Consider the following 72,089-nt stretch of genomic DNA (forward strand, 5'->3'; position numbering starts at 1 on the left):
GCCTTAACACATATAAATATATAATAACTTACTAAAAAATGGATGCCCTTATTATTTGGTAGTCCTAGGCCCATGCCTAGGATGGAAAGCCTAACATGCCGGCCCTGTTTGAAGGTAAAAATCGATATTTTACTAGTACCGTACCGAAAGTACCGGTATCGAAAATTCCAAAAAGTGGTTACCGAAAATAATTCGATACGGGAAAATCGACACCGGTACCAAATACCAAATGCTTATCACTAATTTCGACTAGTGAACAAATAAGAAGACTAATTCGACGCCTGGTCTAGTCACCAAAACATTGGAAAAAACCACCAGAGCATCCATGTATGTATAGAGTTTGCAACCTTTGACTGTAAAATTTTATTTTGACCTAGAAAATATCTCACCCTGCCTAAATATATTCCTCAAATATGAACCCTTGAAATCCGGAATATAATAAAACATGTCAATCGCCCATCATCAATAATAATAAAAGGAATCACAGTCGCATTTTCTTTTCTTCAGTCGGTTCTTATTCAACGCAATGAAACTATACACCGATCTCTCTCTCTAGATTCAACGGTTCCAATCGTCTGCAAAATTAGGGTTTGTTACTTCTTCTTCCTTATTTCCTCCTTCGATTCAACCTTTCCTTTCAATCAGCACTTATTCTGCCCTAATTTCATCGTTTTTGTTGTTACTGTTTATCGATACTCAAATTTGAATGTGTTAACATGCTCGTAAGCTAATAATTTCGCTTTTGTTCGTAGATCTGGTTTTTGATTTGAGATTCTAGCGTATTTGATCTTCAATTTGTTCTGTTATTGAACTCTGTTTTGTTGTTGATCAAGTTTTTTGAAGTTTATAATTGAATGAAAAATGATTGGCATATGTTGTTCCAGAATTATTGGTAAAATTGGATGGTTAGAGCAAGTAGTTCATTACTTAATTGTGATAATGACAACGTTTGCTGTTAAATTAGTAATTATTGGATATTAAGGTATTGATTAAATACACAAAAAGAGACATTTTGAATGATTTGACTGCTAAACCGTAAACCATAGTCACATGAAACGCGGTACGCTCCGGTACACGGTACGAAAACCGGTACGTAATTCGGGCCTTTCTAAAAATCAGTACGTTAGGGGGTAGTTCATTTGGGAACGCTAATTCGGTACGTGGTACGGTGTATCCTATGGCGTACCACCGTGGTTTGGTACACGTATCATATATATAAAAAAGTATAAAATAGATCATTCATTAAATTTTCAAAAACATAATCAAAATTCAAAACAGAAACTTCATAATAGAAAATTCAGAATCAAAACATAAATTTCATAAAACTCAATCTATCCTTTGTTTTCAAATTCCGGTACATGAATCTGGCTGTACCGGAACGCCGGCCACTACAAACGGAAACGCGTTTCGGATTAATTAGAAACGTGTATTCACCGATTGGAACGCTATTATGGTACACAATCGGGAACGGTCCAAATTAGTGATCCGGTACGCGTACCGGAGGCGATTGGGACGACTCTGTACCGCGATTTGGTACGACCGATCTGGTACGCGATACAAGGGTCTTTTAGCGTTTCCTGTGACTATGCCGTAAACACAAATGCTTACGACGAACTAACGAGGATGAATACAAGGTAAGGAATCTAAGATAGAACTTATATGATCTGAATCGGGCATATGATTTGAGGTTTGTGAAGTTTGATTGATATGTAAATCATTTTGAATTGTGTGTTTGGTCTCTTGGTTTGTAAGATTTTGTTGATGGATGTTACTTGTTAAAGATTATTTTCTTTTCTATTTTTTGCAGTGTTTGAAATTATTTTAAGAAAAAGAGAACTTGAAATTTGAAGAAAATGACGTGGTTTAGGGCCGGATCTAGTGTGGCAAAGCTTGCAATCAGAAGAACTATAACACAAAGTGGATCTTACGCAGCAAGAAAGCGTGTTTTCCCTGCAGAAAGCCGATATTTCCACACAACTGTCTTTAAGTCAAAAGCACAATCTGCACCCGTCCCTAGAGCTGTTCCACTTTCCAGGTTAACCGATAGCTTTCTAGATGGAACTAGCAGTGTCTATTTAGAGGAACTTCAACGTGCTTGGGAAGATGATCCGAACAGCGTTGATGAGTCGTGGGACAATTTCTTCCGGAATTTTGTGGGCCAGGCCGCCACGTCACCTGGAATATCTGGCCAAACAATACAAGAAAGCATGCGATTGTTGTTGCTCGTTAGAGCATACCAAGTTTACGGCCACATGAAAGCCAAAATAGATCCGTTGGGCCTTGAAAAACGAGAGATTCCTGATGATTTGGATCCTGCTTTTTACGGTTTCAGTGAAGCTGATTTAGACCGTGAGTTTTTTCTTGGTGTATGGAGAATGTCGGGTTTTTTATCCGAAAACCGACCCGTACAAACTCTTAGATCAATATTAACCAGACTTGAACAAGCTTACTCTGGAAACATTGGTTACGAATACATGCACATTGCTGACCGTGAACGATGTAATTGGTTACGAGATAAAATCGAGACCCCAACTCCAACTCAGTATAACAGAGAACGCCGTGAGGTTATCCTTGACAGACTCATTTGGAGTACGCAATTCGAAAACTTTTTAGCTACGAAATGGACCGCTGCTAAAAGATTCGGACTTGAAGGTGGTGAGACGTTAATCCCGGGAATGAAAGAGATGTTTGACCGGTCAGCAGATCTCGGCGTTGAAAGCATTGTGATTGGAATGTCTCACAGGGGACGATTAAACGTTTTAGGTAATGTGGTTAGAAAACCATTACGCCAAATTTTCAGTGAGTTTAGTGGTGGTACGAAGCCCGTTGATGAGGTCGGGCTTTATACGGGAACCGGTGATGTGAAATATCATCTCGGGACTTCTTACGATCGGCCGACACGTGGCGGAAAGAGGATTCATTTGTCGTTAGTTGCAAACCCTAGTCATTTGGAAGCTGTAGATCCTGTTGTGATCGGGAAAACACGAGCAAAACAGTATTACTCAAATGATGTTGATAGAACAAAGAACATGGGTATTTTGATTCATGGTGATGGAAGCTTTGCGGGTCAAGGTGTGGTTTACGAGACGTTGCATTTAAGCGGTCTTCCAAATTACACAACTGGTGGGACGATTCATATTGTAGTCAACAATCAAGTTGCTTTTACTACGGATCCACAAGCGGGAAGATCTTCACAGTATTGTACTGATGTTGCTAAAGCTTTAAATGCTCCGATATTTCATGTTAATGGTGATGACGTGGAAGCAGTTGTTCATGCTTGTGAGCTGGCAGCTGAGTGGCGACAAACGTTCCACTCAGATGTTGTTGTTGATATAGTCTGTTATCGTCGATTTGGGCATAATGAGATCGATGAACCATCTTTCACCCAACCAAAAATGTACAAGGTCAGTTTTTTTTACTTTTTTTGGCGAGTTAAATGCCACTTTTCATCCCTGAGGTTTGGCCAGTTTTGCGACTTTCATCCAAAGGTTTTTTCCGCATCTGGATCCAAAAGGATTGAAATATTGCCATTTTCATCCGGCTCGTTAACTTCATCCATTTTTCTCTGTTAAGTCAGAGGTATTTTCGTCTTTTGTGTTAACTTAAAGGGCAATTCGGTCTTTTTCGCTTTATTTAAAAGCATTTAGCATAATGTACAAGTGTTCAAAACACTCTTACTAAATAAAAAAGACGAAAATACCCTTGACTTAACGGCGAAAAATGGATGGAGTTAACGAGTCGGATGAAAATGGCAAGATTTCAAACCTTTTGGATCCAGATGCGGAAAAACAAACCTTTGAACGGAAGTCGCAAAACTGGCCATACCTCAGGGACGAAAATAACATTTATTCTTTTTTAATCTACAATTCTTTCTATTCTCGCTTTTTTTCTTCTCTCTTTTAAGGTCACTGGGTATTAACGGTTGGTACAGATCATTAGGAATCATCCGTCATCGCTAGAGATCTACCAGAAGAAGCTTCTAGAAAGTGGACAAGCGACAAAAGAAGATATCGATAGAATACAAAGCAAGGTTACCACAATTCTCAACGAAGAGTTTCTTGCCAGCAAGGATTACGTTCCTCAAAGACGAGACTGGCTTTCGGCTTACTGGGCCGGATTCAAATCCCCCGAACAGCTTTCACGAATTCGTAACACCGGGTATTCTTTCAAACGTTCTTTACACAGACGCGTATGTAAAAAACTAAAAACTAAAATGACCTTTTAACAAGTTTATGCTGTTCTGCAGGGTTAAACCGGAGATTCTGAAAAACGTCGGGAAGGCGATTACAACACTTCCGGAAACTTTTAAGCCACACAGAGCAGTTAAGAAAATATTCGCGGACCGTTATAAGATGATTGAAACTGGTGAAGGTGTTGATTGGGCAGTTGCGGAAGCATTGGCGTTTGCAACGTTACTGGTGGAAGGAAATCACGTGAGATTAAGTGGTCAAGATGTTGAAAGAGGTACATTCAGCCACAGGCATTCTGTTGTTCATGATCAAGAAACAGGAGAGCGTTACTGTCCGTTGGATCATGTAATGATGAATCAACATGAGGAAATGTTTACCGTAAGCAACAGGTAAAAAATGCATATTACTATAAACATTAATACATGATTCTTACATATATGTTAGGTCTGTAAACGAACCGAACGAACAAGAACAAAGGCATGTTCGTGTTTGTTTATTTAACTCTAACCGAACACGAACATGGACACCAACATATAATCGAACATATTTTTGTGTTCATGTTCGTGCATTAAGAAAATGAGCATGTTCCTATTTGTTTATGTTTGTTCATTTAAAACCTAAACGAACAGTTCATGAACGTAAATGAACATAAACAAACAAACTTAAATGAACATAATTTAACGAACACAATTGAACATAATTAAACAGGCATAACGAAGACTAATGAACATAAACGACCAAAAAATCGGACACAAAGTAGCTTTTTTAAATGAATTCTTGATTAATTACAATAAGTTCCATCGGAAAGTAAGTAGTTAGAAAGCGTTAAGCGTCTTTATGTTTATATTTATATAAATATAACTATGTATTTATTTAATTTAAAACGAACAAATATAAATTAAAGTAAATAAACGAACATAAATAAGCATAAATGAACGAACATAAACGGACGTTCACGAACATAAATGAATGAACAACACGTGTGTTCATGTTTGTTCGTTTAATTAAAGGAACGAAAAAATTGTTTATGCTCGTTCGTTTATTAAAATAAACGAACATAAGCGAACTTCCCGCCGAACAAGTTCACGAACAGTTCATGAACGTCCGGTTCGTTTACAGGCCTAGATATTTACATTCTTCTTGATGCTCTTATTATGAATACAGTTCTCTTTCGGAGTTTGGTGTCTTGGGCTTTGAGTTGGGCTATTCAATGGAAAACCCTAATTCACTGGTATTATGGGAAGCTCAATTTGGTGATTTTTCCAACGGGGCCCAGGTTATATTCGATCAATTCTTGAGCAGTGGTGAGGCTAAGTGGCTGCGCCAGACCGGGTTAGTCGTGTTGCTACCTCATGGTTATGATGGTCAAGGGCCCGAACACTCGAGTGCAAGGCTTGAGCGTTTCCTTCAGGTATTAAAAGTCTCAAGGCTCTAGAAGTTTCTTGAGAAACCTAAATTTTTGAAATTATAAGAGTTAAGGTAGGGGTGTGCACAGTTGGTTTTATGGTAAAAGCGAAACAGTAACCGAAATATTTGGTATTTGAAAACCGTTTGGTTTCAGTTTTAGCAACGGTTCGGTTTTTTGGAACAAAATTATTTAAGATTCAGAAATAGAAAGTATAATCCAAAATTTAAGAATCTTTCTTAGATGTTTACATTTAAGTTATTATTTTTAATCTTTTTAATTAATATTTTTTTACATAAACCTAACCTTCTAATTTATTTTTATGTTTCTCCAAAGTTTTTATTAAGACATTTTCTTTTATAATACTTTGAAAATCATTTAATATTTATGTTAAATTTTGTTATTTCTTGTATGCAATAGATAAATCATTTCAAAGATAAATAAACATGTGAATGTTTTTATTATAAATACTTAACATTCAAGAATAAATCTAATAATTTCTAAATCGATATATATAACAAATATTAAAAAATGATTTTTAGGTTATTCGGTTCGGTTCGGTTTTTTTGGGTTTCATAAAATGCAAAACCGTAACCGAACCATAAATTTCGGTTCGGTTTTTTGTGCGGTTCCGTTTAATCGGTTTTTTCTGTTTCGGTTTGGTATTTTTTGGTACAGGTCAAAACTGATGGACGAAACAGTTTTCTTTTTATAATCAGTATAACTACTTAAATAATTTTATTACAATATTAAAGTAGTTTATTTATAATAAAGCAATTTAAAAGGTTGTGTGCATTGAATTTTCCTATCTGGCTCCTTTTATAAATTTCCTCATTGTTGACTCAAGTCTACTTTGTAAAACGTGGTAACAGATGAGTGACGACAATCCGTTTGTCATACCTGAGATGGAACCAACACTACGCAATCAAATTCAAACATGCAATATGCAGATCGTTAATGTTACGACGCCAGCAAATTATTTCCATGTGTTACGTCGACAGGTGAGTTCATCAAACTTATTTATTTATTTGATAAAGTTTACAACTTACGCTTTATTGTTGTATTTCAGCTACATAGGGAGTTCCGTAAGCCGCTTGTCGTAATGTCTCCTAAAAATTTGCTTCGTCACAAAGACTGCAAGTCGAACTTATCCGAGTTCGATGATGTTCAAGGTCACCCCGGTTTTGATAAACAAGGGACCAGATTTAAACGACTCATTAAGGATCAAAATGATCATTCGGATCTTGAAGAAGGGATTAGGCGTTTAGTTCTATGCTCTGGAAAGGTTTGTAGTTCTATGCTCTGATATATCGGTCCGATTTTTTATCGCATTAACTGCTTAGATTCAAACGTTGATGTGGCAAATAAAGTCCCTTTATTTCTTAATGGGTTGATTTGGGTTACATTTTTTTCTCAAAACGGGTCAAGTAAACAAAATTCTGCTAAAAGGATACGGGTCAAATGGGTAGAAATTCGTATTGTTCGGTTTGCCCTTTAGACTCTTATGGTTATAATGAAGTTTATTGCAATCGTAATTGACACATTAATAATCTGAATTAAATTTTAAAGCGGTTTTTAGTCAACCCGATGACTTTACCCGTTTCAACCCATCATTAATCAGATACCTAATGCAAAAGAAACAATTCAATGGATTTTTTTTTTTTTTTGCATAGCTTGTATTTTTGTCATTGTTGTTACTGTAACAAGATGTCGTTCGTCAGGTTTATTATGAACTTGATGAAAAAAGGAAGTCGGTTGACGGTAAAGATGTAGCAATTTGTCGTGTTGAACAACTCTGTCCGTTCCCATATGATCTCATCCAGCGTGAATTAAAGCGCTATCCAAGTAAGTTCAAACTTTAGCGGTGCTTGAATACATGTTTTGAACTTTTGATACTATTTATTTGATAAAGTAAGGGTAATTAAGTAAATTTTGTGTGAAATTTCAGATGCGGAAGTAGTTTGGTGTCAAGAGGAGCCAATGAACATGGGGGCCTACAGTTACATCGCCCCACGACTTGCGACCGCCATGAAGGCCCTCGATAGAGGTACTATTGACGATGTCAAATACGTTGGCCGGGCTCCATCTGCCGCAACTGCAACTGGTTTCTACACCGTTCATGGCAGAGAACAGTCTGAAATCGTGCAGAAAGCCCTGCAGCCCGAACCCGTCACCAATCCTACACTTAGCTAGATCCTGCACCCAGGTACAGTTCAAAACCTTATTTATTAATTACTATTGTATTCTTTATCAATGGGCGTAGTCAAAAGTTAGCTATAATAGTCGAATAGATATAGGTTAAATGTGCTTTAAGGGGTTAAATGTTGGGGTGTTCAAAAAGCTCGAAGCTTGTGGCTTGAAGCTCGCTCAAAAATAGCTCGAAATCAGCAACGAGCCGTGCTCGAGCTAGGCCTGGCTCGGCTCGTGAGCTCGCGAGCCAGCTCAATTTTTTTTATTTTATATATATATATATATATATATATATATATATATATATATAGGGATGGGATCCTAAGAGAAGTCCACCCTATATGAGAAACTTGAGAAGCATTCTGGACCACACATTTTTCTAAGCCTTTCGTAATATACACATATGTATAGTTTAAAATTGACTATATACATATGTGTATAACTCAATATACATATATGTATATAGTCAATTTTAAACTATACATATGTGTATATTACGAAAGGCTTAGAAAAATGTGTGGTCCAGAATGCTTCTCAAGTTTCTCAACTAGCCTATCACTTCTCACATGATCCTTATCCTATATATATATATATATATATATATATATATTAATTTAGTTTTAAATGTATTAAAATTAAAATTATGTGGGAGGGGGTTAAAGTGTTAACATTTTAAGTTTAATTAAATGAATAATATATATATCAAAAAAAATTTATACATACAATATTTTTAATGTGTTTTTTTTTTCTTTATAATATTAGAAAAAAAAAAACAAAAATAATACACAAGTTATGTTTAAAAGAATGATTTATTTTTATGTTATCAATACTTGTAAAAAAGTTATGAAAATAAAAAAATTAACGAACCGGTTCAATTGGGCTCGAGCTGGCTCGAACTTTTTACGAGCCGAACTGGCTTGTTTAAGTTCGAGCTCGAGCCCTGGCTCGGCTCAGCTCGATTACAGCCCTAGCAAAACGGTGGGAAGTTTTATTAGGAAAATACTATTCGAGCTAACTTATTTCACTTATACTGTAGGGTATCTATCTTCATCCAAGTGTCGGCTTGGAGTCTTTTTGCTTTAAATTTTCGAAAGTTTTTCGCGTATTGATAAGGACTACGCGTGTAATAAGATACATACAATCGATTCATGGCGTGAAGTTGTACAATTGATTCATGGCGTGATCTCTTTCTTTGCGGTTAATTATTAAACTTACCCTTTGTGAATCTTGTTTTTGTATCCTTAGTGACAATTCTTGGGTATGATTTATTTAAATAAACGTGTGAATCCAGTTTGTGGATGGTGTCACTTGTAATTTTCAAGATGATCTTTATATTTTGTGAAAGATTTTATATTTCTTTTATAAGAAACAAATATTGGTAAACTGATCTATGTGTTGGGGCCTAATTCATTTTCGTTTCTATTTTTATTAAAAACAAAATTTGTTTGGAATCTGTTTTTTAACAATCTGTAAAATCTTATAGTTTAAAGAAAGAGTAAAATGCACGGATAGTCCCTGTGGTTTGGTAAAATTTCACCTTTAGTCCTCAATTTTTCAAATTACACTCTTAGTCCCTGTGGTTTGACAAGTTGTTACTCGGATAGTCCCCAAAGCGGATGAAGGTTACTCGGATAGTCCCTGTGGTTTGACAAGTTGTTACTCGGATAATCCGTGTGGTTTGACAAGTTGTTACTCGGATAGTCTTTGTCATTTCACACCCATTTAACCAGAAAAACTAACCTCCATCCTCTTTGGGGACTATCCGAGTAACAACTTATCAAACCACAGAGACTAAGAGTGTAATTTTGAAAAGTTAGGGACTAAAGGTGAAATTTCACCAAACCACAAAGACTATCCGTGCATTTTACTCTTTAAAGAAATATAATGAATTAAATATATGCAGGTTTATGTGATTCTTTCACAGTTTGTACAAAGTTTACAAATTTACAAACTTTTAAAACCTATAAGTTCCAATAAAATACAGATCGTTTCATGGTGTGGAAATAAGATTTTAGAGGTGTGAGAATAATGGGAGCCTTTTTGAAACGGATGGTTTGCTTGAGAAAAAGTTTAGGGTAGTGTTTGGTACGCAATGATCGATGACGGAACGGAATGGATCATTGTGAGAAAACGACAAAAAGTGTTTTTTTTGTGTCAATGAAATGAGATGACCGATTACACAAGGAATCAGATTTTCTCTAGACACCTCAAATTTATTTCACCCACATTTTTTTTATTCCATTGCCTCTTTCACCCTTTATCACCACCACCTTCACCTGTCGCCACCACCAACATCCATCGCCACCCGTACCACCCACTGCCACCCACCATCATCGCTACTCACCAATAATTTTATTCTTTTTCTTTTCTTGCATACCAAACAACATAAAGTGATTAGTCATTTTATTTTCATATCTTAACCAAACAAGATAAGGGATTGGTGATGATTAATTCCACTAACTCGTCCGTTCAATTCTCGTCCTAACCTATCAGATGGTACGCTTAAAAAACATACATGCATTTTAGACAGTCTATCTTCATGAAGGACCTCTTGTGTGCATGTACAAAAGATGGACGATCCAAAATGTAAAAAGTTAATTCTACATTTAGCTTTTAGTGCTACTACTACATATTATTTATATATGAATTCATATATTATTGATTTGATGGATTTAGTCGGTGAAGTAGTGGATATTGTAGTTGCGGAAACAAAAGAAAATAGTAAACGTGCATGACTAATGTGAATTTGGGCCCTTTATGTCGACACTTGGCACAACTAAATCAACATTTGTGAACTTTGTTTTTCGTTTCGATATGTGTCATTTGATGGGTGTTGGAATTGATTACGGATAACATCAAGAAACAGTTTATGGGTTAGGTTTTGGTCTTTACCCAACTTACAATCTACCAACATGAAAATCACAAAATTCAGGATCTTGTATGATATAAAATTCATCTAATTTATACATTTAGTTACGTCATAGATTAAGACATTATATTATATCATTACAAATTAATAATGTTGTCTGTTTGGTATGGTGTAGTGAAATAGACGAGGTAATGGAAGGGATCATTGCCATTTCATTACTTGTTTGGTAATCATGTGAAAATGATAAGAATCATTACTTTGTATTGTTTGGTATACAAGAAAAGGACGAAGGAATAACATCGGAGTGGCGGTGGTCGGTGGTGATAGGTGGCAGTGGTAGCGGTGGTCGAAGGTGGGTGGCAGCAACGACGATGGTGGGTGACGGTGGGGGCGATGACGGCGGGGGCGGAAATGGGTGACGACGGTGGTGGAAGTGACGCTGGAGGGTGACGGTAGCGGTAACGGTGTGTGGTGGTGGCGACGGTGGTGGGTTGTGGTTTTGTTAATGAAGGGTGAAAGAGAGATGGAATGGAAAAAAAAACAGGGGATACAAATAGAATGATTTTGAATGAATGGAATGTCTTATATATTCCATTTCATTTCTTCGACCAATCAAACACCTTTTCTTCATTTCCTCACAATGATCTATTTCATTACACCTCTGGTTTTTACATACCAAACACTACCTAATAATAAAGTTACACAACCTTATAAATTATTATTTAAAAAAATCAAAATCTATTTCATTGGTAAAGACTAAGTGGGGCTCCCCTCCAATTTGTTAGTGAGAGTATTCATAGTCCCTGAGGAAACTTTTTATATTATGAAAATTGATTGTAGGTGATTGGAAGTGGTTGTGAGTAGACTAGAGAAACAATGTTACTGTTTATTTGTAAATTCGAGATGATATTGTTTACCCTCTATAATGTTTTAATATATTTTGAAAGTGGTTGTGAGTGAAGGAGAGAAAAAAGCTAATGATAAAATTATAAAAAAAAATATTATCTAACTGAAAGGAAGAGAAAATGTAGTTGCTTTTAGTGAAATTATAGGGTAAAAAAGATGGAAGGGATGCGAATGCTCTGATGGAATAACGGACTAACATCCAGCCGCTAGTATCACTATTTGCCTTGTTTCTGATGGATTGTGTATTTAGTAAATAACTTTATTTTTGGTTGTCTTAGTGGAGACTTCTTAGGAGATCTTCCATCCTAATACACTCTTATCCGAGCATGCTTAGCAATAAAGTTTTCATCTGCTTCACAACAAATGCACCCAAACACGTTGGTTCTTTAAGAGGTAGCTCTTTTTTCATATGAACTAAGGCCAGGCGGGGCACCACGTTAACTTTCCGTGATGGTGCAATTCAACGCGTGATGGAATAACTTTCCCCACCGCCACCGGTTGTTGATAACGCGTGAACATTTAACGCGTGAATTCTTCAACGCGTGATTGTGTTAATTTTGTGAGGGTAATTGTTGGTTGGGGGGAAATTTTTAGGTGTGGTGGTGAGTGATGGCCATTGCCACCAAAAAAGGTTGTGAGTGATGGAAAAATGGTTGATGACATAGCGGAGCTTGATTGGTGCTTGTGAGTGATAGAATTTTATCACTAGTGATCACCCCCTCCCCCTAAGAATCTCCTCTAACTAAAACATATATGAGATTTACCTAGGGTATTACAACGAATCATATTAATCTTTTTTGTGCATCGTTATAATCACATAGGACAAAATCTAGAGATAATACTAGAATAGAGAACGAAAGCAATTTTCATTTTTGTGAAAGATAATCATGTTGTTTCTAGAATGATTTAGAAATGAGTATATACAAGAACAATCATTTTTGTGTTTCCCAACTTTTGTTGTCGTCACAAGAATAAATTATGTTTTGTTGGACTTACGTAAGAAGTTATATAATATAATATGATTAAAACAAATAAGTGAAAATGACTTTTAGAGTAATCTTGTGTTATTCCTCTTTTAAAGAAATAGCCACTTGCTTTCCTTGTCCAAATTGCCGAACTTGGAAAGAACGCCATTTGTGACGATAGCAAACACCATTGGTGGCTTTTGTGCTGTAAATTGCGACCATTTTTATTCAATCGTCACTAAAGCGACAGTTCTTTGCAATTAAAAATTACGGCTTTATTTAGACTACGCTTTTCATGTCAAAGCGAGTGAAACTTAACTGATCAATTCGATTGTATGATATAGGTTAATTAGGATTCGCAAAACATACTGGACGTGGCGACAACTGTGGAGCTGGTGACAGTAGAGACGTTAGCGGTCGTGGCTAGTAGGTGGTGGGTGTTGCTCGCCGTCTACATATTAGAAATAGAAAAGTTTTATAATAGTGACCAAATAACCTAGTGTATAATTTAAATAAACTAGAATTGACATGTACTATAATTCAACTAGACCAATCGCTCAAACGGGACCGATAGACATACTTTTTGTATCCAAATTAACTCATCTATACTTAACATATATGTAATTCGTCATGTGTTACCAATTTGTGAGCTCAAAATTATTTTTTCTGCTTCTCTTATTTCTGTATTCTTATTCTGTTTTTTAATTTAAAAAAGTTATTAAAAAAACTATATTTTATAAAGTACACTTCAATCGTATTTTGTTTCTAAATATCGTTATACAATTTCTAAATTTTCATTACTAATAATCTAGTATTTCATTTTTTTTTTCTCGTGTAATATACAAGTTTCTGACCTAGTTACTTCTTAAATGAGTCATAACTGTTTATGTAAGTTTAAGTTTTTTTAGCGACATGAAATCTTATATATATTTAACTAGCAAGATAAACGTATAAAAAACATAAAAATTTAAAATCACCATAAATTTAAATTAATTTGGCCTTATTATTCTTTGGCCCAAGAGTTTAACCGTTTATAACTTTTTTTTTAACTTCACTCACTTGTATGATTTGATAAGTAGACATCTATAGAATCTTATTTTTCAACACCCACTAACAAATATTATTGTGCATAGTTTTGTATCACAACACTCGAATGTTATCAACGATAGCGAGTAGTAAGTTACTAGTTATTAATGGATTGTGAAGTCTTGAAGTTACTGGATGATGGAAAAACTTATACGTCATGTGGGAAATCACTTTTAACAAAAGAGATTTGCATATCATTCTCCACTTCTTCGTTTTTTCAAACACATGACCATTTTAATATTATAATTTCACAATATTAAAATTAAAAAATGAGTTAATTACATAGTTAGTCCCTGTAGTTTACACAAACTAACAATCTAAGGTAATAATAGTTTAAAATCACTTCCTAGGGTAGTAACTTTCCATTTTTTAACATGTGGGGGTATTAATTACATAGTTAGCGCTTGTGATTACACAAACTAACAATCTAAGGTACTAATAGTTAACCAGGGAATTAACGTTAATACCCCCACATGTTAAAAAATAAAAAAGTTAGTACCCTAAGAAATGACTTTAAACTATTAGTACCTTAGATTGTTACTCTGTGTAAACCATAAAGATTAACTATGTAATTCAGGGGTGTGCAATAACCGAACCGTTAACCAAAACCGAACCGAAAACCGACAAAACCGAACCGAAATTAACCGAAACCGAATTAACCGAAAGGCGGTTAACGGATATTTTTTTTACCATCGGTTAACCGAAATTAACCGAACCGAACGAACCATTTATTTTTTTTATTTTTTTATAGCTTTTATACCTCTATTTCATGTATTTCATATTTTATACTTTCATTTCATATAATAATAACTTTATTTCATTTCATTTCATTTATTTATACATTCATTTCATTTATTTATACCTTCATTTCATTTATTTAAACATCTATTCATGCATTTATACCTCGATTTCATTTATTTATACATCCATTTCATGTATTTATACATCTATTTCATGTATTTATATCTCCATTACATGTATTTCTAACCAAAAAATATAGCCCATGTTTGGATTGGTTATTAACCGAACCGAACCGAAAACCGACAAATTAACCGAACCGATTAAACGATGACTTCGGTTACAGTTACGGATAATGCTAATAACCAAACCGAACCAAACTGTGCACACCTCTAAATTGTAATTAACTCTAAAAAAATTATAGTATGCCATGTTTACTTCAATAATTGTCATTTGTGGTTCTTTACGTGGGAGAAACGGTTGTTGTAACATGACCAATGTAGTACAAGTTGGTACATTTCAGATTTATATGTATTACGTGTAAACTAGTCGAGATGCTCATGAGCAGTACGTCAAGTCTCATGTTACAAAGGAATTTTAAATTTGACTGGTTAAATCTTGAAAAATATATTAAAGAAATGTAGTCGAAAATACAAATCTAACTAAACGCTAAATATGACGAAAAAACATTAAAGTCAAATTTTGGGTTCTAGATGAGGTAATCCGAATATGGAAGTAAGGAAAACTATCTATGAAATTTCTCACTTACGTTTGGACTATTTCATAGTTTTTGTTCATATTTTACGTGCAATCATAGGACTAAAAGTTATACCAGTTTAACTTGGGCTAACTTCGGTTCGATTGATCTATATACGAGTCTGTCAAAATTCTAAACCCAACAATTAGGGTTATAATTTATAACTCATTACCTAGTGGTTTACTGCTCTAGTGTTATTAGGCTACTCGGTATGGGGGTCGTCCCCATACCGTCCTGGTCCGGCGACGGAGGGAACACCGTGCCGCCCCCCCACGTCCCGTCCTCAACGGTTGTAATCCGACGTTCTCGACGCGCACAAAATGACAAAAATGTGGGGACCATTCTGGCATACGACCGTTTGAAAAAAAAATTTAATTTCAGAATTTATATTAATTAAATAACGGCCATAATTCAAAAAATCCCCCAATTCACTTCCATTTTTATAAATACTCACTTCTTTAACCATTTTTTTCATAACTTTTCACCCTTTACCACCCCATCTCTCTCACATTTTATTACCACTCTTCCCTTTTTATAAAAACTCATCATATTTTATACCATTTTTTACCCGCTACCACCCCATCTCTCGCTCAAAAATTATCATGTCTTCACCTTCTCCCATTTCTTCAATTTCTTCTATGTCTTCATCGTCTTCGTCTGCGTGGTATTCATCATCTTCGGAAGAGGATGGTATTATGCACAACATGATTATGAACGCGGCTCAGGTCTTCATGGCGGCTGATGAAGGGTCGTCCCAACGGCTAACTAGACGAGCAAAATATAACCGAGACCAAGAATGTATTTTACTTTTTTTTTCCCTTATGTTTTATATAGATTTGAAAATGTATTTTATAATTAATTTCATTTATGTTTCGTTTTAAATTTATAGCCGGCCACGATAAACTAGTAGCCGATTATTTTGCCGACGAACCCGTGTACCCAACCGAGATTTTTCGACGTCGGTTCCGCATGAGTCGTCCACTGTTTTTACGTATTGCATGCGACATGGCTCAGTCTGGTCCGTTTTGTAAAAGTGGTGGAGGACTATGACTAGGACCATCCTCCCATGCCTTCTAGTTTTGGAGGATGGACCATCCTTGGGAGGACTATGACGTGGCGCCTACGTGGCGGATCATCCTCCAAGGATGGTCCATCACCATACCCACTAGCCTTAGTGGTGTGAGCTCAAATCCTTGTAAAGATCATATGCCATCACTAGGTGTTCCCATTGACCGGTCATAGTTATACCACCAACATGAGAGAGGTAAATCAAGTGTCCCAAAATAAATCGGGCGATGGCATTCTTTAATCCCTATACCTTCATAACAAATTCCCACCTCCTTACAATTGGAAACTATCTTTGGAACAATTCAAATCCTTGTAACTAAACTTAGGTATAAAAAGATTGCAAAATTAAAACATATTAGGGCTTTTATTAAACCTTGTATATATCGTGTGACTATATCCCATCAATAATCCATAACACCTGATTAATTTCTTTAGATTCATATCATTTTAAGTCATTAACGTTAGTGTTTTGAGCGAAATTTCTCTTTATTTATGTTTTAATAGATTATTAGATAGTTAAATATTAAAGTAAAGTGCAATTTGCGTCACTGTGATTTTGTGACGGGATCACTGTTCAGAGAGAAGAGAGGTTGCTGGACGTAAAAATGTAATTTCATCTCATTTTAACGGTATGTTAACAGGGAGATGATAGAAGGGACCCAAAGAAACAAGTTTGTAAACCACAAGAACCCAGACAACGAAAATTAAGTTTGAGGGTGAACGATGATCCCGCCACCAAATAACAGAGACATAAATTGCACTTGCTCTAAATATTAACTATGTACAATGAATATTCAAACTAACTCATAAAGGAAAAACAATTGGTTTTGAGGATTACGGTTTTAGTGTTGAAATTATAGTTGGAAACTTTAACCTATTCTAGATAAAAAAAAATAAGTTTGTTGATATTTATCTATATTCAATAATAATTTGTCCCCATCTCAATCTCCTACCACTCGTTAATTAGGGACCATGAGATACAGTGAAAGCGATTGTATTTAGCCTTTCGCCAACTAGACATTGACAACACACAAGTGGTCACAACATTGGCAATTTCCAAAGAAGATCAACAAATAGCTAGCAACACCACCCACATATACTCATCTCTAGCCCTACTTGTTTCTTCTTCCTCAAATATTGGTCCAACATTTGAACATGATATGTGTACATGTAATGCGGTCATTTTCCCCACATAACTATCAATGTAACAAGTGACGGACCCATTATTTTTTTCAGGTACTATTTAAGCATTAGATACATAAATAACATAACAAATAATGAGTTATCAGTAATAAAATGTTATTGGTGCCATTTAAGCATCGGCCTATGTTGATGAATGCCCATCAACCCTCGTCGTTTCTTGATTTATGTTAAATCGTTGAGGTTGGACACGTGGCACCCGCTCAACACTATTTCTCTTAGGGTGGAGGGCCCCCATCACATCATCACTTACAACCCAATCAATCATAAATTGTCATCTTATTCAACCCAATTCTATCACACCATCACTAGATTACTTTCACCACTCATCACACTCTCCGCGTGATACCAACTCATTCCCAATCAATCACAACGTGTCATCTCATTCCCCTCTTACACCATCAAACTCACCACGAAAATTCCACCATGCACCGTGATTGTTGATTGCATTGGTGTTTCACACATGATGCGGCCATCACACCACCCATCACGCTGGTCCCTAACTATCCGAGTAACAAGTGACAGACCTATGATTTTTTTCAAGTCTCTTTAAACATCAAATACATAAATAACAGAACAAATAACGAGTTATCACCTCCTAAAACATGCAAAACTCAACCATTGTGATTTGTGAGTGCTTTGGTGTTTGGAGCATTCTACAATATGATTTATTTTTGTTGGTTTCAAAATTTATAGCAAACTATCCATCCTCATTTCAAATTGTACAAAATAGTACATACACCATCACTAGCAATAAGTAAAAACAAGTGTTGTAGCATGTAACTTGTAACCAACACAAAGAAGAAGCCAGAAACTAAAGGAGGGGCAGTTTGTACTTTTTAAAAACATCAGGGACTTAACCTACACCATTTACAAAAAAGATGGACCAATTTTCAAACAAGTCAAAAGTGAGTAACGAGTTAGCAGTATGAGACTCGATGAACGCCACGATCTCTGAGGATTCCAGAATACAAAGCCAATCTATTTGCTGGAAGACCCTCGTAGTTTCTGACAATTTTCTTTTGACCCCCTTCAACTTTCAAAGTTGACGAAAAAGTCCTATTTTGACCAATATTCTTACTTTGTAACCTCTTCCTAAACTCTTCTCCATTTCCACTTGGTTCCATCACATCCTCTGCAAAGTGTACTTTCTTGTTCTTTTTCTCTCTCTTCTTTCCATCTGCAAACGTCATAATTTTTTTTTAACAAGATTCAAGAAAATCAAGTTTTTCAAGATTCAACTAGCTTTAAGATAATATAACCGGTATCGAACCGGTACTGGTATCAAAAATACCATAAAACAAAAAAAAGGGGTATCGATGTCGAAAATAATCAATACGGTACGGTATCAGTATTCATACCGGACCGGTACCGAACCAGTACCAAAATAACGGAAAAATTGGGTACCGGTACCAAATATGGTCGGTATGGTACTGGTTCAGTAAATGTTCAATCATAATATAATATAATATACCATATAATATAACGTAGAGGTGTAAAAAAAACCGATTTTACGAGCGAAACTGGAAAAAAAACTGAAATCGGTTTTTTGTTAACTGGTTTCAACCCGAACCGTCAGTTTGTAGACTGGTTAGTATTCTTGATCTTTGGAATCGGTTAAAAAACCGTTTTTTTTTTTTTTTGCCCAAACCAGTTTTTTACTGAACCGAATTGATTAGTACCGGTTCGGGTTCCCATCATGTAAATCCGGTTAAAAAATCGGTTTTTTATAATTGGGTGTGCGTATAGTAAAGACACTTATAAGAAAATCTTGATCAAGAAACTATTAGGAACCTGAAGAGATGCAGGGTCTTGGGTTGTGGTGGTGGTGGTGGATGATGGAGAAGTGACCGGCGGCGTCGGGTTGTTTCTGGAGGCGGAAGGCAAGGAGGAGGACGGTGCCGGAGACGGCGGCCATGGCGGTGGCTAACACCATCCCATTTGAAGCCAAGATTGATGACATGATGGCTGTTTTTTTTTTCACCTTTTTCTTTCTTTGTGGCTAATTCTTATGAATTTGGAAGTTTGAAGAAATGGGATGACTTAAAAATGAAGATTTTTTTTTTCTTTTGTGTGGTAGTTATGAAAAGGATGGAGATGTGATCAAGAAAGTTGTATGAATGTGTATGTGTGTAGTTTGTGTGTGTGTTTATAGAATTGAGGAATGGATAGATTGAACAAAAGGGGAAATTTTATGATGTTGGGTTGTTGCTTGGTTGGTTCTTGAAATGGGGATGTGAACTTTTATTGAACTAGTGAAGAAAAAGCACTCAATTATTGGGTTAAATAGGAACACTAATAATAAACTAAGATTTAAGTCAATTTATTAGAGAGACTTAAATGCCGTCGTTTGGACTATTTTGTTAGCTTAGTATAAAGGTTTTATTTTTCGTTTGTGGGTCGTAAAATGTTTCATCATTGCTATTTTAGTCAACTGGGTTAACTTCATCAATTTATTCTGTTAACGAGAAGGACAATTCGATCATTTTATATGACCGAATTGCCCTTCTAATTAACATAATTACATATAAAATGACCGAATTGTCTTTCTTGTTAACAGAAAAATGGATGAAGTTAACCCAGTGAACTAAAATGACCACGGTAAAACCGTTTTGGACCCACAGGCAAAAAAATAAAATATTTGAACTAAACTGACAAAATGATTCAAACCACAGGTACTAAAATGACATTTAACTCTATTAGAAAAAAAGAACATATTATTTTTTTTAGGTAAATACTTGCCTTTTAGTGGGGTCTAGAGCTTTCACATTAATTTAGAGAAAATATTGTTCACTCTTTATAATTTTTAATACTTTTTAAAGTAATTGTGAGTGAATAAGAGAGAAAATGCAAGGATAAAAATAAAAAATATATATATTATTTAATGAAAAAAAGAGAAAAAATATAATAATTTTTAATATAATTATAAAGATGAAGATGAATGATCAATTGTGAATGTTCTTATAAGATAATTGGGTTATAGTTTCATGTATACACAGGCAAAATTTGAAAAGTGTTTGTTTACATAGCAAAATATATAAGATAAATAAGTGTATCTGATAGTATCCCAAAAATTTGTAATCTTTTTCTTATAATAATCAATACTTAATCCGCTTCAAAAGTACTTATTGATTTCGTTGCAGTCATTAGCTCTATAGGAAGCTTCTTATTTTTTTTTTACATCATTATCCAATGACTTTTTTTAATAAAATAAATTAGAGAATTTACTAAATATTTCAGGTAAAGTTCTAAAGTATCCAAAAACCAAAGACCGAACACAAATCATTTCAAAGTTCAGAGAAAAAAAAACCTACAGGCTACAGTGTTACATTTTGATAATATATTTTAGTTTTATATATTAGTTAATTATATAGTGTTTATACAAAAATATGATTGTCATTTTAAATCTAATATTACAAATATTGATTGCAAAAGTTGCAATAAAAAATTACTAGTTTGTTTAAACCAAAATCCAATAGATATGACATCGATGTCAATCTGGACCAAATACACAAATCAACACAAACAATGTGAGGAATAGATACCTTTAAGAAATTAAACAAATATGTTCTCTACATTTGTACATAGGTTTAGGTTAACATGTTGGGATTCATTAGACATTTAAAGATGGTTATTATGAACTTGGTATTTAACTAAGATATTAAACACAAAGGATACCTGAGACTTTTACTTTTGACTACTACAAAACACTTTAAATTATTTCACATTTCAAAATAGTCCTTAATATGGTAAATCGTACTCGATTATTAGGCTTATTTAATAGATGGTATGTCATGTGTGACACAATATGTCAGCCCTAGACTTCACACACCACCTCTTCAGAGCAAGTTCGTGTTTTAACAGGTCGTGTTCATGTCTTAATAGGTCATGCTCTTGTCTTAACAAGTCGTATGATACGCTTATAAATTTTTTCATGTCTTAGTAGATCATGTTCGTGTAACCTCTTTATTATCAAGTTCGTGTTCGTGTTTGGGAAAATTGACACAATAAAATTTATGTTGTGTTCGTGTTTATCAATTTCATGTTTGTGTCTTAACAGGTCGTGTTTGACACAAATTAATATTCCAGCCCTAACAAATATATACATTTAATATTAAAATTTAGAGGGGGTTTTATGTAAAATAGATGGAAAGTGGAAGGTTTTTAGTGAAAATAAGGTAAAAGATGAACGGTCGAGAATGTCTTACAAGTTTGGTCTGCAACGTTTGCCAATATAAAAGAAGTTTCAGTTGTTGTCATTATTTGGCTTCTTTACATCTCTTCACATGCCTAGAAATTTCTATTGATAAATATTATATTACTTTCATCTTAAGATACCTTTAGTTTATTTAATAGTAAGAGTAAATAAAGTATACAAATGGTACCTATCATCAATCAAAATTTTGAATTGAGTTAAATGTTTGGTTGGTCTCTGTGGTTTTCAAAAATTGCAGACTTGGTCTTAGTGGTTTACTAATTACATGCGTGATCCCAAAACTTGTCAAAAATAAACTCGGTTGGTCCCCAGCTCTAACATCAGCTAAATTTCTCAGTTAAGTCTATGTTAAATGACCAAAATACCCTTGCTTATTAACATCATCATCATCATCATCACCATCATCATCATCTGCATCATCTTCATCACCATCATCATCATCATCATCACCATCATCATCATCTGCATCATCTTCATCACCATCCAGCTCTGAGTTTATGCACCAGATTATCTAATTGCCTAACTAATTATTTGATTCTTACAAACCACCGGATAGAAATCAATTTGGACAATCAAGTTCTTCAATCACAAGTATCACTTACTAAACACCTAATTGAAATGTCACTAGTTTTATGACCAATTCCCAAATAATACAACACAAAACATCCTCCATGTCTATATTTCACATCCTCTACTTATCAGAAACCCTAAAATCCATATGCATAAACATAACCCCCAAAATAACAAACACTAATCCAAAATCCTTATTCGTATATCAGTTTTAATAATCAATTCATCTCCCTTCTCTGTTCACACAACACAAAATCCTATTTCTAGTTTCCCTATTTTCCGATCAGTTCCAATCATAAAAAAAAAAAACAGATCAAAAAAAGGATAATATTAAAACCTAATCAGCTAACTCGATCAGAACCCAGAAGCAGTAAATTAAGCGATGATAATGAAATAGATTAAAAAAACCTAGAATAATCATTATATTATATTATTGTATGAAAAGGAAAGGAGGAATGAATGATGTATACCAGAAAGAGATCGATGAGAATATGTTCAGGGAGAAAAGAGAGATCTGAGATGATGTGGAGATTAAAAATTGTTGCGTCAATGGACAGTGAAAGCAGGGAAGGTGGGCTGCTCATTCATTCACATTCACATTCACAGATCGATAGATGTTGATGGTGATGAAGATGATAGTGGGTTTTGTTAATAAGCAAGGATATTTTGGTCATTTAGTATGGACTTAACTGAGAAATTTAACTGATGTTAGGGCTGGGGACCAACCGAGTTCATTTTTAACAAGTTTTGGGACCACACGTGTAATTAGCAAACCACTAGGACCAAGTCTGCAATTTTTGAAAACCACAGGGACCAACCAAGCATTTACTCTTTTGAATTTAGTCTCTAACTTTTTAAAAGTACACGTATGATTCCTATGATTTGCACTTTATAACGTATTTAGTTCTCAACTTTTGCTAAAAGCACATAGTTAGTCCTTATAGTTTGCACTTTGTAACGCAAATGTGTTACAAAGTGCAAACTATAGGGACCAACTGTGTATTTTTGGCAAAAGCTGAGAACTATAAGGACTAACTGTGTGCTTTTGGCAAAAGTTGAGAACTAAATGCATTACAAAGTACAAACCACAAGGATCATCCGTGTACTTTTGAAAAACTAGAGACTAAATCCAAAATTCTGGTTAACTACAAGGATTATCCGTATACTTTACTTTAATAGTAACTTTGGTTAATTTATTTACCGGATTAATAATAGACTCTTTTAGTTTTACTAGTATAATCAAATTTTGCACGTGAATCTCAACATCGAACTCATTTATTAAAAGAACTCCGATTTAAATTCGAGTTCGGCTCAATTCAAACTTTTTATAAACCAATCTCAGATAGTTCACAACCATTCGACTCATTTACACCCTTAAATTTGTTTAACATGTTAGATTTCAAGTAATACTAACATCTTTTTAAGATAGTTATACATGCACCAAAATTAATGATATATAATAAACACCTGTTTTATAAACTTTTATCATACGTTCTTTACTGCCCACAAAATTTATTCTCTTTTAGTTAGAGCTTATATATCGTGTCAGACAGGATCTGTTAAGACATGAACACGATAAGACACGAACACGAAACAAAGTAAACATAGAATTTTATCGTGTCATTTTTTCCAAACACAAATATGAATCTGTTAAGACACGAAAAAACTTACAAGCGTATCATACAACCTGTTAAGACACAAAAATAACATGTTAAGACACGAACACGATTTGTTAAGACACGAACTCGCCCTGGAGGGGTGGAGTATGAAGTCTAGGGCTGGCATATTATAATAGACACGACCTGTTAAAACACGAACACGATAAGAGACGAACACGAAATAGGTAAATACGAACACGACATGAAAATTAATATGTCTTATCATGTTGACATGTTTAAGACACGAAACCTGTTAAGATTGTTTCGTTTCGTATCGTGTCGTGTTTTCATGTCCGTGTCTGAAATTGACAGCCTTATTTTAATACAGTTATCTAATTAACCATCTCGTTTATTTCACTGAATTTATTTTCTGTAATAATTTTTATAACAAGCAACAAAGTATAATTATATTATTCTGTTAGAAATATTGGCTTAAAAAGGACGGCCCATGTTACCTTAAGAGATTCTGGCCCGTCTTATTTACATAAATTTTCTTTCTGATGAGCCGAATTATTCAATATTTGAAGTTCTATATTTCTTATATCAAAACAAGGCCTAATACCCAGAAGCAGTGTTGTAAGAATCGCCAGACGTTAGTCGGTCGGTAGGATACCGACTAGCGACTAATCGGGATTAATAGGGATTAATCGGATCAAGATTTTTATATGTAATTTTTAGTTATACACACACACACATTTTTATATGTAGTTTTTTAAAGTAGACATGTTTTAACCCCTCATTGACCCATTTTTTTAAGTAATTGACGGAAATTTATAAGGTTTGATCGAAATTTGGCCGGAATCTAGCCAAATTTTGGTCAGAATAGGACCACCGTCGATAGCATAGTGATTAATCGGTGAACCTTCGATTAGTGATTAATTGATGACTAATCTGTCACACCCCCAAATTCCACCTGCAGAGCATCATCCGCTTGAGGGCGTGACTGACCAGGATCCAGCCACCAATTATATTGTTTAATTGAATTAATAACCATAGTAATACTTACTAACCATACGATTAGCAAATACCATGATCAAAGCTTAAAGTTTTAAGTCTAAATAGTAGTAAGTAGCGGAAGCATAAGCAAAACAGTTTTAAACGAGGTTCATAGTTCATGTTTATTTAACACCCAACACAGGGGTAGACGAGCACTACACATCCCCAAGCAGCAAGCTCCTGAGTCACTGGTTACCTGCAAAGCATGCAGTAAGGTGTCAACAATAATGTTGAGCGAGTTCACTAGTTGTCCAGTTTTAATTACCAAAAACTTGTTTCACCAGTTAATTTATCCGTTTATACATGCCATGGGGAGCTACCCCAAAAGTAAGCGAATCAAAGACTAGTCGGGATTTTTACAATCATATATATAACATGTTATTTTTGCACTTCCTTTGACATATTTCCTTTTTATTTAACATTGACCTAAGGTTTAATCGGATGTAAAATTCTCTTGATACGCATATGTATAGAGCGAGGTTGATTATTGTAATTTTTTTAATAGCAACTCTTGCTCTTACTCTATTACACCAATAATTATAAATTAATCTCTTTTGCTCAGATTTGAACCTAGGATCTCACCTCTAAAAGATATAAGCGACCAAGTGAGTTAGCACACGCTAGCGATCACTATAAATGAACTGCAAATTAGAAACATTATATTATATTATATACCATATAACATTTGCAAGTTACACCAACAATAACTTGCATTTTGTGTTTTTTTTCTTGTCTTTTGTGTTTTTTTTTTTTTTTTTACTTTTTCTTCTTTTGTCTATTTTTTATTTTATTTATTTATACTTTACCCCTTAACTTTTAGCTTAATAATTACAACCCCTCAACTTTCTATAAACTTTATAATTAAGCTTCACGTGTTTATTTTTATCTACGTATTCATATAAATTCAAATTGATTTACGTTTGGACGTACACTTTTTCCATAATAAGTTGGGTCAAATATAATATGTTTTTATGCTTATTATTATGTACATTTTCAGTTGTTCTACGTTTTGACGTACATTTTTTTTATAGATAATGAGTTGGGTCAAATATAATATGTTTTCATTAAACGGTATAAATTTGAGTCACTTTACGTTTCGACACCACCGTAACTATCTTCTTACATGCTTATTTTTATGCACGTCTCGGTATAAATTCAATTTGGTTTACGATTCGACGTAAATCTTCTTCGGAAATATGCCGGGTCAAATATAATCCGTTTTCGTGCTTATTTTTATGTAAGTTTTTAGTTGGTCTACGTTTTGACGTAAATTACAATTAGCAAGTTGTGTGAATAGTGCTTTCATCATATTGTTTTTTTTTTTGTTTCTTTCTTATTTTTATGGACTTTATAATATTTGTTTCTTACTTTTCTTTATATTTAGTGTTTTAGTTTTAGATTCCTTTGAATAGTGCTTTCATCATATTGTTTTTTTTTTGTTTCTTTCTTATTTTTATGGACTTTATAATATTTGTTTCTTACTTTTCTTTATATTTAGTGTTTTAGTTTTAGGTTCCTTTTTCATGAAAGTTATATTTTAGATAACGTTACGTGTCCATTTACAATTAATTTCAAATCAGCCCGTCCGAGTGTCCAATTTAATTTATTTTTATGGTTTCCAGTTGATTTAAAACATCTGTCGATATTCTTTTGAGTATATTTCTTTGAACGAAAATAGATATTGACCGAAATCTCGCAACGAAACGCGAAAAATATTACTAGTTTTACATATTAACAAATCTTGAAGGGCATTAGGAATAGTGTCGGTTTCGAGCTTACTAGTGTTTGTTTTTCTAAAACAGATATGCACAGGCTCTTCTCTCTGCGGCACATAGACCACGCGCAGACATTGTTATCTGCAAACTGTTTGTTTTTCTGAAGACGCTTCATTAAAAAATATCTGCGCGAGCTCTTCTTGGTGCAGACTTGGCTCAACCACTTCTAAGATCTTCCAAAGTCTGCAGATGGTTAAACACCACCACCAATATCTGTACACCACCACCAGTTTATTTTAAAAATCTAGGTACGTTAAAAAATCAAGGCATTCATTATTTATTTAAAATATTAAAACGAGGACAAAAAAGTGTGTGCTAGCTAAAGGGCCCAGCTATTAGTACCAAAATAGTGACCCGTTTATTCAAAGAGTCAGATCGTTATTGTCATTTAAGTGGTGTTTGTTTTTCTAAAAAAAAATCTACGCAGGCTCTTCTGTTTGCGCGTGGTTAGCGTTGCGCAGACAGAAGAGTCTACGCAGATAGAAGAGTTCTTCTTGGTGCAGACTTCGCCGAGACACTTTTAAGATCTTCTAAGGCCTGCAGAGGGTTAAACACCACCACCGTCCACCATCCACCGTCCACGTCCACCACCCACCGTCCACATCCACCACCACCACGGTCTGTACACCACCACCAGTTTATTCTACAGATGTCTGCAGATGTGATCCGCAGACTGCAAACATTTTACCTCTTAAAAAACAAATTTTACCTTAGTGTTTTTGTAATCGCAATAACGCACCTAATTTTAAAAGAGGTTAAAAGTGTCAAAAAAAAGTGTTTGCTAGTCGAACGGCCCGTTTCTACTTGTAACAAAAGAATGATCCGTTCCCACCCATTACCAAGCCTGCATATCTTGCGACCTCTAATGACTGCATTTAAGCTACTAGGTAGAGCCAATCCAGTATCCTGATCATTGTATGGTTTTATGTCAAAAGTTATCCAATAGAGTGAAGAAATTTAAAATGCTCGTCATGTCAAACCACTAATATTCACAATATTCAAACCGTTAAATGTAATTTAGAGCCGAGAGCTTACCTGTATTGTTATCAAAATTTTGGCTACAACCATGGTTGTAAAACAAGGTTTCCAAGGCCGAGTACTCCCCGAGTAGTCGCTACAAGGTAGGTTGCCGAGGCGACTTTCTCTAACTCCGCCTAATTACTCGGAATCGATCAAACGCGGTCAAACTTGGCCAAAATCAGATCTAGTAGTTCAATTCGGGCCGAGTTTGACTTAAAAAATAATAAAACATAATTTATATGACTATCATATTAAATATTAAATAATGAATATCATTTCATGTATTTTGTTATAAATATTAGTAAATTTATGTTATTAGACATATATTTAATTTTCGGAAACTGATTTCTTTATAATTTAACATGTCCGAGTACTCCCCGAGTACTCTCAACTCCCCAGTCGACCGACTACGAAGCGCCTAGCGACTTTTGCAACCATGGCTACAACTGTGTGCCATCATAGGCTTTATAGTATGCAGAAGCATGGGGAGAGTTCTTGAAGTTGGTCTTCAAGAATGGGTGTTCCAGTAGTTGGGCGGCAGTAGGGCGGTCATCTGGATTGACTTGCAAGCATTTAGCTATGAAATCCTGGGCTTCATCAGACAGTGTTTTCGGAATTAAAGGAGGTTCACCCCTGCCAATTCTAAACAGTGTTTGCACCTGAAAAATAAACGTGTTTCTGTTACAGTAATACTGCTAACAAGAATTAATTTGATTAGGTGATGGTAAGTAATAATCATTCAGAAACGGGTTGTAGAGATAGTGTTTGGATGCATGGTTTTGAAAAACGCTTGAGGCGTGCGCCTCGAGGCGAAATGGCCAAAAAACGAGTTTGAGACGTGCCTCATGGGGTTTTTATTGTATATGCGCCTCAGAGGGGCTGAGGCGCTAAGAAAGGCAGCGCCTCAAGTGCGCCTCGTGGGATTTTGGTAGGATGTTTTTGACTTTTTGTGTCAATTTTAAGCATTTCATGTCTTTTTTATGTGTGTTTTTGATGATTTTGATAAATCTAACGATGAAATTAGTTAGTATTATTACTTTTATAATATATATGTAATTTTTATATTTATTTATTAATACTGCCTCGACCTTACGCCTCGTTTCGCCTCGTGAGGCGAAGGAAAAATGCCTCGAAAATCGTTTCCGGTCTTTTAAACCTTGTTTGAATGTAAACTATAGGTTTATGTTTATTTAGGTCTATTCAAACTATACAACGGGTCGATTTAAGTATACTTGGGTTAAAATAGGTCACATTATTAAAACCGGTAAAATGGGTCTATTCAATATGGGTCGTTTACTCGTTTTCAACAAATCAAATTTCGAATATCCGAATTATTCAAATCTTAACGTTTTCAAGGTGGATTCAAATTCAATTACTGATATCGAATCCGAAACGAATTTCGAGTTTTTCAAATTTGATTCGAATATTGAACACATCCAAAACATAAAAAAAAACCTATATCCAAAATACTTAAAGTGATCAACATTAAAATTAGAAGTTTAAAGCAAGTGACAAGAAGATTATAAATTAAGAAACAAAACGTTCAACTTCTAAACGTTACACCTACAAAATTTCATCATTGGCGAACCGGCAAACTGAGATGAGATTGGTGAAGTAGTGAACCGGCGATGTATTATTACTTATTAGTATTCGAATTTCGAATCGAGTTCAAAATCATAAATTCGTAATCAATTCGAAATTCGAATAGAATCAAATTTGAGTTTTTGAAACCAAATGCGAATCTGATTCAAGTCGAATTTCGAGTTTTTGAGTCTGATTCGAATATTGAACACCCCTAAATTAGGTCCCCCCACCCGTCACACTAGTGGCCATAAAACTTATATATGGTGGATGAACCCATTTCCATATTTTTTTTCTTAAACAACCCATTTCAACCAGACTTAACTAACATTTCTAACAAGATGGTTTTCAAGTATCTCACATGATGCATATGTTAGTTATTATGCACCTCATCCTAAAATCCTTAAGAGTTTCCGGCCAAATTCTCTAAATTCGGGCAAGATTCCAGACAAATTTCTATAGTTATCTAATGAAAACTACTTTTCTACACCAATACACTAATATTTTAGAACTTTTGGTCCTGAATAGATGATATTAAATGTTATATAATAGGTTTGTTTATTTTTTTGTAGAATATTATTATTTTTCAAGTACATAATATATTTTTAATTTTTTTCATTATACGCTTATATTTTCTCAGGCCCTCGATTTTTTTGCGCCTTGCGACGAGGCCTATACGCCTTGAGTGCGCCTAGCGCCTTTAATAACTATGACTAGGATCAAGTCTCCCAAGTTCTTAATTGAGATGGAAGTTGTGGAACATAAATAACTAGTACATATCAAGCACCCACCTTCTGACCAAATAAATAGAAAACAGATGCAGCTAGGAGTCAATAGTGGTGCACTGTTGGGGGTGTCGGTCGGGGTGCCCACGGTTTGAGACCGAACCGGACGAGGGGAAAACTTACCAAATACCGGAAACAGGGGAAAATGAATACCAGAGATCAGACCGCTATATCGTCTGTCGCTGTTGGTGCAGCTGGTTCGGTGCAGCTTGGTTGGGCGGTTCAGAATCCGGTTTGGGTTTGACCAGTTTTCAGTTTTAGGCTTGGAAAATTGACGCGTCAACATATTAATGTTTGAACAGTTTGGCCATTTGGCTGCACAATTCCTTCCAGGTTTATGGAAGACAGTTTAGGCTTTTCGGCTTGATCAGTATTTACTTTTGCATCAATATGATGATAATGAACTAATATTTGCCAAAAAATGGATTCAAAATTAATCAAAGACTTGAGTGATACTCAAAATTTGATTTTCTTGTTGCATGATATAAAATTCACTAATTTACATCAATTGGTTTACGATTTGCGGGGATACTTGCCAGGACGAAAGCAACAAATAACAAATCGTTGGGAACAAACTTCAAAGAATTTTAACGACATATATATAATCTACAAGATTTAATGCCTATATAACTTGTAGATGATTCACAGATGATCAATCAGAACGATAAAGGCTTTTTGCCGATTCAGTAAGAATTGGGCAGATATTGATTAATAATCCCAACTTTAAAAATTCTCTCCAATGATCCCAACTTGTAAGAATTCGGCCCCCGTTGATCCTTTTCCAACATAGGTGCACTTAAATCATTTAAGGTGTTTGCAGGTGCACTTGAATCTATTGAGGAAGCCAAATTCTTATATGTTAGAAAAGGATCAATGATCCCAAATTTTTATGATGCCTTGCTCCTAACAGCAACAGCATGAGGAAGTGGCCTTCTCTTCCGAAGCATCGACTTCGTTACCGGAGTCTGCAACTGAACCAACCCGTCAGCAGCATCCAAGAGTCGGAAGATATCGGATAGCCTCTGTCTATAAACTTTCCGACCCATTGTGTCAAGTTACCAAATTAGGAAAAACAAACCCAATTTATAGAAGGATAAAAGGCTACACAGTCTTGACAGTGATGACGCTAGCAGCATTAATGAAAAATAATCATTACCATCACATAGCCACATTTCAGAAAAACGGCGGCATCAGCAATCATGACATTAGCATTAAAACATCTGACAAATAATGCAGATATTTTCACAAAACCCAAGTCAAACAGTGTCATTACGAAAGTTACAAGGAAGTACAATACATGCCAAACAAAGTAAAATAAAAATATTCTTCTTCAGACTCCTCCGCGGGGTCCAGCAGCAGGCGCAGCGAATCTATGCCATCCTCGTTCACTTTGTCCATTAATTCCCCATACGAGGATAGCGGTTCAGTGTATGTCGCCTCGAGGGCGTAAGACATGTCACTTTGAAATTTACTCCTCTCCGTATGGAAGTCCGGAGCAATCTTTTCCAGCTGCTGGCACTCCAAGTAACCCTTATAAACGCCATCATTATAACCAGACTGATATGCAGCGGCGGATAGACGATCTATCAAAGCTGTAAAAGGGGGGGATTGTCGGAGATACTCAAACGCCCCCACCAAGCCATTACATATCAGCCAATTCCTATCGTGCCGCATAGCCGCCAGTTGACTAGTCAGGTCACCCACTTTGGCACTTGATCGCTCCAGGGCACGTTCAACCTCCTTCAGGCGGGCGGAAGAGGATTTGGTAAGCGCGTTGTTTTGGGAGAGAAGGGAGTCGCAATGGTTTTGAAGTTCTTTAAGCTTCTCTTCTCGCTCCTCCAGCTCCGCTTGTAGCAACTGGGCTTTGGCATGGGAGGCCTCTACCTCCGCGGTCAACCCCTGGTACCGCTCTTGCACCTGAGACACAAAGTCAGTGTCAATTTGGAACTTTTTCAACTGAGCAGACATTTCAGATCTCACCTTTTGAGCTTCAGCAATGGCCTTACGCTCTAGCTCCTCTTGCACACTTTTAGCCTGAGCAAGAATCCGGTCTTTTTCCGCTATATCGCGGGCCCAAATTATTCGCTCCTCGGCAAGATGGGCAGTCACCCTTTTTAAATCATCCTGGGCCTTGTTCTTCTCCGACAAAAACCTAGCTTCCCTCAACCCGGCAGCCTGGAGTTGACCCTCCAAGCGACACTTGTCATCTTTCAGTTCTTGGATAATAGAACGCGCCTGGTGGAGCTGGGTATTATCATGCATCAACCTGCGCCGGATCTCCGCTAACCTCCGGGGTTGACTGACGGAATCAGCCGTAGCAGAGTTCATCAGATTTTCGTTGTTCAAACCTTCAACATATGCCACTTCAGCTGGGGGGTAAGCCCGCTCAATCCAGTGTTGAATCACTGGGGGAAGAGTAGCCTAGAAGATTCGGCAATTTTCCATTGGGGCTGGAAGCGCTTATCCCGGGCATGCGGGTCCCAGTTGATGGTGGGCAAGTAAAGGTCATCGACCAAGCGGGCACCATCGTCAGCAATACCACTACTAGACCCTCCAGCGTCACTGGCAGCGGCCCCTCCGGCACTGGTCGCCTCTTGGGTAAGGTGCACGGTGGGCATCTCCTTATCAGCAACAAAAAAAAAAATACTTAGTGGTGAATCAAACAAAGAGGAAGGAGCGACGCTGGAAGTCAGCGGTGTGGAAACTGGGCTAGCTGTTACAGTCACAGCGGTGGTAAGTGTAGGCGGTGGCATTGTACAGCTAACGGCGGCAGTATTGCTGGCCTGAGGTATAGGCTCTGCAACGCTACTAACGCCAGAACTGGGAAGCACTACCCCCACAGATGGAAATGGGGTTGGTGTAACATTTTCAGTTTGAGCCCCGCTAGAAGTACCTGCATACAAAGTAGCCAAGTTTTGTAACGAGAGGCTCATAATTTATAATCACATTTGAAGACAACAAGTACGTACCAAACGGCAGGGCATAAGCAGCTTGCACAGCCTCAAACGCGCTCAAAGTAGGAGCAACAAACGTTTTCCGTTTTTTCGGCGCTGGACCAGGGCTTGTCATCGCAGCGGTAGTAGAAAGGTCACCCCTAGTAAGCGATGTCCCACCAACAGAAGACGCGGCCGCACCGGCCGCCATATATTTCCTCCCGGTAACCTTTATCCGGGTGGGTTTTTTCTCTAAGGCAGAAACACCGCCACTTGGGACGAGCGGCAGGGGAGCAATATATGTAGTAGGATCCGCTGGCAAAGCGGGTACCAAAAACTGCTCCAAATGCATCTCCAACACACCCGGCTCCCCTTCGTTAAGCACGCGGTCCGTAGCCCTCAACGCAAGATGCCGTGAAGGGTCAACAAAGTCAAATAGGCTCCACTCCCCTGTGACGTACGTAAATGTTATGTCCGAAATAGTAACACAAATGACCAAAAATAAACAAGTATACCTGCGTCATCCCTTTGAAAGGAAGAGTACTGCCTGATATCACGCCACAGCCAACTCATACCTGCGATAACCAGGGCCCCTTTCGGGATTATTGTGCACTCGAAAGGGCGGCCACACAACTTCGTATAAAGGGCGTTCGACACATACGCATCCTCAGAAGGACCGTCGTCCTTGACCTTGTCCTTCGGCCCCTTTTCCTTCCAGTACATTTCGCTAGGAATCACAGAGGCATCAATATAGAAAATTTTCTTTTTCCAATCCTTGTCTCTGGAACTAGTAGGAATATCCCTCAGACAAGAAACGTCAGTACCCCTCCGGTCAAAGGTGAAAAAGGGGGATTTCCACACAAGAACAAAGAAGGCCCTAAATACAAGAAGTTCCGGAATATGACCTAGGGCTACACAAGCAAATTCGAATTGGCGAAGTTTCAACAACCCAAGTGGATGTAGTTGGGAAATGTGAATACAGTAATAATCGAGTACCAATTTGAAAAATCTGGTAACAGGCAGTCGAAAATTGCAAAATTTGAAGAAATCACTAAACAAAGGGATTTTGCCCTCTTTTAAGGGAAACGTTGTGTCCATTTTCGATGGCAACACGGGATTCTATTCAGCCCTGATGTCGTAGTCTTGCACAAGGTTGTTGTAAGACGCAACACCCCACTTGCAGAACAGAGCATCGGTGCTGGCGAAGACGGAGGAAGAAGATTCGCCGGTTTTAGAGGCCATTTTGTTGAATTGAGGAAGTGTAAGCAACAGATGTGAGGAAATGGAATTTGAAACCTCACAAATAGAGGTAGTACTTATATACAAAGGCAACTTTTCAAATTCAAAAAGGCGCACGGACGGAAATACGTGTCAAAACAGGGTAAATACAGTTGTCATCCCAATGATGATTTAACTGTCACGTCCTATCTTGTCGCCGTCATTTTCCCATAACATAACGGCACTACACTCGATAAAATTAGCCCCAAACAGGATATACCAACTTTTCTTTCTCTTAGCCGATCTCATGAAATTCATTTCATAACTTCGGACTGGGGGGACATGACGAGGTATGACCCGCGTCGGCTAACCCGACCCGGTCATTAACTATTATTTTATTACAAACGAATAATTATAAATGATTATTCTAGAATATTCCATCTTTGCATGGAAGGTTACACAACCAAATCTCCAACTTTTTGGGAAGATCATGCAAATCCCTAACTTATCGGAATCCATCCTAAGTTAGGGGAAACCCTAATAGCAAAACTATAAATAGAGGTAAACGTATAAGGTATGGGTCATCTTGCTCTCATAAAACTCTTTTCTTCACCTTTACTCCCATAAACCGAGACTTATTCTCACGCCGGAGGGTGGTTACAGGAATAACCCCATTCCTGTAACGAGTCCTAACGGTGTTTCTGTTTTGCAGCTAATTGTTCGGGTCACTAATCGTTGAAGTCTTACTCGGATACTACCGTTAAGGTCAATGTTGCTTCATCTATATATATATATATAGGCTAGGTTAACGTACAATGGCTCTTATCGTACAATACGCGATCATCTCAGCCGTCCAATCCGGTGCGAATTCACTTTTGAACATACGATTTGTGCTGAAAAACCAACATGCAAAAAAACTTTATATACCAACATGTGATTTCATCATATTTACAAACATGCGAAATTGCTACAAAAAAACCAACATGCGATTTCCAACATGCTTTTTATAACATGAGATTTCACAATATCGTACGTTAAGGGGTATTTTACACTTTCACTATATACATATATATAGGATGGGGTACTAGAGTAAACACTAATGTATTTGCGAACCGAGTAAACAAATCTTGGCCATTAATTTACACACGTGGATGGGCTAGGATATCATCATCAAATCCTGTTCATTGATCTACATACATGTATGGCCAGAATTAGTTTACTCAGTTCGCAAACTACACTAGTGTTCACTCTTGAATCTAATCCTATATATATATATATATATATAGGGGAAGGATGTATAGAAAACCCACTTGTGGTTAGAAAACCCGGAAAACTCAAAGCTCCCGATTTTTTTTTGAAAAAATTTACACATGTTATATACATGTTTTTAAGGGTTTTGGGCAAAAAAAAATCAAAAAAGCGCCGAGTAGATATTTAAAAAAAAAATAAACAAGTTTTGGTGTAACATATGTTACCCCAGAAATTTGTTTATTTATTTTTTTTAAATATCCACTCGGCGCTTTTTTGATTTTTTTTTTCCAAAACCCTTAAAAACATGTATATAACATGTGTAATTTTTTTTTAAATTCGGGAGGTTAGAGTTTCCCAAGTTTTCTAAATTATAAGGGTTTTCTATAGATACTTCCAGGATTAGGATCAAATACAAAGGATCCTAATTGTAAGAAGGGTACAAAGGCTCCTAAAAAAACCCACTACAAAAAAAAAACCTTAAACATCCCCACCACTCAAAAACCTAAACCCCAACCCACCAAAAAAAAAAATTTTTTTGCCGAGTGGGTGAGGGTTTAGGTTTTTGGGTGGTGGTGGGGTGTTTAGTTTTTTTTTTTAGATTTTTTTTTTTAGGTTTTTGGGGGTGTGTGTGTTTGGGGGGGGGGGTTTCGGTTTTTGGGTGGTGGTGGGGTGGGGTGGGGTGGGGCTGGGTGTTTAGGTTTTGGGTGGTGATGTAGTGGGTTTATTTTAGGTTATTGGACACTTGTCACTCTATAAATTCTTCTTACACTTCTTACACTTCTTACAATTAGGAACCTTTGTAGAATAACTTGACCCGATACTTCCATTATATATATAGAGAGAGAGAGAGAGAGAGAAAGCATAATGTACTTCAAGGCTTAACTTACATTAACATACATGACAAAAAATATAATGTGCGTTATTATCATAGAACGTGCGTGATTATAGTCACATGCGTGATTATGTGGTCCCATGCGTTTTTATGTGGTCCCATGCGTGATTATACCCCTGATCCAACGGTTACCATTGTCTCCTACGTGATGTATGATAAGGCTTTTTGTATGTTAACCTTACTCTATATATATATATATATATATATATATATATATATATATATATATATATATATATATAGGATTAGGATCATGAGTGAACAACTTGTTGAGAGTGAACTAAGTGAACTAATCTTGGCCCTTGATCATTTTTTAGATTAAAAGGGTATGATTGACATTAGCCAAGTACTTTTAATTAAAATCCTTTAATTTTCTCCACTATTAACTCTCTCTCTCTCTCTCATCTTTAATTATTTCTCTATTATTTTAATTACAAGAGATTGAAGGGCTAATGTTATTTTTATATAAACTGTTATGTTCCTTTTAAAATTAAATATTAAACCTAATTAAATTATGATTTTTAACATATGTGTATACAGGTCAGTATATACAAGACTTATACATGTGTGTATTATTACATCTTGTTTTCACGGGTTAGTATAAACCAGATTTATACACTTGTGTATTATTCAAGTACATATGTGTATACGGGTCGGTATATACCGGACGTATACACCTGTGTATTATTCAAGTACATAGTGTATACATGTCGATGTATATCAGACTTATACACTTGTGTATTACTACATATTGTTTCCACTATACATCTTTTCATCAAACATTGATCTAATACATATATGTATAGAGAATGTAATTAAATATTTTTAATTGTGTTCTAGCTGGAACAATATTTGATAATGTTTGTATTTTTGTAAAATTATGAAATATCAAGTTAGGTAATATGTGAGAGAAAAAAAAATATAGAGAATGTAATTAAATATTCTTTTAATTGGAAAGAGAAAATCCGGAGAGAGAGAAAATTAATTAATTAAATGAAGATAGAAATATACAATTATACCCTTTTGTCTATTAAAATACTTGTAAGTTACAAAAAATAATTACAATCTTGCCATTAAAGAAAAAATCTAGATCTACAAAATTAGTGGTCATGATAAGTTCATTTTGTTCACAAATAAATCATTGTTCACTTATGAACCCTACCCTATAGGATAGGAGTTGGCCAGAAAGTCCAAATTTCCTAAAAAGTGTAAAAAGTCATAAAATACCATAATGTCAACCATAAAACACACCAAAAACCCACAAATAATATGATGAAGATTACTAAAACATCATGTATGTGGGTTTTGTGTTGTGTTTTAGATGTTAAGGCTCTGATTGTGGAATGACAAATATTATTGTGTTTTATGTTGTTTAGCATTGTGTGTTTTATATTTATAGTTCTACGATGGTGTGTTTGAAGTTTTTATGGACTATTAGAGTTTGAATATGGTGTTTTAGTAATATTCATTCTATTATTTGTGAGTTTTAGGTGTGTTTTACGCCTGAAATTATTGTGTTTTATGACTTTTTACACTTTTTAGGAAAAACACACTTTCCGTAGGATCCCCACTCCTACCCTATATATATATATATATATATATAGAGAGAGAGAGAGAGAGAGAAAGTATAATGTACTTCAAGGCTTAACCTACATTAACATACATGACAAAAAATATAACGTGCGTTATTATCATAGAACGTGCGTGATTATAGTCTCATGCGTGATTATGTGGTCCCATGCGTGATTATGTGGTCCCATGCGTGATTATACCCCTGATCCAACGGTTACCATTGTCTCCTACGTGATGTATGATAAGGCTTTTTGTATGTTAACCTATATATATATATATATATATATATATATATATATATATATATATATATATATATATATATATATATATATATATAAATTTGACAAGTTTGAGATAAAACACAACAAAATCGACCCACAAGGAACTACTAACTAGTAGATACAGGCATACAGCCACAGACAACTCAATTCAGAGAATAGAAGTAACCTCAGGTGCCATCCAATATGGACTCCCTTTGATATATGTAATATCATTCGATGTGGTTATGATACGACCCAACCCGTGACCTGACCCGTGAAACCCACTCCAACTTCATGTTTAAGTTACTGAATGTTTATTTAGTCAAATTGAAACCCACGTGGTTTAGTAACTTCCCATTAGTTGGTAGTTTTAGCCATGATGCATGTTTCCACGTTAGCCATGTTTCTCTGCATGTTACAATTTCATGTTTTGTATTTAAACACATTAATTAGTGAAATGAAGAGAAGAAGAAAAGTTAGCTAAGTCTTGTGTTTCTCTTATCTTGTTCTTTGGAGCCTAACCCACTCTACGGGTCTCTTGGGAGATTAGCCATCTCGAATCGGCTTCTATCAGGTTACCTGTAGATATAATCAATGTAAATGTAACCAAAGGTATACAAAGCTAATCAATGAAAAGGAGTCAAGGATGAACAAAAACCTCGAGTTCTTTTTCCAATCCAAAATCGGAAAGCTTCACAGACCCACTTGCATCAAGCAATATATTAGCACATCTGATATCCCTAGAACATGTAATATAAGTCAAATTAGAAAATGACATAGAATTATAAAAATGCACCAAATGAAAGAAGGTTTACCTATGAACCACGTTTCGTTCATGCAAGTAATTCAAACCTCTCAAGATCTGCCTGGTGTATGCCGAGACATGGGAATCCCGCAATTCATACGTTAGGTACAGCTTTGCCAGTGAACCTTTAGTTACAAGCTCAAGAAAGATATATATCTTGTCATCATCCTGCAACATCATTATAAGTTAACATGTACCCGTATGGTGAAAACGATAATTAATATAAATTTAGGTTTGTTTAGGAAGTCTTTAATAGCTGGAGTCAATCCTGTATTTTGACCATACTCCTTGGTTTGGGTTATGTTTCATCTCTAAAGTAAGGAAATCTTATGCTGTTGAAAGTCATAAATTATAGCGTAAAGCGTCAGATGAGCCCAACGGGTTGAAAGCACCCGAAGTGTATTTCTAATGCATTTGTGGGTTAACAGCAGTGATGATTAGCCTTTAATTTACTATCTGAGTAAAAAACAAACCTGGTCTACTTATTTATTTTAGTAAACATTTAACTTAACAATTTACATCTTCATCTTCAATTTTAGGGTAAATTACACTTTTCGTTCTTTATGTTTGTAGCGGGTTGCAATAGATGACTTTTAACTTTAATAATTACAGTCACAGTCCTTTATTTGCAAAACCTGTTACACCTTAGGTCCTTTGACCCTAACCTAGTTAAAACTTTCAGTTAAGTGAGGTCATGTGCAACCCATATGAGGGCAAAACAGTCATTTAATACAAAAAAAAACAATGTCAAAATTTAAAAACTTCTATAAAATTTTTATTAAATGATTGTTTTGCCCTCACATGGGTTGCAAATGACCTAACTTAACTGAAAATTTTAACCAGGTTAGGGTCAAAGGACCTAAGGTGTAATAGGTTTTGCAAATAAAGGACTGTGACTGTAATTATTAAAGTTAAAGGTTGTCCATTGCAACCTGATACAAACATAAAGGACGAAAAGTGTAATTTACCCTTGAATTTTATCAATTTCTTGATTTTTGTTTTTTCAAATCAAGGCCTATAAACAAACTAAAGAACACACAAACTACAATTAACTGTTACATCAAAGCTAAATCAAAACCCCTTAGTTTTATCAAGAAAAATTATAATTGAGAACATCCATATTTAGAAAAGAAAAAAAAGATCGCCTCTCCTTGTTTATCAACAAAATCAAAGCCTTAAGCTCCTAAAATTTGTGTCAAAGAAAACGTTTGTGAGAGAAATGCATACTTTATCTGTTCCAAGATATCGAACTATGTTCTCATGATCGAGCTGACTTAGTAATGATATTTCCTGAAATTATAAGACAATAAAAGGGCTTAACACACAGAAACTCAGGATCTGATGGTTACAATCTTATTCATATTATCATACTAGTATTAAGCCCATGCGTTGCATCGGTTATTGTAAAACTATGTCAAGTAGAGTCAGCGACCACCAACACCGGAAAAGCTCGTAAAAACAAATTACATAAAAACGAAAAAAATAATGATGAGCGAAAAGCAGACATGAAATCTTTGAATCACGAACGCTCGTTGCAGAGAAATTAAACCAAAACGTAAAACATAGAAAAAAAATAACTAAGTTAATCCAGGACCCGCGTGTTGGTCGAACTTGTTAAACGGAGAAAAATAGATGTACTGCGACGTGCCAGTCAAACGGGAAAAAATAAACGAAAAAAATATTGAACCCCACACGTACGTTGCGATTCATTAACTCACAAAATTTAGAACGAAGCGAAAAACTTGGGAAAGATGATAAGTATGGTGGACCAAAATTGAAAATAAAAAAGAGTTGGGATTAAATTGCAAAAGATGAAAAACTTTGGGTTAAAAATAAAAAATCAAAGGGTCTAAATTGCAAAATTAAAGTTATTTATTAATCTTAGATAAAGATAATGATAAAAATAAATGATATCTATATATTAATTATTAATATTAATATTAAAAGAAATTTATTAAATAATTATAAATAAATTTATGAGGTTGAAGGAGAAAATGACATGTGGCATTATTTAGAGTCTTTTATTATAAGTTAGATAACGAGAAGAAATGATGAAAATTCATATATCACCCGTTCAAGTTGAGTAATGATCTGCTTTCTCCATCTTCCTTCATTAAGCAAAGAAAACTCCTTCACAGCGAAAAAGAACCCAGATCTGCAAACAAAAGCATTATTGATGACAACCCATATATAAAAAATGACGAAAAGAGATGTAACGTTACTATCCGCAATGGGCAACCCCAATAATAAAATCTGAAAGATGATGCATTTGGTAACATAGTGTATGCAGCATGCACTCTGAAAATATAAAACAATCTGATAAAAATATTTTCCACTTACTACGGTCTAGCAAATTACCACAAAACAAAGCCACAACAATTAGTTCTAACAGCCTATTAAGGTCAGATCCTCATTAGATTGAAAGCTTTACACAAATAAGCTATATATAGTGAAGACCAAGCTATATAAGCTTTAAAAAATTGGACCTAGAGATAAGATAATACTTGCGGCGGCAGATAGCAAACGAAAGATAAAACCCAAAAAGTACAGTCGTAATATAACAAAACGGTATCAACACGTGTTCGGTTCGTTTGTTATTTTATTGAAAGTATTTCGAAACAATTTTTATTTAAAATTAAGTTAAATTATTAAAGATGAAGAAAACAAAATTAAAGTATTAATATATTATGTATTAGTTTTTATCTAATTTGCAACTATTTTTAGAGTTAAATGCCATTTTAGTCCCTGTGGTTTGGGCCATTTTGCAAGTTTAGTCCAAAGGTTTCATTTTTCACCTGTGGGTCCAAAAAGGTTTCATCGTTGCCATTTTAGTCCACTGGGTTAACTTTATCCAATTTTTATGTTAACGAGAAGGGCAATTCGGTCATTTTATATGGTTGAATTGCCTTTCTAGTTAAGAGAATTACATATAAAATGACTGAATTGCCCTTCTCGTGAACATAAAAAATGGATGAAGTTAACCCAGTGGACTAAAATGGCAAGGTGAAACCTTTTTGGACCCACAGGCGAAAAATGAAACCTTTGGACTAAACCGGCAAAATGGCCCAAACCACAGGGACTAAAATGGCATTTAACTCTTATTTTTAATAATGATTAGAAAAGACGAACACACGGTATCATATTGGCAAGAACAGAAAGGACAAGCTGCATCTAAGCTGTATAAGATATCAAAAAATGCATAGTTGTGAAGTTTCACTGATATTAAAATCTCACTTACTCGTTATAACCTTCATAGACAGTGCAAAGCGAACCACTTCCAAGAACATTACCCTTCTGCCAGTTTTTAAAACTGCCCCTGAACAAAACATCTGATGCCTCACTTGGACCCAAATCATCCACGATCATTCGTGACATAGCAGGTGGAGGAGCAAGTAACTGTGGCTGGAGACTCCTTATACAACTTTCACCCTCCATATGGCGTCTCTCCCGCGTTTTATCCAACATATCTGAACCAGAAGGTGAGACAACTGAGTCATAGATATAATAACTTAAACTAACTTCCAATAACTAATAAAATGTGTTACCTTTTGAATCAAAGGAATAATCTCCGTCAGTGAAATGTTCTTGGAAATCCGCTCTCTTTCTACGGTTTTCAAAAATCTCCTGTAAAGAACGTTTTATCTTTTCTTCATTTGATTGATATTCTGTTGGAATATTAAACTTAAGAGAAAAATGCCCGGATAGTCCCTGTGGTTTCGCCTTTTTTCACCTATAGTCCCCAACTTTCTAAAATTACCTGAATAGTCCCTAAGTTTTCAATTTTTGTTCCCGGATAGTCCCTGGGTCTAACTTCAGTTTGTTTTCTCTGTTAAGAGGGTGTGAAATGTCAAAAATACCCTTTCCTTAAAAAGGCCAAACCACAGGGACTATCCGGGCATTTTCTTCATTTTTAAAACCCCACCACCACACTTCATATTCAACCTCCACCCACCATCACCCTCCACCATCACACAGGTGATTGAAACCGTGTTATTTATGTCGGGTTTGAACACCCTTTTGCAAACTTTGATCGGTAACAGGCTTCCTACGGTCATGGGACCGTCTTTTGCTTATATCTTATCTGTGTTGGCAATCATAAATGATTTTGCAGATGAAGATTTCTCATCTGAGCATCAGGTATATGTGTACATATACATAATGTACAATTTTAATAATCTAAAATTAGTCGTTGGGTCGTTTGTTATGAAGTATACTGACAAAAGAAACTTTTCTTTTATGCTTTGAATGATAGAGATTTGAACACACTATAAGGGCTATTCAAGGAGCCTTGATAATATCTTCATTCTTCAATATTATTATCGGATTTAGTAGGGCATGGGGAGACTTCAATAAGTAATGTTTTACTTTTTAAATTTGATGGAACTTCAATTGTATCGCGTTGATGATTTCTTTATTTGACTGTTTTTTGGGCTTCATTATAGGTTTTTCAGTCCTGTTGTTATCGTTGCATACGTTTGTGTAATCGGTCTTCGTTTATTTGGAAGGGGGTTTCCTGAGGTAATAATGTTCGGTTCATCGGGCCCACTCTGTTCTCGAAAGATTCGCATTGCTTTTTTGTATTGCACTTGTGTGGGCTTTTGCTGCTATCCTCACTGTAGCCGGTGCTTATAATAACGTCGGTCAGCAAACAAAGCTTAGTTGCAGGACGGATCGTTCCTATCTCATTGAATCCGCTCCATGGTACATACAATTTTTGTCCTTTATGAATACGACCGGTGCCGTGGCTGTTGCGGTTCAATCACCTATGTGATGGTGGAGAGTGGAGGAGGGTGATGGTGGGTGGAGGTTGAAGATGAATTGTGGTGGTGGGGTTTTATAAATAAAAATGAAGAAGATGTCTGGATAGTCCCTGTGGTTTGGCCTTTTTAAGGAAAGGGTATTTTTGACATTTCACACCCTCTTAACAGAGAAAACAAACTGAAGTTAGACCCAGGGACTATCCGGAAACAAAAGTTGAAAACTTGGGGACTATTCAGGTAATTTTAGAAAGCTGGGGACTATAGGTGAAAAAAGGCGAAACCACAGGGACTATCCGGGCATTTTTCTCTAAACTTAATTTCGTTATTTATATGTTATGTATTATTAAACTTAGGATTATATGTATATGGGTCAATATTTATGAAGAGGTATGATGGTTGGTGTTACACCGTTTCCCGCCGAATGTAACCGCCACATAACCGTCTCTCATAATGTATATAATAAACTTGCCGGCAATCATTGTCGGGCACCAAGACAATTTTATTTCCTTCGAAATTGTCCAAACTGTTTCTCCTTCTTGTTCCCATATTCCCACTTTGTTTTGTGTGTGTAATCATAATACAATGAAAACCAATTCATCGAACACCGGTAATGCTTCCGCTGATATGAAACCGGATGTCCAACATAGTGGTATCAGAGCCACGGTGGGAGATCGAAGAAAATCGATCGATGTTATACGATTCCGGGCACAACCGGATGAAGAACAAAACAGAGTGTACGGAGACGGAGACGAATTTAACCCCGATCGCACACGAATGTTTGCAAGAATGAAGCGAGAAACAATGCGATGCAAACACTATTCCGATGAAATGAATGAAAGACGAAGGAAGATGCGATTGGAACAAGATGTTCCAACAATAAATTACGACTGCAAGAAGAACCGTGGAATAGCGAACGGAATCGATAAGGATTCCCAGAATTTAAAAAACAGACAAGTAAGTGTCCCAAGTTCCAGCCATGTAAGGGCTGAAGACGGTTATGATGAGGGCCGGAGTATTCACGCAGACGGGGAACCATTCAAGAGTACCATACGGGGAAAAGATGAAGTACCAAGCGTGAATTTCGCAACACGCGCAGATGACGAAGAAGACGTTCGATCGAAGAAGGTAACCAAAGCGAACTTTACGGGTAATTTAAATGTTTTTAAACGAATACGAAATTCATGTGGAGTAGAGACTAGAACAGGGGAAGATGAATGTTTATTCATCAGGGGCCTGGGTGATGTAGAGATTCAAAGAGGGAGTGAAACCATGCAAATTCAAAGCGTGTTTTACACCCCAAAATTGAATCGAAATATGTTAAGTATGGATCAGTTAGTGTTACAAGGGTACACGATAAAGATAGATGGTGAGAAATGTCAGATTCATCCAATGTTTAGTATTCCAGTGTTTAATATTAAGGACGAAGTCACTGGTTTAACAAAAGAAGATGAAATAGGAGAAAGGGAGAAACAAGCAATTATCTCCAATAAACAAAAACACGAAGAATTCAAAATGGATTTCTTGAATACTTATTTCGAAGAGTTGCACATGTCTTCAAGTAAATGTGATTGGAGTACTATGATAATTCAAGCAATTGAATTTCATGATTTTTCCTACTGCAAGTATTTATTAGACATGTTAGAAGATGTGCCATTTGTAAACAAATACAAGTTTCAATTAAGGAGCAAATTCAAAGAAATGGTAACATGGTTCGTAAATAATTTTCTAAAAATTCCGTCAAGTCCGGTACTACCGATCATCAGGAACAATGATCAGGTAGATTTAATGGATCTCTATTTAAAGGTAAAAAGAGATGGTGGCTACAAGAATATTACTTCAAACAACACATGGGCGATGATAGCAAAGGATATTGGTTATGAATACCACGATGGTGAGTTCATGAGGATTATGCACGCGATGTATCTCGATGTTTTAGTCTACTATTACAAGTTCAAAACAGTGCAAGGAAGAGTGATCGATAAAGAAGTGCTTGAACAAGATGAAGGCCCTGTACATGAAGCACAAACTGTGGATGATGCCAACAAAAGTGTTCTCAAGACTCTCTAAAACTGAATTAAGTTTAGGGGAGTGTGTTGGAATATTAAACTTAATTTCGTTATTTATATGTTATGTATTATTAAACTTAGGATTATATGTATATGGGTCAATATTTATGAAGAGGTATGATGGTTGGTGTTACACCGTTTCCCGCCGAATGTAACCGCCACATAACCGTCTCTCATAATGTATATAATAAACTTGCCGGCAATCATTGTCGGGCACCAAGACAATTTTATTTCCTTCGAAATTGTCCAAACTGTTTCTCCTTCTTGTTCCCATATTCCCACTCTGTTTTGTGTGTGTAATCATAATACAATGAAAACCAATTCATCGAACACCGGTAATGCTTCCGCTGATATGAAACCGGATGTCCAACATATTCAAGAATCGGAGGCTTTCTACAAAAAAAAAAAAAAAAGAAAAAAAAGAAAGAAATTAGGATTACTTGTTGCTTGAGTGAAAACTCAAGTTCCTTTACGATCTCAGCCATCGTCGGCCGCTCTTCACGAGCTTTCTTCACACACCGATAGGCAACGGCTGAAAATGATTTCAAAGAACCTGGATCCATTTGTTCTTTCAGACCAGGAAGAATAATATCATCTAACCTCTTCTCCTCGTAGCATCGTCTCCACTCACGCACCAAGATTTTAGTCAGCTCATGCTTGTGATACTCGATGCATAATCTCCCACACAAAATTTCAAACAACACCACTCCAAAAGAGTACACGTCAGACTCTTTTGATAGAAAACCCAACTCCATATATAACGGATCACAATACCCAGGTGTGCCAACAGCATGGGACACAAGATATGTGTGCGCTTGGTTAGCAGGGCCAACTTTTGACAATCCAAAATCAGAAACTTTGGCCGTCCATTTCTCATCCAAAAGAATGTTTGCACTTTTGATGTCACGATGAAGAATTCTTTGTTGTGTATCCTTAGGATCGTGTAAGAAATGTAGCCCACGTGCAGCCCCATCACATATCTTCAAGCGCTGGATCCAAGTGAGAGTACTATCATTTAGATACCGGTCAAGGCTTCCACGGCAAGCATACTCATAGACCAGGATCATCTCATCACCCTCAATGCAAAAGTGCATAAGGGAGATGAGATTTTCATGTTTGTATTCGGAAAGCATCATGACCTCCTTCCAAAATTCAATGTTCCCTTGCCCCAGTCTGCGATCAAGTTGCTTAAAAGCGACTGTGATTTGACCCTCCGAGGAAGAGAGTTCTCCTTTATACACTTTCCCGAATCCACCACGCCCGATCACCTTGGTGGGATCAAAGTTGTTGGTGGCTGATGCTACATCTTGCATTTGAATTTTAAGATGATCAAAATCTTTCATGAAAGACATCCTACTATATGAAATTACAAAGCCTAATCAAAGCAGACAAACATGAAGATCTGACTGAGTTGATGATGGACCATCAGGTCGAGTCAACTTTGTTCCTTTATTCATACATCTCTTCCTCCAACGAAAATTTCCAATGGTCAACATACAACAAAAGTAATATAGAAAATATAAAATACAAAGATGGAATCAAATCAATAATAAGCTAGTAGCTTGGAAGAGAAATCAAAGTCATCAATTGTCAATAACTAGTAAATAATGCCCCACGCTTTGCGGCAGGTTGAGTAGACGTGTAGCTTGATTCTTTACTCATTCAATACCGGGAAGAATTGCAGGCGATAACACTTCTTCCTGTTTATTTCTCAATGATATCCGACGATCAAGACAATTTGCAACCTTTAACACCGCAAGCTCACAAGTAGCACTTTATAAGCCAAAAAATAAGCAACATGCACAGTGAAGGTATAGTCTTCGCAAGCAACAGACCATGCAACCTAAAAACAATAGAAAGTTGTACCTTATAGGCATTCAAAAAACATTGAACAAACGGTGTGCATATTTACCAAAAATAAAGAGTAAATACATTTCAATACAAAACAAATCACATAGCACACCAAAAATATGCAAACTTACAGTGAAAACGCATATTTGTCACAAAACACATATTTATTACAACCAAATGTCATTTATGTTATTAAATTTGATATGTTGACGATGTTAAAACCAAATGTCAAATCGATGGTATTGGAGCGGTGGAGGATTCTTAATGCTAATGCAGTTGAGAGAGTAGAGGCTCGCGCCAAAATCGAGCGATTCATCTAATGTGTTCGATCTTTCTCGCTATGTTGGTGTTGTTTGCTCTTTAAAGGTTTATTAGTATGATCAAAGTGATTCTGATTATTTAATTAGCATTCGCCTTTTATCACCGACATCGCTAATGGTGTGTATATAAGGCATTGTATAGTGACTTCAGTTGATTGGTGACAGACTATGCAGTTAATGCGGTAAAATATCGGATATCGGTCAAGAGACTGATATTTGAGATATAGGTTATCTCGGTGAGATATCGGTAATTTTAATATAATGCAGAATTTATATATATAGATATAGCAATAAAACACTAATAATTCAGTGATATATTGGTTATATCGCTCAAATATCGGTGATATATCGGTTATATCCGTCAAATATCGCCGATAATATCAGTACCGATATTCTGATCGATATTTGACACCGATATTTTACAAGAGGACTGATATCTCACCGCTATTAACTGCATAGCTGACAGAGTATCCTTTAATTTGGTTCAAACGACAACATACATAACTTCTCTATGAATCCTATCATGCTTGTTAAAAGGCTACTTTTATAGGTAAGATCATTTTGATGTCATAGTTGTTAATGGCAAATAGCGACAGATAGCGATAAGGTGCTTATATGCTACATAACAAATAGCGATAAATAGCTAGAAAGAAATGTTAAAAAAATTTATATGTATATTATATCAAAATACCCTGGTATTATATATGCTATTTTACATGTATATTTAACAAAAACCTAAAATCCAGTATTTTATAGCTATATATAATTGTTATTTATATTAAAATAAAATAAAAATCGTCGCTATTATCGTTATCCATCGCTACAACCCTAATAGCGATCCTAGACCAATGAGCGCTATTGACAACTACGTTTGATGTGAGCGTTTGAAGGATGATACGGTATTACTCTTCTCTATATATATATATATATATATAAGTCTGGTAAATTTCATCTTTTGATGATAACATACATAGACTAAATATGTAATTTTTTTATTTTAAAAGAGTAGAGTAAGATACTCAATGAAGCGAAAATCATGACTTGTGTATCTGAATTCACATACCTGACTAAGAAAACGGCAAACTAAAAGCGAAGCCCAAAACAGCTTCCAAAAGTGGTAAATCAGTTTGATTTGGAGACGGTGGTAGGGATGAATGAAGAGGGATTTGACGGCGTTAAAGGAAGGACAATGGGTTGCAGCAGCTTGTGAAGATGGTTGAAGATCGACAGACGACCTGGAGATGTAGGTCGTGCAGTTTGTTTTTCTAAAAGTAAAAGGGTAAATTATATTTTTCGTCCTTTATGTTTGTAGCGAGTTGCAATGAATGACCTTTAACTTTAATAATTACAGTCACAGTCCTTTATTTGCAAAACCTGTTACACCTTAGGTTCTTTGACCTAACCTGGTTAAAATTTTTAATTAAGTAAAGTCATATGCAATCCATGTGAAGACAAAACAGTCATTTAATAATAAAAAAAGAATATCAAAATTAAAATATATAAACCTAAACCATTAACCACCATCATCTCCCAATTACTCTCTCTCTCTCCCCTGACTTCAACTACCCTATATCTGTTTCTTCGCCATTCTCATCTTCAATCTCCAAACTCACAGATCTTGGCACCAATAATCCCCACCCCTTTAACACCAATTCCAAGATCTCAAAAAACCAACCACACTCAACCAATCACACAACATGACTGACCTTCAACTACCCACTTACGACATCATCATCTTCGGAGCATCCGGTTTCACCGGCAAGTACGTAGTTGGAGAAGCCCTCAAGTTCCTCAATTCCCCCGACTCCCCCCTCAAAACCCTAGCTTTAGCCGGTCGAAACTCTTCCAAACTCACTGAATCCCTCAACTAGGCTTCCGGTTCCAAAACCCACCCCACCACCCCCCATCATTGCCGACACATCTGACTCATCATCTCTCCGGCGCATGGCTTCTCAAATAAAGCTTGTCCTCAACTGCGTTGGCTCATATCGCAAGTATGGTAACCCTGTTGTTAATGCTTGTGTTGAAGTGTGCGGTGATTACTTAGATATTTGTGGTGAACCAGAAGAGGATGGAAACGGTTTATTTCTCAAATTGATTTATGTTAACTATTGATTGGTTTCAGATTCATGGCCCTAGGCCTATAAAAGGATCCACCATAGAACACTAAGAAGAGCTTGGAATTTGGGCTGTGAAACTGCCATCGGACGCCATTGTTATACAGGGGAGAGAGAGTATAGGGAGATGATGATGATGGTTTAGATTTATAATTTTAAAATTTTAATATTTTTTTTTGTATTAAATGATTGTTTTGCCCTCACATGGATTGCACATGATCTCACTTAAGTGAATCTTTTAACCAGGTTATGGTCAAAGGACCTAAGGTGTTACAGGTTTTCCAAATAAAGGACCGTGACTGTAATTATTAAAGTTAAAGATTATCCATTGCAACCCGCTCCAAACATAAAAGACGAAAAATGTAATTTACCCAAAGTAAAATGTCTGGACCACATCTGCTCTGTAGGGATGATGTGGACACTGGACCAAATCTCTCCCGGTGTGTAAAAAGAATGGTATTTGTTGTTTGATGTTTTAATGGATTTGCTCTAATGGTTTAAAGTAAACACAATCATTTTTCTCCTTGATTTTTTGAGTTAATTTTCGTTTTGTTCTATGTGGTTTGATATTTTAATGGTTTTGCTCTAATAGTTTAAAAACAATCATTTTCTCCTTGATCTTTTGAGTTTGTCACCAGTTTGCTCCTTGTCTCTAACTCAGTTAAAACGTTCAATTAAAAGTAGGGGTATTTTGGTAGTTTACTCCCTGACTCTAACTCAATTAAAACGTTTAGTTAAAAGTCGCGGTAGTCGTGGTAGTTGCAGGTGGTGGTGGATGGTTGTGGATGGTGGTGGCCGGTAGAAAGAGTGGTTGGAAAGATGGGGGATCGGAAAAGAATTACTTATATACATGTAAATAAACAAGTTATAGGTTTATTTAGGTGAAAAAATAAAATGCCCTTGCTTTTATCTATAAAATTACCAAAATACCCTTATAGTTAATGGATTTTTTGGATGGAGTTAGATACCGAGAGCAAAATAACGATAAGTTAGAAAAACCAGGGAGGAAAATGGTGGTGGTGTACAGACGGTGGTGGTGGTGGTGGTGGTGGTGGTGGAGGACGGTGGTGGTGGATGTGGACGGTGGGTGGTGGACGTGGACGTGGACGGTGGGTGGTGGTGGTGGACGGTGGTGGTGGGAGGTGGTGTTTAACCCTCTGCAGGCCTTAAAAGATCTTAAAAGTGTCTCGGCGAAGTCTGCACCAAGAAGAACTCCTCTATCTGCGTAGGCTCTTCTGTCTGCATAGCGCTAACCACGCGCAGACAGGAGAGCCTGCGCAGATTTTTTTAGAAAAACAAACACCACGTAAATGACAATAACGATCTGACTCTTTGAATAAACGGGTCATTATTTTGGTACTAATAGGTTTGGCCCTTTAGCTACCAAACACTTTTTTGCCCTCGTTTTAATATTTTAAATAAATAAGTGCCTTGATTATGGGTACAGAACAAGAAATGACAATAATAGTCTGAATCTTTGAATAAACGGGTCATCCTTTTGGTACTGGTACGAGCTCGTCCCAATAAAATATCGAAAGACTACCAAACACTGGCATAAGTTGATTCCCTTCATCACAAATTTGTAATCATGTTTCCTCTTCATTACAAATTAGAAAGAAAAAAAGAAAATCATCCAATTGATTTAGTTGATTTCGCTTCGACAATTATGCTCTCTCTTCATCACCACAAGTCATTTTCCCATATTCCGAAAAAGAGTTAATTCATCAACATAATAACTATGATCAATTCTGCTTCAAAAGTTCACTTCCACCATGCGACGATGAAGCCAAACTGAACAAAATCCGATAAATGAAGGCGAAGCAGAAATAAATCGACGAAAGAATCCATCATACTAATAATTTATGAGTTTTCAAAGAAATATATTCAAATTCCATTTTCATTTCTAATTTGATTAGAAAACATTATGATTTTTGTTTTGTATATGAGAAGTAGGTGTGTAAACAAATCAACTCAATCCGAGCTCTTTTAAGTTCAAGCTTAGTTCATCCGAGCTCTACTTCCAAACTTAAGCACGGCTCGTGTGTAGCCTTTCAAGTTTGGCATCGCCTCATTTATTGATTTATTTTATTGATTTATATGTATGCTAGGTTTAGAATCTCATATATTAGGCGGGTTAATATATGTAATGTTATATAATTAGTAACAAAAATACGCTTAAAAACATCTGTATAGGACTGAATAATCTCATGTAATATACTTACTGAATAATATATAAAACATAATCTGCAACTTTTAGAAGTCACTCACAAAAACAATTAAGAACTAATTGAATAAATATCCTTTTTGATACTTTCACTAAAATAATTTTTGACTCGGTGATATTTTAGACATAAATATATGCTTTAAGTAAAAAGTATAAATTTTTTTATAAAATTTAATTTCATATTAAATGTCTTTGGTTAATGATATAATAACCATCTTTAACTAAAAAATAACTATCTATACTGGCGGGGGGGCTTGGTGAAGGTCTTAAAACCGAAGCCTCCTGTTATTGGGCTGGAAGGCCGAAGTGTTAAAATAATAAAAGAAAGTTATAGAATTGCATTCGATTTTACCTTAAATCGTTATTATATTATATATATATAGTGATAAACTCACTCACATCTGTAATTCTGCATCATTGTTTTCTAATATTTTATTAAAATGCAATTTTTTTTGAACGGCAAACACATTTTATATATATATATACATATATATATATATATATATGTTTGGTTCTTTGCAGAACCCTTTCTTTTGAGAGAACTTGCAGAACCAATATGGACCACTTATTTTATTTGTTTTAAAAAATATAAATAAAAGTATAAAAGGATAAAAATGGTATTCTATCTGTTAATTTTTCTTTCATATTACTTAAATAATTTAGTCTCTCTTTCTTTCTTTTTCACTATTTACAAATATATCTAATAACTTAACTAAACTTCTAACAGGTCCCTCATTTGTAAAATTTCTTTAGCATGATTAAAAATTAAACTGATTCACTATAATCTATTTGAATGTATATAAATGCTCTTCGTATATGTAAGTGTATAATTTGCATTTGTATAACTCTTCAAACTAGTAAGGAATTTATTCAAAGACGAACGTCATAAAGATATACGTAAATAACTATTTACATGCATGTAACTATGTTATTTACATATATGTAAACTTGATATTGATTATTTAATTTTCAAATTAATCATGTAATTACACATATGTAAATCTTTATACGAATCATTCGATTTCCAAACCGATTGTCAATATAACAAAAACAAATGAAAAAAATACACATTAGCTCAAAGACATAATTCAAATTTACATTTACACGTATGTTCATAAATGTGTTATGCATGTGTTGGAACATAAATGCTTATACATCTACACATTCACCCACACGTCCATTTTCACTCGCCCCTTTCTTCACCAATAATTTTCGCAGTATTTCCAAAGCAAACACCTAAAATGACGAAAATCATGAAAAAATAATCACAAAACCTGTTAATTTAAATAAACATCCAATCAATTTAAATAACTTTGATGTTTAAACATGCATATTCGATTGTTAACTAACAAATAAATCAGAATTTACATACACTTATAAGATAATTAAACTAAAAACAAACTAAAACTGAAACAATAACCATTTCTATGTGTAACCTTGTATTAGATATATGTATGTTAAAAAATTACATCCGTGTAAGTTAACCATTTGCACATATGTAATTATTCAACATATTTGTAATATAACAAAGAAAAATATTGTTTACTGCTTTCTTATTTTTAACCTTTATTAATGAATGAATAAATTATAAACATCAAAATTAGATATACTATCGAATGCTTTGAAAAAGAAGAAAAATAGAAAACACAAACCTCTGTTGGTTTAATGAGTATTCCAAAATCATAACTAAAAGAAAAAATGGAGTTCCACTGATGTATATCTCTAATAAATGGAGTAGTTGATCAATCAAATTTTTTTATGTTAAACAAATATCAAAGAGATAATTATATATAAAAACGGTACCATACCATCAAATCAAACGATGAAGACAGGAAGAGAAGGAACTTCATACTTCTGTTGAGAGATGTAGAGTCGATGATGGATGAATGGAAATGGTAAAACAAGTTTCATTTAAGTTTAGAGATAAATGGAGATAAATGTGGAACCGATTTGTTTTAATATTCCCAAAATACCCTTTTTATTAATTAAAATGTCATTTAATGTTTCTTGAATTACAATATTGCCATTATTATTTTAAACCATTGATTAGATGATCTAAGAGTCTAAAACGGTTCTGCAAGTTCTGAAAATATATTGGGTTCTGAAATGATCTTGATCATATATATATATATATATATATATATATATATATATATATATATATATATATATATATATATATATATATATATATATATAAAGAGCCAGCAAGGGGCTGGAAAAAACAAACAACTCCAAAAGAAAACAGACCCCTAACCGATTACATTTGATCTAAAATATCAAAGACCTTCCATTTCTCCCATGGTGGCTTCTTAATCTTCGCTCTATTGCAAATCCAAAAGAACGCTTCTTCTTTTATTTGTTCCACCGTCTTGCTGATCGGAATGAACGAGCCCGCAAACACCTTTTCATTTCTAGCTCTCCAAAGATTCCAAATAGTCGCCAAAACAACCGTATACACGATTTTTCTCCAAACTTTATCCCCCGGGTTTTGTTTGACTTGCGCAATGAAGTCTCTCAGATTGTTACAGTTTATATAACTAATCCTCAGCCAAGTCAAAATGTTCCACCATATGCTTTGGGCCCATAAGCAGATGTGATCCGGATCCTCGTCATACAACCCGCAACGAGGACACGAACTATCCCCGATGGGAACACCCCTCTGAAGCAGACCCACTTTGGAAGCAATCTTACCCAGTTGAGCTCTCCAAAGTAAGAAGTTAGCTTTCGGCGGAGCCCAATTATTCCAATCGAACGAAACACGAACAGTATCCTCTTCCACAGTGAGCTTTTCAATCACTTGACGGACATGTCGAACCGAAAAAGCACCGTTAGGATCACCTCTCCATTTCCACACACTTCCGTCAGCCACTAGGAAATCTTTTAAGTTCATTCCAAGTTTGACTAACACCGAGTCCACAGAGCCGATATCCTTCCAAACTCCCGGGAAAGATTTCTTTAAAGGAATAAGGTTATTAGAAGAAGAAGACGAGTTGCTGCCATGAATCGCGTCGACAACCTTAGCCCAAAGATGATTAGAATCGGCTTTAAATTTCCACCACCATTTAGTTAGCATCACGTAGTTAAAATATTGAATACCCCCTACGCCCTTGCCGCCGAAATTTTTCGCTTTCACCAGAAGGTCCCATTTTATCCATCTAAGTTTGTTTTTGTTGTTAACTTTGCCCTATATGAACTCTCTTCTAATTTTCTCCAACTTTTTGATCACACATTTAGGAGCCGCAAAAAGCGAAAGAAAGTAGGAAGGTAAACTACCAAGCGCCGATTTTGCTAGCGTCATACGGCCCGCAAACGAGAGGTTTTTAGCTTTCCATTTGGAGAGTTTGGAAGTGAGTCTATCTATAACCGGTTTCCAATACTTGGCTCGCTTCATGTTTACGCCGATCGGAATACCCAAGTATTCAAAGGGGAGAGACCCAACGTCACAGTTAACTTTTCTGGCGAGATCTTCGACTTCGTTGGTACCAACCCCAATGCCGAAGATTTTGCATTTTCGACGATTAATCTTGAGACCACTCACAAGGTTGAGCCATCTTAAAAGTCTGATTAACGCAATGGAGTACTAGTAGAGCCATGTCATTGTGAATAAAGTCTGATTAACCAATTGTTACAACAATGTTCCAACCACTAATGGGTGGTAGGTTAGCTTGTCGAGCCATGTCAGTCTATGACGCTTCTGGCCTGGATTGTGTTGCGTACACGTAAATCAAGCTGTTAGAATGGATACGAGGGCAAGACCTTGATAGCACGGCTGATGATCATGTCAAGGACCGTTATTATCCCTTGCGATTATACCTACTGATTACCACGTTTACTAGTCGAAGTGACGAGTCAAAGTTTCGGTCAAAATGCACAATTATGTGCATTTTACGACGAAACCGATTTTAGGTATCAAAACACAAAGTTTTGATACATGAGCATTTTTTCCCAAATACCCGTACCCATACCGATTTTAGGTATTTGGTATATGAATCGGTATCCAATTTTATTGATTTTGGTATTCGGTACTTTCGGTATTGGTACGGGTAAAAACTGGTATTGGTACCGAATTTTATGTAGACCTTTACAAAAAAAAATTGTATTATGTTTTATTTCGAATTATGGTATTATAGTACTCGTATTGATTTTACCTATATGGTACTCGTATGTATTGGTACTCGTACCAATTTTACCTATTTGGTACTCGTACTATATTGGTACTCATGTCAATTTTACATATTTAGTACTTGTACAAATGTTCAAAAACTAAATAAAAACAAAATGTTACCAAAGCGGGTACCGTACCGAAAATACCCGTACCGTACCTATATATTTGGTACGGTATTTGGTACCCAGTTTTGTTCAAATTCATTACCGGTAAGAGTATGGGTATGGGTACGGGTACTGTACCAATCTCATCCCTAAACAAGTCAGCCCAACGTACTTAATTTTCTACCCGTTTTATAGCATTTTTTGGGTCATGTAAATAGTACCGGTCAAATTAAGTTGAGCTTATATATTTATCAAAAAACCAAGCTTGAGCTTTTGAAATAAGGTTGGAAATGAGCCAAGATTGAACTTTTGGAAGTCTTCACGTTTTCATATAAATATAAACACAAACCCCCTATTTTTCCTTTTCTAAACAACACCCCTTGTTTATACGATTTCACTCCTTCCATAGCAACAACCATGAGAATCCTCTTCTCAAAACCAATGTATGCACAAGAGAATTTTGAAAATCAAAACCAAGATATGTATAAGGGATTTTTGAATTTCAAAATTTCCTGAAGAATCCTCTTCTCAAAACCCTCTTTCTCCAATTCTCCCCTTCAAAACCTTTATTCACAACGATATTTTGAAATTAAAAAAAATCCTCCTTCTCCTTCAAAACCCTCGTTCTCACAAAATACGTTTAGAAAACCCTCATATCTCACAAAATACTTCATTTTCTCATCTCATTCCATGGCGGATCAAGAGCAAGTTCTAACACCGTGTCTTCTAAACACAGAGAATCGGGAGATTCCTGATAATAGTGACATCTTCCCCAATTCCCTTGCTCCTAATTTGTTTCCAGATTCCCATGTTCACAATTCATTCCCAAATTCACTTGTTCACATTTCCCCTGTTATGAATCCATTCCCAAACTGACCTGTTTCCAACATGGCGGATCAAGATCAAGTTCTAACACTGTGTCTTCAGAACACGGAAGCCCAGGAGATTCATGTTAACAATGACATCTTCTCCAATTCCCCTATTCCTAATTTGGTCCCAAATTCCCATGTTCCCAATTCATTCACGAATTCCCATGTTCCCAATTCACCTATTGTCAATTCTGAATGTCACACCCCAACCGATGACGGAAACATCGGGTTTGGAAAAGTGCAAATTAGGTGTAGGAGACTTGTTTATATAATGGAGGATTAGGGTTTAGTGTTTAATGAAGTTTAAAGATGATTAGGGAAGATATAAGTGAAGAAGAATTGGCCAACTCATGACTAGCATACAACATTTTGCAGATTGGGGACCTTGGTGTCACGCCAAGCCAAAGTGGGGAGGAGGTCGCGCGACGCGGCGCCTTCTTGGTCCATCTAAGTTTGATTTATTACACTTTAGCCCCTGAACTTCCTTTTGTGTATCATTTTATGTTAACTTCACTATTTGACACGTTTTCAAGTACGGAAAGCGTAAATATGTATAAATTGCTTATCATGAATGCGTGAATAACTTTTTGAATGTATACCAAGTATTAGATTGCAAGTAAACACGTAACTAACGATTGATTGTATGTCTAACACGTATGTATAAAGTATGGAATTTCATTATGATCAAAGTCACGGAATACAAAGTTGGAACGAAACACGAATACAATATGATTACAAGTTTCCAAAAATATAAATACGAAAACACTTTCTAAATAAGGAAAGTACAAAAATGCGGAGCGTTACACTGAACTAGAAGAACAAAATAATAATGCTACTAAAAAAAGGACAAATGTATTGTGGAGAGTTATGTAGAAACAGGCTGCTCTATTCTTGCTGATGAAGGGACATCTGATGAGGGTAAAATATTTCTGACTTTCAATTCCCAATGTCCAGTTGGATTTGCTTTTCTTGGTTCTCGTGATGTCAGTGGTATTATTCTTGGTTTTGCTAGAGGTTTAATCGACTTGTTTAGTCAATTTGTTGAAGAACTTGGTCAACAAAATGTGGTTCAAATTGTAACCAAGAATAAAGAACCTTACATTGAATTAGGGAAAGAGATTTTTGTCAAATACCATACAATTTTCTAGAATTCACGTGGAAGCGATTTGGTTGATTCAATGTTAGAAGACTATACAAATATTGATTGGGTAAATAAGATTCTTCAACAAGCTAAAGTGCTTTCAAGAACCATTTATGGCAACAAGTTTGTTGTTTTTTTAACGAAACAAAAAACTTCTGGAGTTGACATTGTTATAGCCGGTCCAACGGCTTCTTCAACTTATTTTTACATAATAAAAAAGTTGACGAGTTTTAAATCAAAGCCGGAAGAATTGATTATTTTAATTGACCGGTATAAGTACTCGAGGGAAGAAATTCTTGGCGAGTCCTTTTGGGAAGGTATAAGAGAGTTGCCCTTTGATTGGATCCGATATTGAGGCTAATTACAGTTGTAATTAGAAAAATGAGATCCGGAATGGATATGTTTATGCATGCATATGCAAGGCTAAGCAAGAAATTAGGAGAGAGTTTGTTGATAGTTACAAGGTTTATTGGCAGATTTTGGATAAGTGATGGAAACCTACCCAAAATCCTCTTCAGACTGTAGGTTTTCATCTTAATCCCCATTTCTTCTACAATGAAAAACGTATTCAACCTTGGGTGCGGTCTTCAGTATATGATTGTATGATAAAAATGGAACCCGACCCATCAGTACAACTTGACTCAATTGACATTAATGAAGAGGCGAAAAGTTATCACGATCATGTTGCTGGTGGTGTTGCTTTAGTACTTGCAAAATAAACATGAATGAAATCAGTCCTGGTACTCATATTTTTTTGTATTTTTAGTTACTAAAATTTTGTTTTTAATCTTTTGATTTTCTAACTAAATTATTGCTTTAGTTGAATGGTGGACTATTCATGGAGAAGTGTTTGTCCCAGCTTGAAGACTTTGGCATGTCGCGTGCTTAGTAAAAGTTGGAATATTGTTGGTTGTAAACCAATGTTTTCAGAATTGGACTGGACGTCAAACCGGTCTAGTCACTGGTCCGGCCGACTGTAAGAACTGGTTGGTGTCTTAAATTTAATAGGGCGAAATTTGAAAAAAATGCCAAAATCCGGTTCAAATAACCCGGTTCAACCGACTCTGACCACCGGTTCACCTGTTCAACCCCGGTTCGATGTAAATCCGGTCCAATATACTGAATCGGACCGGTCAGACCTCCGGTTCCCAGTCCGATCCAGTTTTCAAAATATTGTTGTAAACAGAAGAATTTGAAAAGTGCTGAAAACCTTGTTGTTGGAGGGTGGCTTGATTGTGTGGAGGGCATGGATATTGCTTAGATAGAAGGTGATGATGTTTATGTGGAGGGTGGTTGGATGATAAGGAGATCATGCAGGCTGAGATGCCCATTGCGGGATTTAAGGCGGAATAGTGTCACGGAGTTAGATCTTTAACTCGCGTGCGACCTTAGATCACCATCTATGTAAGTCTTGTCGACTTAGCGTCGTTGGGTTTTGGTTATGAAAGTCTTTGAAGGGAACGTTGGATTGCAAGAGTGTTGCGTCTAATGCTTGAACACAAGTATACAAGTAAAGAGCATTGTATTACACAAGAGAGTTTCACAAAATGTTGATGTATACAAGTTGCTAGGGATGTCTCAAATGAGACCACATCATGCCTATTTATACTAGTTGTATGGCTATCTAGAGTGTTCTAAATCTAGAACACTCTTTAGAAAAGGTCTAGTGCATTATCTAGATGATTCTGTACAAATATCTTTGATATTTTGGTTGAAATTCTAGACCCTTCTTAGCAGATTTTTATGGCTGTTTTGACCAGCCTTTTCTGGCAAATTCTAGACCATTCTGGGCTAAATCATGACCATTTTAAGGCCCCCAAGTTACTGGAACCATACGGGTTGTTTCGGAGTCTTCCAGGTGGTTCTTGAAGTGGCTAGATGGTCCCGGAACTTTCTGGAATGCTGAAAATTGGCGTTGAATTTTTGTGGGGCGTGACATCCTCCCCCACCTAAATCCATGACGTCCTTGTCGTGCTTTCAGGTTATGCCTCGTTGTGATGACTATGTGGTTGATCTTGTCTTGGAACCAACTGTCACACCTCAACCGATGGCGGAAACATTGGAGTGAGACGGAAACGAGATTGCAAGAGACTTCATAACGACTAAGTGGGACAAGTATTTAAAAATAAATATTCATTTCATTTCTAACAGTTCAAGTAAATGATTTGGAAACGAAAGTATCACAAATAACGTATGACTAAGCTAATAAACATAAATTAAAGTTTCGTGCGTTTCTAGTCCTTCCTACTAGATTTTTTTCAATGCGTAACGATCACAATCCTGCAATATATAGTAAAATAACATGTCAACACATAAAGTATTGGCGAGAATACAAGTTTAAGTGTATTAGCGTAAGTATAAAAGAGTTTAACAAAATCCACATGACAATAACGTATACTAAGGCATAATATACATAATCTAGCATGCATCACATACTTGTCAACCCAAAGATTCCTGCTAGCGTAATCTTGTCGTAGCAACAACAAGACCATTTTGTTTGACTCGACATGACCTCAAGAATACGAGCGGTGCGTTACTCCTACATGTTAAGGGAGGCTTGTACAAAGTTAATGACAAGGTATTATGCAAGTAAAGTTTCTAGCATGCATGTATTTCTAAGTATAAACGTATAAAGCATGTATATTGGATTCGGTTGTATGAATAAAGTATTTGCGTATAAGTGTTTGTGTGAGTTTTTGTGTAATATATATATATATATATATATATATATATATATATATATATATAGGGGAAGGATGTATAGAAAACCCACTAAATCCATGACGTCCTTGTCGTGCTTTCAGGTTATGCCTCGTTGTGATGACTATGTGGTTGATCTTGTCAACCAACTGTCACACCTCAACCGATGGTGGAAACATTGGAGTGAGACGGAAACGAGATTGCAAGAGACACCATAACGACTAAGTGGGACAAGTATTTAAAAATAAATATTCATTTCATTTCTAACAATTCAAGTAAATGATTTGGAAACGAAAGTATCACAAATAACGTATGACTAAGCTAATAAACATAAATTAAAGTTTCTGCGTTTCTAGTCCTTCCTACTAGATTTTTTTCAATGCGTCACGATCACAATCCTGCAATATATAGTAAAATAACATGTCAACACATAAAGTATTGGCGAGAATACAAGTTTAAGTGTATTAGCGTAAGTATAAAAGAGTTTAACAAAATCCACATGACAATAACGTATACTAAGGCATAATATACATAATCTAGCATGCATCACATACTTGTCAACCCAAAGATTCCTGCTAGCGTAATCTTGTCGTAGCAACAACAAGACCATTTTGTTTGACTCGACATGACCTCAAGAATACGAGCGGTGCGTTACTCCTACATGTTAAGGGAGGCTTGTACGAAGTTAATGACAAGGTATTATGCAAGTAAAGTTTCTAGCATGCATGTATTTCTAAGTATAAACGTATAAAGCATGTATATTGGATTCGGTTGTATGAATAAAGTATTTGCGTATAAGTGTTTGTGTGAGTTTTTGTGTAATATATATATATATATATATATATATAGGGGAAGGATGTATAGAAAACCCACTTTAATTTAGAAAACCCGGGAAACTCAAAGCTCCCGATGTTTTTTTTTCTTGAAAAAATTTACACATGTTATATACATGTTTTTAAGGGTTTTGGGCAAAAAAAATCAAAAAAGCGCCGAGTAGATATTTTTAAAAAAAATAAACAAGTTTTGGTGTAACACATGTTACATTCATCTGACATATTTGTAACATGTGTTACACCAAAATTTGTTTATTTTTTAAAAAATATCTACTCGGCGCTTTTTTGATTTTTTTTTGCCCAAAACCCTTAAAAACATGTATATAACATGTGTAAATTTTTTCAAGAAAAAAAACATCGGGAGCTTTGAGTTTCCCGGGTTTTCTAAATTAAAGTGGGTTTTCTATAGATACTTACATTATATATATATATATATATTGCATCCAAAAGTGGTAAAACGGAAAAAAGGGGGTCATGTATACTCATGGTTTTGCAAAGCTTTCCGATTTGACACGAGTTGACGAGTTTATGAGAATGGAGAAAGGAAGGTGTGTGCGTTTATGGAATTTGTAGGAAGTTTGGATTTGGAATTAACAATTAAAGTATATGTACACGAAAATATATTATGTCTAAATACTCTTTTGGACACTAAGTTTTCATGTGTTTTCATGGGTCCAAACGTGCCCATTAGAATCACAAACGAGGAATAAAGAACGAAGATAGAATAACCTAAGTTCATAACATCGAACCATAATCCGGTTAGTATTGTGAATTCGGCTAAATATATATATTTATATTATATAGTATAAGTCCATCATGTATTATCATATAGTGTCACATAAGTCAAGCATGGAGATAGAACGCTAAACATCCACTAAACCTCTTTGTATGAATTCAACAAAGCACAAGGTTATCAACGTAGTTGATAACCCGGTTGGTCATGAATAATAATAAAGTACAACTAACTAGTTCATCAAGTAGCAAAGTAAGATCAACCCAGGTGTTCCATATCCATCATGGTAAATGTTGGAAGTGTGGCGGAGTTGTTTTACTGGAAGCTACTTGGAAGAATATAGTAAACATCAAGTGAGGTGGCGGAACAACTTTGGAAAGCCAACGCTTCCATGGTTCACACCTTCACCAAAACACAAGTCTCACCATATTGAACATTGTGAGCTTAGATTGTTTCAACACTTGTAGGTTGTCTAAAACCTTGTCAAAACAGAAAGTTTAGGATGTTCTTGTACCTCTAAACTCACGAGAATCGACTCCATTAAAGCACCATAACCATAGGCTCGGTTAGGAATAAGATAGGTGCAAGACTCTTACAAGAAAGTTAAGTTTATGTAATGTTTGTAAAAGATAACATCAAAACAAAAAGTTGGACCTCAAAATGGTGATATTCCACCTTAGTTTACCATGGTAAACTTGTGGAAACACTCCTAGAGGTGTTCCAAGCTTTCAAGAAGAAGAAAAGATAAAGAAAACATGCAGAAAAGTGAGGTAGATGCTCACTTTGATACTTAGATAATTCTGCTATAACTTGCAATATCAACTGATTTGCGAGTGTTTTGAGAGTGTAGGAGAGTTGGAAAAGTGAAAATGAAGTGATGGAGGCTTGGTTTTATAATGGAGGATTAGGGTTTGGTGTTAAAGGAGGTTGAAAGATGACTGGGGAGGAAGAAGGTGACCAACCCATGAGCTTGAAACAATATTCTGTGGATCGAGGACCTTGACGTCACGCCAAGCCAACAAGGGGGAGGGTTCGCGCGACGCGGTACCCTTGTGGATCTGTCCAAGTTTTGATTCTTACATATTGGCCCCTGAACTTCCATTTGTTTAACATTTTATGCTAAAACTTCACAATTTAACATGCTTTCAAGTATGGAATACGTACGTAAGTATAAGTTGTGTAACGAGAATGTGCGAATGTTGTTTCGAATGTATAACAAGTATTAGATTGCAAGTGAACATGTAATTAACGATTGATTGTATGTATAACACGTATGTATAAAGTATGGGATTTCATTATGATCAAAGTCTCAGATGACAAAGTTGTGAATGAATACGAATATAAGTTTCCAAAAATAGAAATACGACTACACTTTCTAAATAAGAAAAGTACAGGAATGCGAAGCGTTACACCAACCTCCGGTCGCATTGATTTATTGCCATATCTTAACGTCCAGTGTTTGTCTCCATCTTTACGGTGTAAACTTGATTTCCGTTCATGATGCAAAATTTCTTTGCATATGGAATGAGAAAGGCCGGTTCCGGAAATTTGATATGAACATCAACTTGATAAACACATTCAACTCCCACAAATCATTCTAACCAGATAGATGCTTTTGGTTTCTCCTTTCAATTGAACTACCCCATGATAGTAAATTGCAATCATTCAAATAACTAGAATGGCTTATTCCTATAATAGTTGGCCATTTTCAACTTTGTCAGATATAGCAAAATGTTGGGCACACCATATAGACTTGAGCCATACGTATTGCATGACATAATAAGCTTCTTTTAAATTTGTAATATTCCTCCCAGAATGAAGGGGGTTAACTGACACTGTCACTAGAATTCAATGGTTTTAATAAAAATGAGGGGGATTTTAAAAAATGGGATGTAGTTATAGTTTGTAGAAAAGAGAATGTCTCATTGACTAAAATATTTTGGTTTCGTCACTACTATAAAAACATGCAAATATAACCTAAGAGGGTTGTGATTTCAAGCTTTGAATTTATATGATGTTAATCACCATAAGTATTTGTTTTTCATGAAAATAATGTTGCTTTTAAATAGTTCTTGGTGAATAAAATAATGAGTTTTGAATCTCAAGAGTTCCTATATTGCATTAGAGGAAGTCACCAAAAAATATTTTAAGCAAATTAAGTTATGATCCCATTTCGTGTGAATCTTAAAAAATGACAGAAAGAATATTCTTTACGATGATGTATAAAGTTATATAAGACTACTCTGCCAATGAGAGGTTATGGTGGAGTGGTAAGGGAGAGACTTGTGTTTCTAAGAGACTCAAGTTCAATTCTTGCTTCTCCCCATTAGTTTTCAGCGGCACCTGGTGATGATGGGAGACTAGGCGAGTAGGCGGCGATCGCTAGTTCGATCCTTGAACTGAATGGGTTTTACCTCACGGCACTGTCGTGTCTTTGGGCGAGTGTTCACGGGCTTCTGCCTTAGGTGAGGGTTTTCCCCAGTTCGGAGATGGGTGTATCCCGATGTGGTGAATTTCTCCGGTAATCCATTTGAAGGATTCGTTGGCCGTTAAGAAAAAAATATAAGACTAATCTGAGTGGAGCCGTAACTGGGCTTGAAGTGAGAAATATTGAGGGGAAATTGAATTGAAGTGGTTATGTCATTTGAGTCTAGCTCTACCTTTTAAGTTGGTGTTATTTTGTTGGACTTTAAATATGCTGTATTAAATAAATAAGCTTAATGGCCACTTTATAGATGCGATGCAATTAGTAAGTTTGGGACCTTTGGGTCCCTCTTTGAAAACTATTCTAACGCAATTATGGTGGCGATGGTTGCCATAAGTAGCACGATAACAACATCTCTAGACCATCGAGCTAGACACTAAGATGATTTTTTTTTTCACTTATCTCCCACTAGACCTGTCGAAAATACATACACAAAGAAAATAGAATTCGAGGTGTATTTGGGAAAGCCTGACTATATAGAATGACATGTCATTATAACCTAGTAGCATCTTGAGGGTGGGATAAGGTTTATAACCATTAGGTCATGGATTCGATTCCCATTGGGGGGGGGGGGGGTTCCCAGATTTATTGGGTTTCCTCCTGAATTGGTGTATAAACATTATTGCCTAGTGGAGATGAATATGATCGGATGGTTCCGCTAGTGGCACGATGATACTCCAGTGGTCCATCAGTGATCCAAATTTCCCGTTAAAAAAATAGTTAGAATGATAATCTGGATCTTTTGTGTTAAACAAATAAGTTCCACACGTGTGATGCCGCGAGGAAAAGTTATAGAGTAAATTAGAAAAAAACTTTACAACATTATTAGATTTAATGAAACATATCAACACGTGTTTTACATCGATTGAAAACCATTAAAACAATACCAATAACAGTCCCGGTGTCGTTTGAGCGGTATTAGTTCGATATGGCGCTTCCGTGTAACCAAAAGATAAAACCCGAAAAATAAAGTCATGATATGCTAGAAAGGATACTGACGCGTGTACTTAAAGTTATTCGGTTGACACCGGTTTGGCTCGTTACAGTATTGTTATTCGGTATAGTTTACGATACCAAAAAACACTTTATTTTGAATACAACTAGGGATAGGGAGTTTCATACCGAATACCGGTACCGTACCAATACCATATGCCACACCCCTATTTTCCACGTGTCACCGGTGGGCCCGGTGGGGGTTCCATGACGTAGTTGATATCGTCATAGTCAAACATACAATATATAAATGCACAGCGGAAGCAAAGAAAGATTTATTTCAACTTAATAATATTGTAATATCCAAGTATCACAAAATAGTCGAAATAGATCCACAGGCGGATCCAAAAAAAAAGAAACTTCATTTCAACATACTTCATGCATCCTAAGCTTGCGAGACTTCTACGGATGCTAAGGAGTGGCCAGCCTATTACGCGTAGTATCTGCACTTAGCCTTTTTGGAAAATACGTCAGTTTACACTGGTAAATACAATTTAACTGACTCATTTTGAAAATGTTTAAAATTGATTTAAATGCCCGTGGCACAAAACTTTTTATAACTTGGGATAATTATTTGCTTAATAATCTTGTAAAAGAATTACATGTCTGTTATGCGTTCAGTTGCCCGGGTCGTGCCGGGTTAAAGATTAATAGACACACCACTTAATATAATTCCGCCGCGAGACTTCTCTCGACCGACGATTATACTTATTGAAATGCACTACGGGTGTACGCCTACACCCGTGTGCTAAGGTCGTGGCCATTCTTTGAATGATGCCAAGGATATCCGGGACATGGTCATTAAACCCCCAAAGGCGTTAAACAAACAAAACAACATTTTTAAACGGGTTAATTTGACAACACTTAACCATCGACTGGCTAAGGTCAATTCCCCGACCAAGCGGTATTTTATATACCGTACCCCAAGCCCGTATAGGGAAAATAAGTTAAACGTATTTACCTGAGCAAAGTATAATTCAAATATAGCGAGTGCACGTAGCTTTTACTGGGCTCCTAGATCTGGAAATTAAGGTTTTAATAACCTATTAGAATTCTAACGGGTCTTAAGCTTAGACCGGTTAGTTTTATATAAAGATTACGGTTTTAAACGCATGATAAGGCGAAGACCGTTTTAGAATGTGGTTTTGACCCAACAAGCTTGCGTGCTTGTTTAATATGGGTAACATAATCAAATTCTGGATTTTGAGACCGAAAAGATATGGTTTGACCCGTTTTGGCTAAAATGGGTAAACTAGTTACATAAGCCGATCCGAACGCGTAAAGTGCGTAACGAGTAACCATAAGAGTCATATACATGTTTCTGAAGTTAATATGCCTAAAATATGTTATGATATCAGAATGATACCTTCCATTATGCCCCAAATGGTTTTAAACCAAAACTATGCCTCATAAGGGCATTTTGGTCATTTTAAAGGGTGTAAAAGAGTTTAAATATTAATCTGAGTTACAGGTCTGAATAAATTAGTAAGTATACTCATTTTATCATGTTATATCAGTAGGATATCAATTATATGTGAAATTTATAACTTATAACCATTCTATGCTCCGTAGGGGCATTTTGGTAATTTCACATAGGCCTAAAGGGTCAAAACTGGAAATCTGAATTAATTTATTTCCCTACTATTTAGAATATAAAGTTTTACTAATTACATCAGTAAGTTCAACCCCTTATGCTTAACAAGGTTCTAGTGCATACTTATGTGCTAAAAACGCTTAAAAGGCGATTTGGAGCCATTTCCGGGTTTTCTGTAAAAAGCTGATATTTTTAATATTCCAGCAGGCTCAAAATAATTTATTTAACATAAAAAATCAGTAGAAAAAGGTTTGGGGTCAAAAGGATTTGTAAAACTCATTTTATGGCTTAAAAGGGCAAAACCGGCATAAAACGAATTAATCTTAGAACACTAAGTTATGCTCAGCCTAAAAATAAATAAAAATCTCCAAAAATCCCAAAATATTATTTTATAACAGTAGGTATAAGGTTTTGTATAAAAACTTTGGTTTAGATAGGCTATATGCAATTTACGCCATTTAATTACTAAAGAAGCTTTAATTTACGCTAATGAGCATAACTCTTATTCTACACCTCAAACTGATCTCAAATTTTAGGTGCAAGTTTATAAATCTGTAGCTAAGGTGTCTACCCTTTTACATTTTCAGAAATCTCATTTTAAGGTCAAATGGGCATAATGGTCAACATATAAGCGATTAACGGAAACATGCATGCGAATAGGATATCTAATGAACCAAGTTGTATAATCTCAGAGAGTTATACTAACATGCAAATAGGTCCAAGAGAAGCTCTAAGGCAATCCTAATCTTGGCTTAAACGGGTCAGAACTGAAAGTCAAAGCAGAAGTCAAACTTTGCGACTTTCGGTTCCAAACCGAGCCTAAACTGAAAATTGTCGAGTTGAACATGTTGAGACATGTTCTTACATCAATTACCAAGTTATTTTAATGATCAAACAGGTTGCATGTATCCTACATTGCTAATTATGCATTAATTCGCAAATAACCTTTCTATTGACTTTTTATAATAAGCTTTGACTCGACAATTAACATAGTTAGAGTGGGAATCTGGAAATACCATTTTAAGGGTTTGTTACCCACATAATTACCTACTTAAAGATGTTTTTAATTCGGGATATTAGTGGGTAATTATTGACTAATCCCGAAGTCAAACCTTAATTACGAAGGTTTGACTTTTAGCTAATTAACTAAGCTAAAACGAATTTAGAAGGGTTAAGGACACTTACAAGAGTCCTAATTATGCTTAGGGACCACTAGGAATGTTGCTTGCTGTCCAGAAGGATCCAGGAGTGAACTTGAGAGAAGTTGTGAATGCAAGTGAGAATGGTTACAACTTTCCTTCTCTTATATAGTGAATTCAAGTCCCTTAGATGATGCCAAACAAGTCTATGCATGTCCCCTGATCATCACAACTGTCCCTAGTGCATGAAAACTGGTTGGGGCAGCCCCTGGTATGCAAAACAAGCCTTTAAAGTCGGTTAACAGGTCTGACTGGCAGCTGTGCACGTTTTTCTGTTACTGGCACTCTGACGCGGCCCGTGTAAGGTCATAGGGGACCTTTACGCGGGTCGCCTGGACCTGCAAAACCTGCCAAACAAGTTTTACAATTTGCATTTTTGGTCCCTGGTCCTTTGTAACGTGGTTTTAAGCCCTTAAATTGCGTTTCCAGGCTTCTAACTTGATTTTTAAGGGATTTGGAACTTTTACTAACTTGGTTAAGTCCTTGACTAACCTTGTAACCACTCATAAGGCCTTAGAAATCAACGTTGACGCTTTTAGCCCCTCGTACACGAATTTGATCATAACTTTCTCATACGATAACGAAACTTTATGAAATTTTAACCACATATTCTAGTGAGTATATTTTATCGTTACAAAGCTTCGGGCCTGCCAAAAGGTCACTCAGAGGTATACTTTGCACATGTTGACACATTTAGCCCCTGTAGTTTGTAATTCCTCACTTTCTTTCATATTTAGCTTCGTATGATCCATGATTTATTCGTTTGAAGGTATAAACATTATGTGGGGCTATTTTTGAATATATTTATCCATTGTTGACACTTTGGACCCTTATATTCATATAGTTTCCCCGTTCGTCAACTTTAGTCCCTCTAAAGTATTCTTTCTCACGTTCAGAGCTTATGACACGTGTTTATACATTATTGGACATGAATTTTCAAGGTGTTACATCCTCACCCCCTTAAAAGAAATCTCGTCCTCGAGATTTAAGGAAAAAAATGAGGGTATTTCTCTTGCATTGTGGATTCTAACTCCCACGTATATTCAGGACCTCTACGGGCATCCCATTTCACCTTGACGATAGGCACAAGCTTTCTTCGAAGCTTCTTTACCTGTCGATCCTCAATCGACACAGGTTTTTCCACAAATTTTAAGCTCTCGTCTATATGAACATCTGTGTGTGGTATGACTAGCGATTCATCAGCTAGACATTTCTTCAGATTGCAGACGTGGAATACATTATGAACACCATCGAGCTCTTCAGGTAATTTTAACTTATAAGCCACTGATCCTACACATTCGATGATCTCGAATGGTCCTATATACCTTGGGCTTAACTTACCTTTCTTACCGAATCGCATCACCCCTTTCCAAGGTGATACTTTGAGCAAAACTTTATCGCCAACCTCAAACTGGAGAGGTTTTCGCCTTTTATCCGCATAGCTCTTCTGCCTATCACGAGCAGCTTTTAGGCGGTCGCGAATTTGGGCAATCTTGTCCGTTGTCTCGAAGACTATATCAGGACCTGATAATTGAGTGTCTCCTACTTCTGCCCAGCAGATGGGCGTTCTGCACTTCCTACCATATAGTGCCTCAAAAGGTGCAGCCTGAATGCTGGTATGGTAGCTATTGTTGTAGGAGAACTCGACTAAGGGTAGATGCCTATCCCAACTACCGCCTAGATCAATGACACATGCACGCAGCATGTCTTCCAACGTTTGAATAGTACGCTCACTCTGCCCATCCGTTTGAGGATGGTAAGCCGTACTGAAATTCAATTGCGTGCCCAGAGACTGTTGGAAACTCTTCCAAAAATGAGACGTGTACCTAGTATCCCGATCTGAGATAATAGATACTGGTACGCCATGTAAGGATACAATCTTATCCACGTACAGTTGGGCTAACATGTCGGAGCTGTAAGTCTCTTTAATGGGCAGGAAATGTGCTGACTTAGTCAGTCTATCAACTATAACCCATATTGTATCGTTTCCTTTCTGCGTCTTAGGCAACTTGGTGATGAAATCCATTGTTACCATTTCCCATTTCCAAGTGGGAATCTCAGGCTGTTGCAGCAAACCTGGCGGCTTCTGATGTTCAGCCTTTACTTGAGCACACGTCAGACATTTAGCTACATAAGCAGCTATAGACTTTTTCAAGCCTATCCACCAATAATTTGCCTTTAAATCCTGGTACATCTTATCAGCTCCAGGATGAACGGAATACTTGGAACTGTGGGCTTCTTTGAGGATAACATCCCGAAGTCCTCCGTATACAGGAACCCATATTCGTCCATTTAGTCTCAACATTTCGTCCTTATCGTAGGACAACTATTCTTCAGTTACTCCTAATTTTTCCTCGGAATAGTTAGCTTCCAACACAGCTTCCTTTTGTGCAGCTAACAACCTTTCATTCAAACTATTCTTGATTTCAATGCTCTTGACATTGATTCTTATCGGCTTCACTCTCTCCTTTCTACTTAAGGCATCAGCGACTACGTTTGCCTTTCCTGGATGGTACCTTATTTCACAGTCATAATCGTTCAGAGTTTCCATCCATCGTCGCTGCCTGATGTGTGTAAAATGCAACATATAAATTACATCAAATGAGGCATAAAACTAACCCTTTTTAAGTACTAATGTTGGAAAAAGAGTGCTTTTGTCTTCCTTTTGTATTTTCAGGATTAAATGAGCTCAAATTCACAAAAGAAGCAAAAAGACAGCTAAATCTAACATAAATACAAGAAAAGGAACACAAGTGGATTGCCCGACCCCTCAACGGCATCCTCCCAAGCAAAATAGAGAAGACAGAAGACTGAACACGCCCCATGCTCAGCCAGCACGGGGTCGTGCCCAAGAAGCAGCAGAAAAGACAAACCTATAGAAGCTTCTATTGCCCACCACGGGGCCATGTCCAGTGAACACGGGGGCGTGGTGAAAGTACAGCAGGCGCATTAATTGTAATTGCGAATTACAATTAATGAAGAAAGAGATTGTCAGACGGGCACGGGGGCGTGTCTAGCGGACA

The 72,089-nt window shown here is 36.0% G+C and overlaps 5 protein-coding genes across 5 annotated transcripts; 2 read left to right on the top strand and 3 right to left on the bottom strand.

Annotated features, from left to right (window-relative positions):
- Positions 1-434: 434 nt before the first annotated feature.
- Positions 435-9,168, top strand: LOC110886710 (2-oxoglutarate dehydrogenase, mitochondrial). The gene is made up of 10 exons (XM_022134548.2): positions 435-588; positions 1,808-3,404; positions 3,932-4,158; positions 4,247-4,579; positions 5,355-5,601; positions 6,468-6,596; positions 6,665-6,880; positions 7,317-7,440; positions 7,544-7,801; positions 8,822-9,168. Exons 2-9 carry the CDS (start codon positions 1,854-1,856, stop codon positions 7,786-7,788), a joined length of 3,072 nt encoding a protein of 1,023 aa, XP_021990240.1. The 5' UTR covers positions 435-588; positions 1,808-1,853; the 3' UTR covers positions 7,789-7,801; positions 8,822-9,168.
- Positions 9,169-18,063: 8,895 nt separating this feature from the next.
- LOC110886709 lies at positions 18,064-22,761 on the bottom strand. The gene is made up of 2 exons (XM_022134547.2): positions 19,169-22,761; positions 18,064-18,554 (listed from the first exon to the last, which is right to left on the bottom strand). Exons 1-2 carry the CDS (start codon positions 19,335-19,337, stop codon positions 18,295-18,297), a joined length of 429 nt encoding a protein of 142 aa, XP_021990239.1. The 5' UTR covers positions 19,338-22,761; the 3' UTR covers positions 18,064-18,294.
- Positions 22,762-28,049: 5,288 nt separating this feature from the next.
- LOC110886707 (mitogen-activated protein kinase kinase kinase 1) lies at positions 28,050-42,877 on the bottom strand. The gene is given in 12 exon segments (XM_035978424.1): positions 28,050-28,268; positions 33,733-33,773; positions 34,064-34,084; positions 34,586-34,601; positions 38,256-38,350; positions 38,771-38,844; positions 38,920-39,077; positions 40,137-40,199; positions 40,980-41,064; positions 42,148-42,397; positions 42,455-42,574; positions 42,862-42,877. Coding segments are annotated over 12 exon segments (1,158 nt in total).
- Positions 42,796-43,664, top strand: LOC118483244 (nucleobase-ascorbate transporter 3-like). Its single transcript, XM_035978823.1, has 3 exons — positions 42,796-43,046; positions 43,162-43,262; positions 43,352-43,664. The coding sequence occupies exons 1-3, from the start codon at positions 42,906-42,908 to the stop codon at positions 43,539-43,541; spliced, it is 432 nt and encodes a 143-aa protein (XP_035834716.1). The 5' UTR covers positions 42,796-42,905; the 3' UTR covers positions 43,542-43,664.
- Positions 43,665-46,110: 2,446 nt separating this feature from the next.
- Positions 46,111-49,264, bottom strand: LOC110886708 (receptor-like protein kinase FERONIA). The gene is made up of 3 exons (XM_035978425.1): positions 48,970-49,264; positions 46,176-47,578; positions 46,111-46,128 (listed from the first exon to the last, which is right to left on the bottom strand). The coding sequence occupies exons 2-3, from the start codon at positions 47,085-47,087 to the stop codon at positions 46,111-46,113; spliced, it is 930 nt and encodes a 309-aa protein (XP_035834318.1). The 5' UTR covers positions 47,088-47,578; positions 48,970-49,264.
- Positions 49,265-72,089: the final 22,825 nt, after the last annotated feature.

The sequence above is a fragment of the Helianthus annuus genome, chromosome 10 (assembly GCF_002127325.2).
Source record: "Helianthus annuus cultivar XRQ/B chromosome 10, HanXRQr2.0-SUNRISE, whole genome shotgun sequence".
Taxonomy (NCBI): Eukaryota; Viridiplantae; Streptophyta; class Magnoliopsida; order Asterales; family Asteraceae; genus Helianthus; species Helianthus annuus.

What these genes read in the sequence shown, in the direction of transcription:
- LOC110886710 (XM_022134548.2), top strand. Translation starts at nt 1,854, where the DNA reads ATGACGTGGTTTAGGGCCGGATCTAGTGTGGCAAAGCTTGCAATCAGA. An exon ending in TCACGAATTCGTAACACCGG is followed by an intron (nt 4,159 to 4,246) that starts GTATTCTTTCAA and finishes GCTGTTCTGCAG; the next exon opens with GGTTAAACCGGAGATTCTGA. An exon ending in ATGTTTACCGTAAGCAACAG is followed by an intron (nt 4,580 to 5,354) that starts GTAAAAAATGCA and finishes TTATGAATACAG; the next exon opens with TTCTCTTTCGGAGTTTGGTG.
- LOC110886709 (XM_022134547.2), bottom strand. Translation starts at nt 19,337, where the DNA reads ATGTCATCAATCTTGGCTTCAAATGGGATGGTGTTAGCCACCGCCATG. An exon ending in AAGACCCTGCATCTCTTCAG is followed by an intron (nt 18,555 to 19,168) that starts GTTCCTAATAGT and finishes TGACGTTTGCAG; the next exon opens with ATGGAAAGAAGAGAGAGAAA.
- LOC118483244 (XM_035978823.1), top strand. Translation starts at nt 42,906, where the DNA reads ATGTCGGGTTTGAACACCCTTTTGCAAACTTTGATCGGTAACAGGCTT. An exon ending in ATTTCTCATCTGAGCATCAG is followed by an intron (nt 43,047 to 43,161) that starts GTATATGTGTAC and finishes TTTGAATGATAG; the next exon opens with AGATTTGAACACACTATAAG. An exon ending in GCATGGGGAGACTTCAATAA is followed by an intron (nt 43,263 to 43,351) that starts GTAATGTTTTAC and finishes GCTTCATTATAG; the next exon opens with GTTTTTCAGTCCTGTTGTTA.
- LOC110886708 (XM_035978425.1), bottom strand. Translation starts at nt 47,087, where the DNA reads ATGTCTTTCATGAAAGATTTTGATCATCTTAAAATTCAAATGCAAGAT.